The 52,956-nt window shown below is 41.8% G+C and overlaps 1 protein-coding gene and 1 long non-coding RNA gene across 2 annotated transcripts; both read right to left on the bottom strand.

Moving 5' to 3' along the window:
• Window positions 1-5,458: 5,458 nt before the first annotated feature.
• On the bottom strand, window positions 5,459-19,582 carry LOC109888735 (midkine-A). The gene is made up of 5 exons (XM_020479906.2): window positions 19,316-19,582; window positions 7,282-7,370; window positions 6,966-7,133; window positions 6,564-6,728; window positions 5,459-6,255 (listed from the first exon to the last, which is right to left on the bottom strand). Exons 1-5 carry the CDS (start codon window positions 19,318-19,320, stop codon window positions 6,239-6,241), a joined length of 444 nt encoding a protein of 147 aa, XP_020335495.1. The 5' UTR covers window positions 19,321-19,582; the 3' UTR covers window positions 5,459-6,238.
• Window positions 19,583-21,648: 2,066 nt separating this feature from the next.
• Window positions 21,649-32,294, bottom strand: LOC116374010 (uncharacterized). Its single transcript, XR_004209791.1, has 4 exons — window positions 32,241-32,294; window positions 24,403-24,523; window positions 23,953-23,989; window positions 21,649-23,086 (listed from the first exon to the last, which is right to left on the bottom strand). It is a non-coding gene; the product is annotated as an uncharacterized LOC116374010 (long non-coding RNA).
• Between the last annotated feature and the right edge of the window lie 20,662 nt (window positions 32,295-52,956).

Raw genomic sequence — 52,956 nt, 5'->3', positions numbered from 1 at the left:
CAAAATGAAAATGAAATTATTATTTGTTATTTGAAATGGGCTCATTAATGTTACTGTACAGCAGAGAGGCAAGAAGGATGGCTCAGCAGATGATGAAAAACATTTATTATACCCCCTCTAACCCAGGGTCTTTTGGGGTGAAGGAGAGGTTCCAGAGAGCTATAGCTGAAGAAACAGGTAGCAGGTTAGGCGATTCTCAAGTGAATGATTGGATAGCAGAGCAGGATGCTTACACTCTGCTTACACTCTGCATAAACCTGTGCGAAAGCAATTTCCTTTTTTCTACTTGTTTCAGGTGGATCTATGTGATATGCAGGCCCTTGTAGATAAAAAATGATGGAAATCGATACATGCTAACGGTTATAGACATTTTCTCTAAAATAGCATTTGTAATGGACTTAAAAAATAAGAGTGGGGCAGAGGTGACCCGGGCCTTTGACTCTATCTTGGAGGAAGGAGGAGCACACAAGAAAGTGCAGACTGACGGCGGTAAATAATTTTTTTGTAATACTTTTCAGAAACTCACGAAGAAGCACAATATCATACATTTTGCTACAGTTTCGGATTTGAAAGCTTCAGTGGTTGAACGCTTTAACAGAACTTTGAAGGAAGGATGTGGAAATACTTTACAGCACACAACACCCATAGATATGTGGATATAGTTCAAGATTTAGTAAAGGGTTATAACTACAGCTACCATAAGTGTATAGTATGTATGAAACCCTCCAAGGTCTCTTCTGAAAACTCTTTTCAAGTCTAAAAATATGTATGGTTTCCCCCTTCGGTGTAAGAAAAAAATTGATTTTAAATTCATAGTGGGTGACTTGGTACGTATATATCCAAGTTGAGGGGTGTTTTCGACAAAAAATATGAGCAAGGTTACAGCGATGAGCTGTTCACAGTTACCACGTATACCCCCTGTCTACAAGTTAAAAGATTATGATGGGGAGCTTATAGAGGGTTCCTTTTATGAGAAGGAACTCCAGAAGGTACAGCTGGGTAAAGACAAAGTCTTTCACGTGGAGGAGATTCTGGATCAAAAGAGAGAACAGGGTAAAAAAATGGCTGTTGGTCCATTGGAAAAACTCTACAAAAGTTTAATAGATATTAAAAGAAGAGGTGGTGAAGGCAATGGGGGTTATAACTTAAACCCCCAGGCATGATAAAAACACCTCCATTTGAGTGTACACGGGAGTGCATCATGGAGCACAGTGGATTTTTACCTGACTCTCCCCAGTAAATGCGTCTGCAGATATATATAGGAATAACAAAAGTTTGAATTATACAACCAATTTTCCAAAGCCAATAGAGTTACCAGAGGCCTGGGAAGTTGAGATTTGTCTACCTCCTTTGTCATCTTCTAATGTCACAGCTAGCCAATGTTCACCAGGCATTGTCATCTATACTATTCTACGGTATCTAAGTCCGTTGCGCTCTGACATCGCTTGTCCATGTGTATATAGTCTTAATTGGGTATATGTGGGGTAGGATGGGTATTGACAATAAACATGTTCCTTCCATTTCTCAATAGGTAGTTCATCACAAACCCATACTCCACAAAAGTATGTGTCTCTTTGTTCAGAACTGCAAAAATGTATAGCCTGAGAACCCCACAATTGAGTCATCTGAAAATGAGCAACCTGCAGCAAATGGACAGAAGAGAAAATATGGGTAAATCAGAGGAGGGGTCAGCACCAGGTCCAGGGAAGAAAGGGAACAGCAACAAGGGTAATCCTCCTCTTCCATTTCAGCATGCCTCAAACTCCCTTTATTATGCACATCGCACATCTGAAAAGCTGTGGTCAACTTGGCAATAAAGCAAGGGAAGGTAGTCAAAATAGGACGAGACAAGTATCATTAAGGTTTCTGGAGGGAGCAGGCAAAGTGACCAATGTACGCTCCAAGTACTACGGCAGTACTACGGCAGTATTTCTCTCAGCTCAACTCAAAATAACCAGGGTTCTTACAATTCAGGATCCTCCATTGGAAACTGTGAAGCGGTCCATAATAAACACTGCTCAAAAAAACAAAGAGAACACTAAAATAACACATCCTAGATCTGAATGAATGAAATATTCTTATTAAATACTTTTTTCTTTACATAGTTGAATGTGCTGACAACAAAATCACACAAAAATGATCAATGGAAATCAAATTGATCAACCCATGGAGGTCTGGATTTGGAGTCACACACAAAATTAAAGTGGAAAACCACACTACAGGCTGATCCAACTTTGATGTAATGTCCTTAAAACAAGTCAAAATGAGGCTCAGTAGTGTGTGTGGCCTCCACGTGCCTATATGACCTCCCTACAACGCCTGGGCATGCTCCTGATGAGGTGGCGGATGGTCTCCTGAGGGATCTCCTCCCAGACCTGGACTAAAGCATCCGCCAACTCCTGGACAGTCTGTGGTGCAACGAGAGTGGATGGAGCGAGAGATGATGTCCCAGATGTGCTCAATTGGATTCAAGTCTGGGGAATGGGCGGGCCAGTCCATAGCATCAATGCCTTCCTCTTGCAGGAACTGCTGACACACTCCAGCCACATGAGGTCTAGCATTGCATTAGGAGGAACCCAGGGCCAACCGCACCCGCATATGGTCTCACAAGGGGTCTGAGGATCTCATCTCGGTACCTAATGGCAGTCAGGCTACCTCTGGCAGGCACATGGAGGGCTGTGCGGCCCACCAAAGAAATGCCACCCCACACCATGACTGACCCACCGCACAAAGGCGGAGGTAGCGGTCCTGCTGCTGGGTTGTTTCCCTCCTACCTACGGCCTCCTCCACGTCTCCTGATGTACTGGCCTGTCTCCTGGTAGCGCCTCCATGCTCTGGACACTACGCTGACAGACACAGCAAACCTTCTTGCCACAGCTCGCATTGATGTGCCATCCTGGATGAGCTGCACTACCTGAGCCACTTGTGTGGGTTGTAGACTCCGTCTCATGCTACCACTAGAGTGAAAGCACCGCCAGCATTCAAAAGTGACCAAAACATCAGCCAGGAAGCATAGGAACTGAGAAGTGGTCTGTGGTCACCACCTGCACAACCACTCCTTTATTGGGGGTGTCTTGCTAATTGCCTATAATTTCCACGTTGTCTATTCCATTTGCACAACAGCATGTGAAATTTATTGTCAATCAGTGTTGCTTCCTAAGTGGACAGTTTGATATCACAGAAGTGTGATATATATTTTTACCTTTATTTAACTAGGCAAGTCAGTTAAGAACAAATTCTTATTTTCAATGACAGCCTAGGAACAGTGGGTTAACTGCCTGTTCAGGGGCAGAACGTCAGATTGGTACCTTGTCAGCTCAGGGATTTGAACGGAAACCTTTCGGTTACAAGTCCACCGCTCTAACCACTAGGCTACCTGCCACCCCATATTAATCCAATAGTACAGAGCCAGAGGTGGATGGAAGTATGAAATCCTTGGACAGACCAATGATATCGAACCTGACTGCGACTTTAAGACGAGTGTCCGTGCGATGTTACCTCTCGTCGCAGAGGGAATATAATAAAAACCCTCAGCATGGTGTAAGTTGAATCTGAATGATGTGGTTTTGTGGCTATTCAATCAATGGCTTGAAAAGTCACACAAATAGAATCCTATAATGTACTCCTTATTAGCCTGAACTTCTCCAAAATGTAATAATGATGTATAAAATGTGTAACAGATACCTCTTTAGAAATGTGGGAAAGGGCCATTAAATATCCACAATATGATATAATGTGGTGCGCTGAAGTGGTACACTACATAACAAGATGGCATGAAGCCTTAATTTGCTCAAGAAAAGACTTCCTCCATTTCTATCTGGTTTCTACTATGTGACTGTACGGTAAACAGCTGTATTTCACCAGTGGTAATACTGTAATTGACAATGGATAATGGAGTAAAGGGTTTATATCACTGACCTAGAACTGTAAGATACACTGTAAGAACTGTAAGATGCAAGGCATGTAATTACACAGCTCATAACATTTTAACCCCTTTTTATTATTTACAAAATATTTTTTGTTGTGGCGTGCTTTCATAGAAGTTGATTATTATTATTTGGCAAATTATCAAAAGCTGATAAATGACTGATGTTAATTTAACATATATTACTTGATATAAATGAGAACTGAATTCACATTCACTGTAATTTTCGTCCTTTTTTTCCCATTCTACCTTTATCCTTTCAGGGAGGAGGGCTTTGCCTTTTTTCAAGTATTCTATAGTCTTCCAAAATTAATGTCTACATTTTGTACAAATCAGGTTCAATAAAGTGTTTTCCCCTATAATTAACACAGAAGAGACCTGGCCGGGTGGTGACAGAATAAAAACTTATCACTAAACGTAACCAAGACTAAGGAGATGATTGTGGACAACAGGAAAAGGAGGACCAGAGCACGCCCTCATTCTCATCGACGGGGCTGTAGTGGAGCAGGTTGAGAGCTTCAAGTTCCTTGGTGTCCACATCAACAACAAACTAGAGTGGTCCAAACACACCAAGACAGTCGTGAAGAGGGCACGACAAAGCCTATTCCCCCTCAGGAAACTAAAAAGATTTGGCATTGGTCCTGAGATCCTCAAAAGGTTCTACAGCTGCAACATTGAGAGCATCACTGCCGGTACGGCAATTCCTCGGCCTCTGACCGCAAGGCACTACAGATGGTAGTGCATACGGCCCAGTACATCACTGGGGCTAAACTGCCTGCCATCCAGGACCTCTACACCAGGCGTGTCAGAGGAAGGCTCTAAAAATTGTCAAAGACCCCAGCCACCCCAGTCATAGACTGTTCTCTCTATTACCACATGGCAAGCGGTACCGGAGTGCCAAGTCTAGGACAAAAAGGCTTCTCAACAGTTTTTGCCCCCAAGCCATAAGACTCCTGAACAGGTAATCAAATGGTTACCCGGACTATTTGCATTGTGTGCCCCTCCCCAACCCCTCTTTTTACGCTGCTGCTACTCTCTGTTTATCATATACAGTATGCATAGTCACTTTAACTATACATTCATGTACATACTACCTGAATTGGGCTGACCAACCAGTGCTCCCGCACATTGGCTAACCGGGCTATCTGTATTGTGTCCCATCCACCAACCCCTCTTTTACGCTACTGCTACTCTCTGTTCATCACATATGCAGAGTCACTTTAACCATATCTACATGTACATTACTACCTCAATCAGCCTGACTAACCGGTGTCTGTATGTAGCCTCGCTACTTTTATAGCCCTGCTACTGTATATAGCCTGTCTTTTTACTGTTGTTTTATTTCTTTACTTACCTATTGTTCACCTAACACCTTTTTGCACTATTGGTTAAAGCCTGTAAGTAAGCAGTTCACTGTAAGGTCTACACCTGTTGTATTCGCCGCACGTGACGAATAAACGTTGATTTGAGAAAATCAATGACTTAATATGAAAAGTATTCAGACAAAACACAACAAATTTTTGTTATACAAACAACAGTACAGTATTTTATTATTTTATACAAACCTTGTGTTGCAATTCCAGTCATTTCTATAGTTCAAAAATACATTTTGCAGAGGAGTTCCATTGTTCCATAGAATTCTAATATTTGTTTCCAGGATATAGACAGTACACATATCCACATACAAAAACGATTCCTCTAAAATCTTCTAAAATATGTATTTTTGAGCTTCTTGGAACATGGTCAACGACATTCATGATCATTGAAGAAATATTATCATTTTGTTCATAGTGTTTATGTTTATGTTTAATTTTGTAACTATAGCTTTATTACAACTATCAATAGAAGTTGAGTTCTTTACACTTTCTGTTAAGAAGAATCATAGGATGGCCTAAAACTATGAAGACTGACTTATATGTCAAGTTTCCTACTGAAAAGAATGTAAAGATTTTTTTTAACCCTTAAAACAAATAAAAACACATAACAATATTGTTTTCGTGAAAAGACATGAACATGAGAGTATAGACAGAGATTGTTGGGTTGTTGTTGTTTTGAGAAGGACAAAGCGCTTAGCGGCAGAGACAGATGCTACATCCCAAATGACACCCTATTCCTTATATATTGCACTACTTTTGACCAGGGCCCTCTGGTCTAAAGTAGTGCACTATATAACGGATAGGGTGTCATTTTTGGACACAGTCAGAGACACTGGCTGAGTGTTTGGCAAAGGAGGGTGACGATTGTGCTGCTGAAGTAAGCCAGAAGTCACACCTGCTGTGTCTCAGTCAGTCCTCAAGCTTCACTCTTTAGTTGTCACTCTGTCCTCTTCCCTAGAAAAAAAGGAAGAAAAAATCAGTTGTTTGGATTCAATTGGGCTATTCTCAGTCAAACGGCGAAGTGCATTTTGACAGGGTGGCTATGAAATTCCTTTCAGCATATGAATTGCTTTATTTTCTGCAGTGTTGGGTTTGTGTTTTCATGTTGTTTTGGAGAACCTGCTTTTCCAGTTTAGTGACAAATGCATACCTGCTAAGGAGTATGCCATCAGTGTTCAACATCCCCTTAACAAACAGAATTTCAACCAGTTTTGCCCGCTGGGTTTGTCCTATGGTGGTCTAATAAATGAGATCCGACCTACCTTTTCCTCCCTTCCCCTTGGGCTTAGAGGAGCATGGCTTGGTCACCGTGATGGTGGCCTCGCAGTCTAACTTGAACATGTCTTTCTTCAGGGTTCCTGACCGGCTCTTGGTGCCGGTGGTCGTGTCACACTCACCCCAATTGGTGAACCTGTACTTGCAGTCAGCTAGAAAGAAATACCATCTATTTTATCATATAAAACATCCATAAAAACATGTTAATCTAATTCCGTTTTGATTAGAGACCAGAGTTTTTCTTGACCACGAAAAACTATGGGCCCTAGTTACTAATGATGATGGTACAGAATGCAGATACATGTAGTATATTTACATATATGTGAATATATGTATGTACTGTATGTGTCTGTCAGGACCACATCCATCTCCAACATTTGCCCTCGTACCACCAAAGGCCTTCTTCCAGTTGCAGGGGATATTGCACTTGTGTTTGGTGGTGTGCTCACTGCAGGTGGCCTCACGGAACCCATCTCCACAGTCACCAGCATTGGGCACACATTTGCCAAAGCGCTTCTCAGCACACTCTGCTTTGCCCCCCTCTTTGGCTTTCTGACCTGTGGCACCAAAAATAAAACAAATAAATAATTTAATTGATTTTGCCTGACATTTGCAGTAACACAACATAACATGAGCTCCTTCAAAGGGATACATTTTTTTTATCTGACATACTGTACACATTAATGTAGTTTGATCACATCTCACCTTTTTTGTCACCATGTTTGTGTGCTGCTTCTGCTGTGACCATCAAGGCCACAAGCAGCACAAGTGTCATTGAGAACACACCTTGCATTCTGTGGAGAGAAAATGTAATATCATTATCAACATATTATTGGAAAGTTTACTAGTCACTGGGCTGAAAGAGATGATCAAAACACATTATGGTTCCATGTATGTCCTATATCTTTTTTATGCTTTTGGGAGTTGTAACTTGTGAGTGACCATGGTTGAGTTCCTGCCCGACTACAGTCATGGCCAAAAGTTTTGAGAATGACACAAATATTAATTTCCACAAGGTTTGCTATTTCAGTGCCTTTATATATTATTGTCAGATGTTACTATGGAATACAGAAGTATAATTACAAGCATTTCACAGGTGTCAAAGGCTTTTATTGACAATTACATGAAGTTGATGCGAAGAGTCAATATTTGCAGTGTTTTCAAGACCTCTGCAATCCGCACTGGCATGCTGTCAATTAACTTCTAGGCTTATGGCAGCCCATTCTTGCATAATCAATGCTTGGAGTATGTCAGAATTTGTTGGTTTTTGTTTGTCCACCCGCCTCTTGAGGATTGACCACACGTTCTGAATAGGATTAAGGTCTGGGGAGTTTCCTGGCCATGGACCCAAAATATTGATGTTTTGTTCCCCGAGCCACTTAGTTATCACTTTGCCTTACGGCAAGGTGCTCCTTCATGCTGGAAAAGGCATTGTTCATCACCAAACTGTTCCTGGATGGTTGGGAGAAGTTGCTCTCGGAGGATGTTGGTACCATTCTTTATTCATGGCAGTGTTCTTCTGCAAAATTGTGAGTGAGCCCACTCCCTTGGCTGTGAAGCAACCCCACACATGAATGGTCTCAGGATGCTTTACTGTTTACACAGGACTTCAGCAGTCCAATCGCTGTACCTTTTGCAGAATATCAGTCTGTCCCTGATGTTTTTCCTGGAGAGAAGTGGCTTCTTTGCTGCCCTTCTTGACACCATGCCATCCTCCAAAAGTCTTCACCCCACTGTGCGTGCAGATGCAATCACACCTGCCTGCTGCCATTCCTGAGCAAGCTCTGTGCTGGTGGTGCCCCAATCCCGCAGCTGAATCAACTTTAGGAGATGGTCCTGGCGCTTGCTGGACTTTCTTTGGCGCCCTGAATCCTTCTTCACAACAATTGAACCGCTCTCCTTGAATTTCTTGATGATCCAATATATGGTTGATGTAGGTGCAATCTTACTGGCATATCCTTGCCTGTGAAACGCTTTTTGTGCAAAGCAATGATTGAGGGCACATGCACAAAGCAAAGCAGTGCGACAAAAACAACAACACAGAGTTAGACATAAACAAACGTACAGTTAATAACACAAAAGAAAATAAAAATAGAAATGTAGAAGAGTAGAGAGGTAGGCAATAAATAGGCCCTAGAGGCGAGAATAATTACAATTTAGCATTAATACTGGAGTGATAGATGTGCAGATGATGATGTGCACGATGTGCATGATCCTACCTCATTTGCACACACTGTATATCGACTGTTTCTACTCTATTATTGACTGTATGTTTGCTTATTCCATGTGTAACTTTTTGTTTTTCTTTTTGTCGCACTGCTTTGCTTTATCTTGGCAAGGTCGCAGTTGTAAATGAGAACTTGTTCTCAACTGGCCTACCTGGTTAAATCAAGGTGAAATAAAAAAATTAAAATAAAAACTGCACGTAGAGATATTGGGGTGCAAACGAGCAAGAGGGTAAGTAATAATATGGGGATGAGGTAGTTGGGTGGGCTATTTACAGATTGACTGTGTACAGGTACAGTGATCAATAAGCTGTTCAGACAGCTGATGCTTTAAGTTAGGGAAGGAGAAAAAAGACTCCAGCTTCAGAGATTTTTGCAATTCGTTCCAGTCATTGGCAGCAGAGAACTGGAAGGAAAGGCGGCCAAATGGTGTGTTGGCTTTAGGGATGACCAGTGCAATATACCTGCTGGAGCACGAGCTACGGGTGGGTGTTGCCAGTGAGCTGAGATAAGGCAGGGCTTTACCTAGCAAAGACTTATAGATGACCTGGAGCCAGTAGGTTTTGCGACAGATATGTAGTAAGGGCCAGCCAACGAGAGCATACAGGTCGCAGTGGTGGGTAGTATATGGGGCTTTGGTGATAAAACGGATGGCACTGTGATAGACTACATCCAGTTCACTGAGTAGAGTATTGGAGGCTATTTTGTAAATGACATCGCCGAAATCAAGGATCAGTAGGATAGTCCGTTAAGAGGGTATGTTTGGAGGCGTGAGTGAAGGAGGCTTTGTTGCGAAATAGGAAGCCGATTCTAGATTTAATTTTGGATTGGAGATGCTTAATGTGAGTCTGGAAGGAGAGTTTACAGTCTAACCAGACACCTAGGTATTTGTAGTTGTCCACATATTCTAGGTCAGAACCGTCCAGGGTAGTGATGCTAGTCGGGCGGAAGGGTGCTGGCAGCAATCGGTTGAAGAGCATGCACTTAGTTTTACTAGCATTTAAAAGCAGTTGGAGGCCATGGAAGGTTTGTTGTATGGCATTGAAGCTCGTTTGTAGGTTTGTTAGCACAGCGTCCAAAGAAGGGCCAGATGTATACAGAATGGTGTCGTCTGCGTAGAGTCGGATCACAGAATCACCAGCAGCAAGAGCGACATCATTGACATATACAGAGAAAAGAGTCAGCCTGAGAATTGAACCCTGTGGCACAGAGTACCGGACAACAGGCCATCTGATTTGACACACTGAACTCTATCTGAGAAGTAGTTGGTGAACCAGGCAAGGCAGTCATTTGAGAAGCCAAGGCTATTGAGTCTGCTGATAAGAATGCAATGATTGAAAGAGTTGAAGGCCTTGGCCAGGTCAATGAAGACGGCTGCACATTACTGTCTTTTATCGATGGTGGTTATGATATCGTTCAGGACCTTGAGCGTGGCTGAGGTGCACCCATGACCAGCTTGGAAACCAGACTGCATAGTGGAGAAGGTACGGTTTGGATTCGAAATGGTCGGTGATCTGTTTATTAACTTGGCTTTTGAAGATTTTAGAAAGGCAGGCCAGGATCTATAGGTCTATAACCGTTGAAGAGGGGGATGACCGTGGCAGCTTTCCAATTTAAGGGGAACTCAGACGATACGAAAGAGTGATTGAATAGGCTAGTAATAGGGGTTGCAACAATTTTGGCGGATAATTTCAGAATAAGAGGGTCTAGATTGTCTAGCCCAGCTGATTTGTAGGGGTCCAGATTTTGCAGCTCTTTCAGAACATCAGCTGTCTGGTTTGGGTGAAAGAGAAGCAGGGGGGGGGGGCAAGTTGCTGCACGGGATGCTGAGATGTTGGCCGTGGTAGGGGTAGCCAGGTGGAAAGCATGGCCAGCCATGGGAGAATGCTTATTGAAATTATCAATCATCGTAGATTTATCGGTGCTGACATTGTTTCCTATCCTCAGTGCAGTGGGCAGCTGGGAGGAGGTGCTCTTATTCTCCATAGGCTTTACAGTGTCCCAGAACTTTTTGGAATTAGTGCTACAGGAAGCAAATTTCTGTTTGAAAAAGCTAGGCTTAGCTTTCCTAACTGAGTACATTTGTTCCTGACTTCCCTGAAAAGTTGCATATCGCGGGGGCTATTCGATGCTAATGCATAACGCCACAGGATGTTTTTGTGCTGGTCAAGGGCAGTCAAGTCTGGGGTGAAGTCTGTTCTTAGTTCTACATTTTTTGAATAGTACATGCTTCTTTAAGATGGAGAGGAAAACACTTTTGAAGAGCAGCCAGGCATCCTCACAGGATGAGGTCAATATCCTTCCAGGATACCCGGGCCATGTCGATTAGAAAGGCCTGCTAACTGAAGTGTTTTAGGGAGCGTTTGACAGTGATGAGGGGTGGTCGTTTGACCACAGACCCATTACGCACTCAGGCAATGAGGCAGTGATCACTGAGATCCTGGTTGAAGACAGCAGAGGTGTATTTCGAGGACAGGTTGGTCAGGATGATATCTAAGGGGGTGCCCATGGTTACGAAGTTAGGGTTATAACTAGTAGGTTCCTTGATGATTTGTGTGAGATTGAGGGCATCTAGCTTAGATTGTGTTAAGCATGTCCCAGTTTAGGTCACCTAACACTACAAACTCTGAAGATAGATTGGGGCGATCAATTCACATATGGTGTCCAGGGCACAACTGGGGACCAAAGGGGTCTATAACAAGCGGCAACGGTGAGAGATTTGTTTCAGGAAAGGTGGATTTTTAATAGTAGAAGCTCGAATTGTTTGGGCACAGACCTGGATAGTATGACAGAACTCTGCAGGCTATCTCTGCAGTAGATTGCAACTCCGCCCCCAGTGGCAGTTCTATCTTGTCAGGAAATGTTATAGTTAGGGATGGAAATTTCAGGATTTTTGGTGGCCTTCCTAAGCCAGGATTCAGACACGGCTAGGACAGCCGGGTTGGCTAAAGTCTGCTAAAGTGTGTGTGCTAAAGAAGTGAATAAAACAAAGTTAGGGAGAAGGCTTCTAATGTTTACATGCATGAAACCAATGCTTTTACGGTTACAGAAGTCAACAAATGAGAGCGCCTGGGGAATTGGAGTGATGCTGAGGGCTGCAGGGCCTGGGTTAACCTCTACATTTACCAGAGGAACAAAAGAGGCGTTGCATTGCATCAACCAATGGTTGCGTGCCACCTCATCGACTGTTGGGCATCAAATTACTAATGCCACGTTCATGTGCTAGTCAGAATTAGGAAACTTTCTAACTTTGTACCTATGTTTGTCCATCACATACAACCACCAACTGTTTGTTCATCGCTCTTGATCTAAGATGGCAACTCAGCGCAAATGCGCATGTGCCAATTGAATCTCAACAAGTACACAGTCAGTACTTGTATTTGATTAACGTTTACTGACAGCAAACACAGAAAGACACATAACTACAGAGGTCAAACATAGGTACAAGGTTAGCATTTAATAAAAACTATTTTTTTAAAGTATTGATCTTGGGTGAACCAATGTAGTCAGACCTGAATTTCAAAAAGCCTGGTCTCATCAGAAACTTCCTTCACCATGGAGTGGAGTTTAGTCAGCTATCGTGCCTTCAGAAAGTATTCTTACCCCTTGACTTATTACACATTTTGTTGTGTTACAGCCTGAATTAAACGCATATATGTTTCTTACCCATCTACACACAATACCCCATAATGACAAAGTGAAAACATGTTTTTAGAAGTTTTTGCAAATATATTGAAAATGAAATACAGAACTATCTCATTTAAGTATTCACACCTCCATACATGTTAGAATCACCTTTGGAAGTGATTACAGCTGTGAGACTTTCTGGGTAAGTCTCTAAGAGCTTTGCACACCTGGACTGTGCAATATTTGCACATTATTCTTTAAAAAATTCTTCAAGTTCTGTCACGTTGGTTGTTGATCATTGCTAGACAGCCATTTTTAAGTCTTACCATAGATTTTCAAATCGATTCAAGTCAAAACTGTAACTAGGTCACTCAAACATTTATTGCCGTCTTGGTAAGCAACTCCAGTGTATATTTGGCCTTGTGTTTTAGATTATTGTCCTGCTGAAAAGTGAATTTGTCTACCAGTGTCTGTTCGAAAGCAGACTGAACCAAATTTTCCTCTAGGATTTGGCTTGTGCTTAGCTCTATACCATTTATTTTTATCCCCCAAAAAACTCCCTAGTCCTTGCCGATGACAATCATACCCATTACATAATGCAGCCACCACCGTGCTTGAAAATATGAAGAGTGATACTCAGTGATGTGTTGTGTTGGATTTGCACCAAACATAATGCTTTGTATTCAGGACATAAAGTTCATTTCTTTGCCAATTTTTTTGCAGTTTTACTTTAGTGCCTTATAAACAGGATGCATGATTTGGAATATTTTTTATTTTGTACAGGCTTCCTTCTTTTCATGCTGTCGTTTAGGTTAGTATTGTGGAGTAACTACAATGTTGTTGAGCCATCCTCAGTTTTTTCCTATCACAGCCATAAAACTCTGTAACTGTTTTAAAGTCACTATTGGCCTCATGGTGAAATCCCTGAGCGGTTCCCTTCCTCTCTAGCAACTGAGTTAGGAAGGCCACCTGAATCTTTGTAGTGACTAGGTGTCTTGCTACACCATCCTAAGTGTAATTACTAACTTCACCATGCTCAAAGGGATAATCAATGTCTCCTTTTTTATTTTTACCTATCTACCAATAGGTGACCTTCTTAGCAAGCCATTGGAAAACCTACCTGGTCTTTGTGGTTGAATCGGTGTTTAAAATTCACTGCGCGACTGGGTGACCATACAGATAATTGTATGTGTTTGGTACAGAGATGAGGTAGTCATTCAAAATATGTTAAACACTATTATTCCACACAGAGTGAGTCCATGCAACTTATGTGACTTGTTAAGCAAATGTATACTCCTGAACTTATTTAAGCATGCCATAAAGGGGTGGAATGCTTATTGACTCAAAACATTTCAGCTTTTCAATTTTAGTTCATTTGTAAAAAATAAAAAATAAAAACATACACTAAACAAAAAATATATATTGGTTCCATGTTTCATGAGCTGAAATAAAATATCCCAGAAATGTTCCATAAGCACAAAAAGCTTATTTCTCTCAGATTTTGTGCACAAATTTATTTACATCCCTGTTAGTGAGCATTTTGCCAAGATAATCTATTCACCTAACAAGTGTTGCATATCATTCAGCTGATTAAACAGCATGACCATTACACAAGTACACCTTGTGCTGGGGACAATAAAAGGCCACTCTAAAATGTGCAGTTTTGTCACACAACAGAACGCCACAGATGTTTCAAGTTTGAGGGAGCGTACAATTGATACGCTGACTGCAGGAACGTCCACCAGAGCTGTTGCCACAGAATTTTATATGAATTTCTTTACCATAAGCCGCTCCCAACGCCATTTTAGAGAACTAGGCAGTATGTCCAACCGGCCTCACAACAGCAGACTAAGTGTAACCACGCCAGCCCAGGACCTCCACATCTGGCTTCACCTGAGAGATCGTCTGTACCTGTCAGATGGCAGACAGCGTCTACAGCATTCATGTGGATGAACTGTTTGCTGATGTCAACGTTATGAACAGAGTGTCCCATGGTGGCGGTGAAGTTATGGTATGGGTAGACATAAGCCACAGACAATGAACACAATTGCAATTTATCGATGGCAATTTGAATGCACAGAGATATCGTGACGAAATCCTGAAGTCCATTCTCGTGCCATTCATTCACCACCATCACTTCATGTTTCAGCATGATAATGTACGGCCCCATGTTGCAAGGATCTGTACACAAGCTGAAATGTCCCAGTTTTTCTAAGTCCTGCATATTCACCAGGCATATCACCCATTGAGCATGTTTGGGATGCTCTGTGTCGACGTGTACAACAGCATGTTCCATTTCCCGCCAATATCCAGCAACTTCGCAGAGTCATTGAAGAGGAGCGGGACAACATTCCACAGGCCACAATCGAAAGCCTGATCAACTCTATTTGAAGGAGATGTGTCGCACTGCATGAGGCAAATGGTGGTCGCAAATGCTGGACTGGTTTTGTGATCCACACCTTTGCTTTTTTTAAAGAAATCTATGACCAACAGATGCTTCTGTATTCCCAGTCATGTGAAATCCATAGACTAGGGCCTAATTCATTTATTTAAATTGAATGATTTCCTTATATGAACTGTAACTCAGTAAAATCTTTGAAATTGTTGCATGTTGCATTTATATTTTTGTTCAGTGTAATTTCACTTTGACATTATGGGTTATTGTGTGTAGGCCAGGGACACAAAGTCTCGATTTAGTCTAAATTCAGGCTGTAATATGGAATGTGGAAAAAGTCAAGGGTGTGAATAATTTCTGAAGGCACCTATATGTGTTGCTATGAGTTACTGCACCTCAATGCAGTACACTGTACTTATTATAACATACTTGGTTCTGTTTTCAGTCAGTTTATAGATAACTTTACTTTGAAGATACTCTGCAGTTAACTGTCCTTCATCTTAGTTGGTGGATCATTTTAGCCTATGAACATAGCCTACTAATATCTGTATTTTTGTTTCCATGATTACATGGGATAACCACGCAAATACACTGCCATTCAAAAGTTTGGGGTCACTTAGAAATGTCCTTGTTTTTGAAAGAAAAGCAAATGTTTTGTCCATTAAAATAACATCAAATTCATCAGAAGTACAGTGTAAACATTGTTAATGTTGTAAATTACTATTGTAGCTAGAAACGGCAGATTTTTTAAATGGAATATCTACAGTTGAAGTCGGAAGTTTACATACACCTTAGCCAAATACATTTAAACTCAGTTTTTCACAATTCCTGACATTTAATCCTAGTAAAAATTCCCTGTCTTAAGTCAGTTAGGATCACCACTTTATTTTAAGAATGTGAAATGTCAGAATAATGATAAAGAGAATTATTTATTTCAGCTTTTATTTATTTCATCACATTCCCAGTGGCTGATTTATTTAGATTTTCCCATGATGTCAAGCAAAGAGGCACTGAATTTAAAGGTAGGCCTTAAAATACATCCACAGGTACACCTCCAATTGACTCAAATTATGTCAATTAGCCTATCAGAAACTTCTAAAGCCATGACATCATTTTCAGAAATTTTCCAAGCTGTTTAACGTCACAGTCAACTTAGTGTATGTAAACTTCTGACCCACTGGAATTGTGACAATGCATTTTAAGTGAAATAATCTGTCTGTAAACAATTGTTGGAAAAATTAAATGGGTCATGCACAAAGTAGATGTCCTAACCGACTTGCCAAAACTATAGTTTGTTAACAAGAAATTTGTGGAGTGGTTGAAAAACGAGTTTTAATGACTCCAACCTAAGCGTATGTAAACTTCCAACTTCAAGTTGAACATAGGCGTACAGAGGCCCATTATCAGCAACCATCACTCCTGTGTTCCAATGGCACGTTGTGTTAGCTAATCCAAGTTTATCCTTTTAAAAGGCTAATTGATCATTGGAAAACTGTTTTGCAATTATGTTAGCACAGCTGAAAACTGTTGTCCTGATTAAAGAAGCACTAAAACGGGCCTTCTTTAGACTAGTTGAATATCTGGAGCATCAGTATATGTGGGTTCGATTACAGGCTCTAAATGGCCAGAAACAAATTACTTTCTTCTGAAACTGGTCAGTCTAATCTTGTTCTGAGAAATGAAGGCTATTCCATGTTAGAAATTGCCAAGAAACTGAAGATCTTGTTCAACGCTGTGTCCTACTCCCTTCACAGAACAGCGCAAACTGGCACTAACCAGAATAGAAAGAGGAGTGGGAGGCCCCGGTGCACAACTGAGCGAGAGGACAAGAATATTAGAGTGTCTAGTTTGAGAAACAGACGCCTCACAAGTCCTCAACTGGCAGCTTCCTTAAATAGTACCCACAAAACACCAATCTCAACGTCAAGAGTGAAGAGGCGACTCCTGGATGCTGGCCTTCTAGGCAGAGTTCCTCTGTCCAGTGTCTGTGTTCTTTTGCCAATCTTAATCTTTTATTTTTATTGGCCAGTCAGAGATATTACTTTTTCTTTGCAACTCTGCCTAGAAGGCCAGAATCCCGTAGTCGCCTCTTTACTCTTGACGTTATGCTGATGCTCCAGATATTAAACTAGTCTAAAGAAGGCCTGTGTTATTGCTTCTTTAATCAGAATAACAGTTTTCAGCTGTGCTAACATGATTGCAAAAGGGTTTTCTAATGATAAATTAGCCTTTTAAAACTATAAACTTGGATTAGCTAACATAACATGCCATTGGAACACAGGAGTGATGGTTGCTGATTATGGGCCTCTATACGCCTATGAAGATATTCCAGCTACAGCTACAATAGTCATTTACAACATTAACAATGTCTACACTGTATGTCTGATAAATCTTATGTTATTTTAATGGACCAAACATTTTATTTTCTTTCAAAAACAAGGACATTTCTAAGTCCCCAAACTTTTGAACGGTAGTGTACACCACTTACAGACATTTTCCTGTTGACAGTTATGCATGATGAAAGCAGGCTAATGAATTCTAACATTGCTCTTATCCGATCATAATATTTTGGCTAGATAACCTTTGTCTCACTGAATCAACTGAAGGCCTTCAAGCCTTCTGCTATTACTTGATGAGTGCTCAATCAACAAGTATGGCAGTATATCCCTTTAATATGTGGACCACAGGCATCCCCTTTGAATACATTAAATGTGTCAATAACCCATACATCTCTCCCTGTCTCTCTCCACCCCCCCCCCCCCTCCATTACTGGGCTGGGAAATTACAGAGTCTTCTTTGAGAGTTCAGTTTCAAGAGAAAGGCCTCCATTAAATGAGTCCGTTCTTTCACACGTCAGCCGGCCGAGCAAATCCCGCTCGTCTCCCGGCCCCAAATGTGGAGGGCTTCTCCGGGCTTTTGTGTGAACAGAACAGGCTCTCAGCAGGCTCCCTCTCCCTCTCTGTGCTCCAGCCATGCAGAGGGAGAGGCCAAGCGCTTGCTGAAAGGCCTTTAGAGTCCCCTCAAAGGAATACTGATTCATTGGACCAAAACAAAGGGCCTTCTTGCCTGTTTTCATTTCTCTCAAAAGCCCTAACACAGATCCCATGCCACATCTTAGGAGCAAGGCCTCTCCACTGTCTAGCTGAATGTAAACCTATTTGCATAAGAAGACAATGAAGTCTTAAGATGAAGAAAATAAGCGTGATGCTCCCTTTGGTAGATGCGAGGGCAGTACATTTTGAGAACTTCCTCATGAACCGGAGAGTTCACTCTCCCAAAAGGCAAACTTCATGAAAGTTGTTTAAAGATGATCTTGAACGCAGATCCGTCGTGGATCTCTAGAACAAAATGATCATATCAACCAAACACTGTATAAACAATGTGAATCAAGGTTTTACTAAGACATGACCTTGTTATAACCATGGAACTAACATGCGTAGACATACTGAACAAATAGACAACGTGAGCTGAGGATGTCACAACTATTCACAGCTACTTCACAACAACTGTCTCACAACTACACAAGACAAAGTTTTGGAAAATAAAATCTTTAAAAGTTGTTGTCAAGTTAGGGAGCAACAAAAGAGTGATGGGGTGCATTCCATTCCTCCAATCACTCTTCCTCAGTTCAACCATGACTTCGTTATAAAGCTTGAATATAGTCTCATATAGGATTACCTTACCATGCCATGCCTTATAACCTAAAACTAGACAAAAGTGTGTGGAAAATCTCTGGCAGGATTGACTTCCTGCAAGTGTACGAAGAGTGTTGCTTTAATTGGGAGTAAAATAAACCTCCAAGGCAAACAATGAGCTAGCCATGGCAGCTTCCTACAGGGTCAGATGAATCCCAACATTTTGATGGTTTTGACAGGAGAACAAACACATTTAGAAACCACACTGTCTGATGATTGTCCCATAATGAATAGAAACCACTTTTTTTCTACCATTAAAACTCAATTAATTAGATCACTTGCACTATCAAAAGCTGAATTTACATTCCCATATTTGAATTGAACAAATATCTGATTGAATAATTACATCTGATTCTGGTTTAGGTGGTAATACGTGTAAGCTAAACAAGTAACACCATAGGATACGCTTTCTAACACCTAGTAGAGTTGGGCTAAATGATAACACAGTGATGCTCTTGTAGGAATGTGAAAACAAAGTTTTTTTTAAATCTCCCTCCCATTGTAAGAAGTCTTAAAACGGTATATTCAAAATTTACCTTAAGAGTTTGAGAATATAGAGTAAAAACCCAGTCTGTAGCGATATGGTATTTGATTGTTCGTAAAACAAATTGGAGATTTGGTTTGTGCGTAATGCGCACTTCCCAGCCTACCAATGCATGCACTTGTTCTGAACATCGACAGCAAATCAGTGAACAAAGAAACAATGTAAATAACATATGGATATGGTCTATGATTGTTAATAATAATGCCTTAAACTGACAACAAATGCGGGATTAGAAAACAGTGCGTCAACTTACTTCATTCTCACAAACAGGCAACTTCACAGTCAAATCACTATACCGGTTGTGTAGTCGTTTGCTTTCCGCACCCAGACTACAGCTTGCGTTTACTGTGTCGTCCTACTTTTTTTCCCGAAACTAGTTTGAGCTGGTCGCATATGAACAATGTTTAAATCTACCACTCGGTGACATCACTTATCCATGTGGCATCACTTTAATCCATATAATGGGAGGCAAAAACAAGCCCATCTAATTTGCATTATATACAGTGGTCATGATTTCTGAGACCTGCCTGCTTCATGAATTATTATTCATTCAAACGTGTTTTACAGTAAGTTTTTCACGTAGACCTTTTTTGTGACATCCCTTTTATTATTGTTAAATACACCTGTTCTCATCAAGTAACACGGTAGACTCTCAAATATACTAATATTGCATTTAATACAGCTTTAAATGCAAATATTATGTCAGTGTTAAGTTACAATCCAAATTCTGAACCACATGTCTGTTATAAGAATGTAAAGAGGTATGGGGGAAACCTGCAGAATGGAAGGTGAATTGCAAGCCAAAGAGCTGAATAGAATATACAGTTTCAGTTTTCACTACTAGGACCAGTAATTCGCATTTGGATTCTTCTCATGTTTTCCAACCCAGCAAATGAGCTGTTCACATCATCCATTAATGATTCACTGCATCCTTATTGCACAACAGACCCACAATGTACACATTTTTCCTATGGTCATAAACATTTATCCCTCTCTTCTATCCCAATGAAGTCCAACATGACTTCTGTTATGGTGTGAGGAACACCTGTTTGGTCAGGGAATGATTCAGTTGGATAAATAATACCTATTTAAATACTGTAAGGTTTGGTCACTGGGTTATTGAGCACCATTTGGCTCTTGTTGCCCCTCTGTTGGTCTCAGTGTACACAGTAGCAACCCCTGTTTCTTTCATTAACAACATGTTTTGTTGAGGTAATGTATTTTCATAATGTGGCTTCTTTAGTGCTTTTAATTTGATTGGGGTGTCTATATGGTTATGTTAGTATATTATTATACATTGAACACAAATATAAATGCAAGATGTTAGTCACATGTTTCATGAGCTGAAATAAAAGATCCCAGAAATGGTCCATACACACAAAAAGCTTATTTCTCTCAAATTTTGCGCAGAAATGTGTTTACATCCTGTCTTTATTTCCTTTGTTTTGTTTTTATTTAGTATGGTCAGGGCGTGAGTTGGGGTGGGCAGTCTATGTGTGTTTTTCTATGTTGGGGTTTTGAGTTCAGCCTAGTATGGTTCTCAATCAGAGGCAGGTGTCGTTAGTTGTCTCTGATTGAGAATCATACTTAGGTAGCCTGGGTTTAACTTTTGAGTTGTGGGTGTTTGTTTCCGTGTGAGTGTTTGGGCCACACGGTACTGTTTCGGATTTTGTTCGTTCACTTTATTGTTTTGTATTTCAGTGTTCAGTTTGTTTCATTAAACATAATCATGAACACTTACCACGCTGCACTTTGGTCCTCACCTTCTTCCACCGACGACAACCCTTACACATCCCTGTTAGTGAGCATTTCTCCTTTGCCAAGATAATCCATCCACCTGACAGGTGTGGCATATCAAGAAGCTGATTAAACAGCATGATCATTACACAGGTGAACCTTGCGCTGGGGACAATATAAGGCCACTCTAAAATGTGCGGTTTGTTTCACAAAACACAATGCCACAGATGTCTTAAGTTTTGAGGGGGTGTGCAGTTGACATGCTGACGAATGTCCACCAGAGCTGCTGCCAGATGATTGAATGTTAATCTCTCTACCATAAGCCGCCTCCAACATTGTTTTAGAGAATTTGTCAGTTCGTCCAACCAGCTTTACAACCGCTGACCACGTGTATGGCGTCGTGTGAGAAAGTTGTTTGCTGATGTCAACGTTGTGAACAGAGTGCCCCATGGTGGCGTTGGGGCTATGGTATGGGCAGGCATAAGCTACGGACAATGAACCCAATTGCATTTTATCGATGGCAATTTGAATGCACAGAAATGCCATGATGAGATAATGATGCCCATTTTGTTTAAGGTATCAGTAACCTAGAGATGCTTATCTGTGTTCCCAGTCATGTGAAATCCATAGATTTGGTCCAAATTAATTCATTTCAACTGACTGATTTCCTCATATGAACTATAACTCGGTAAAATATTTGAAAGTGTTGCATGTTGCATTTATATTTTTGTTCAGTATAATTATGTTTCATTGTTTATTCTAGAAAAACCTGTCAATCCACTTTGATAAAAATACAGTGACCCTTCCGCTGTATATATTGGAAAACATTCACATGCTTCTTTATGTATATTAAACATCTATTAAAGCTGTAAAAAGCAGAAGCTTATATATTTCTCTTTTGGCTTTGTGGACTGTTGCTTCTCAGGGCAGAGTTTAATGCCATCATCACCCAAGGTTGTCGGTTCCCTCCTCATGGTGAAATGGATCAGTCATGCGTGGGGGACATTGTTGGTCTGTTGCTATTGGAGCCTTCAGTTGGTAAGCTGGGAAAAGTCACATGAAGGCCAATTTGTGGAAAGAAGTCTTCCCCTGCTGAGTCCTACAAAGTTGTCCTCCATTTTACAACCCAAGAAAAGACCAGCCATCAAGTAAGGAAACAACCAATTAAATAATCTGTGAACGTTTGCTGATCACAAGAAATGTCCCCAATTAATCCCAGGGCTCGTATTCACAAATAGTCTTAGTAGGAGTGCTGATCCGAGATGAGTTACCCTCTGTCAATATAATATTATTCATTATGTTCAAAAAGGGAAATTCCTACTCTGAGGTGCCCAGATGCCCTTTGTTCTATTTACCTAAGAAAAGAAGAGCCAATTGAACAAAAATCCCCAGGCTTCAACTAACGTAAACGTATCAAATAACCCTAAATAGATTTTTGAAAGTAAAGTAGTGACAGTCAGAAACTGCGACGATCAATGTTAAAAGGTTTCTTTTTTCAAAATAAACTGTAGTAAACAGGCTTGATGAGCAAATATACAGCACAGTATTAATATGCAGCCCATACAAACAGATATCTCTAGTTTAAAATGGTGGATTTTGATGGGGATTTTTTTATTATGTTACTTAGATTGAGGCACCGGTGCCTCAATACACTCTAGGGGGTTAAAAGCAACCTCTTTCAATGACAGAAACTTTACACAATACCTTTACATTGCATATGGAGAAAGATACAAGGTTCATGAAGCCACATTCAGATCCAGTTACTGAAAATACCCCAAAAAGCTGTTATTTTTTTCACTTGCCCTTTAGTTTCCATTCGCTTGCTGTGTAGAGGACTTGGACCCATTCATAATAGAAGAAAAGCGGTTAACATACATGCACTCTTGACACATAGCACTCAACACTCTATTCAAACTGAAGCATCACTAGCAAGAGGAAGAAAGAAAGACCTGCCTCACCTCTACACTTTGACCCATACTAGTAGTGTAGCCCATAGTAATAGTAATTATATAGTCATTCTATTTCTATAGTGTAGCCAGCCTGGTCTGTTAGAGGGAAGACACCTCCCTCCTCCCTCAAATCCAGTACAGGGCTTTCTATTGTTAGGTATGGCAAACAGTGAGAGAGACAGAGAGAGAGTGTGGTGCGGTTGCAGTAAATAGTGGGATCATCATACAGCAGTCTCCTGGTCCTCTCGTTGGATCATCTGGTAGTACTGGCGGTTCTCCAAGTACTCAGCCAGCTCCTGGTCATTGGCCTTCTTTGCACGCCACTTCAGCGTCTCACCCTGAGGAAGGGGGGGCAGGAGAAAGGGATGAGGGGGTAGAGAGAGAGGGGGTTAGAGGAGGGAAGGGTGAAGAGAGAGAAAGAAGGAGGGATGAAAGCAAGAGTGAGAGAAAGGGAGAGGGGGATGACAGAGAAATGTGTGTGTGTGTGTGTACGCTTTTTGGTTGATTCTGATAATGCCCCCAAAACATACACACTGAAATAAAATCATTTTTTTTATATTGGCAAGAAAACAGGAAAATATTCTCATACAATATGCTTTTTCCTGTTGCCAGTGAGTTCACCATGGTGACTGTGTAGTGTACTAAGACCATTGTGGATCTATGGGACCAGCCAGGAATCCTGCAAGGCTACAATTCTCACTGACAGAGAAGAACGTTAATCACCATTACAAAGTATAGACAGCAATTTTCCCCAATAATAGACCTTTACTGGACTATAGCTAGTCTTTATTATAACCATCAGGCTGGTTGTGATAACAATCAGCCTGATTCATAGAGCCCTTTACCTGAAGGTCAAGTAAAAAAGGCCCCTTTACTGAACTAGAGCTAGGTAATTATGATAACCATCAGCCCTATTCAATTTAATTTATCTGAAGGTCAGTCTTCATGAGGGAAGCCCCGGCCTCCACCAGGTTGTGTTGTAGCTGGGAGCTCTAGGTTTGACCCAGTTGACACACTTTATCCAGGAACTGAGTAATTCATATAAATTAGGTCTATTTTAATTGTATTATTTGAGGACAGAGCTTTAATAGTAGAGAGTTGGCCTCAGTAATAGGCCGATGCGGTGGAAACCGGTTGCATGATGTTCTGTGTCAAAAGGGTCCATATAGAAAATCAGTAAAAGGAAGTTGACAATATGACTCACGGCTCTTTTTCTGTGACATCCAAGAGAGTGGTAGGTGCTGTGTGTGTTAAAAAAAATGGACAGGATTCAGATATTGCATCCAGTATCCATGTGCACACAAGCACCCTATCTACAGTATTTCACACATATCTATCAATCATGTTAGATGTGTTAGAATGCTTTTTTATGTTTGATCCACAACAGTGAGGGAAAATATTAATATGTTCACTGAGAATAACAAACATTAGGAACACCTTCCTAATATTGAGACGCTTTCACCTGGATTCACCTGGTCAGTCTGTCATGGAAAGAGCAGTTGTTCTTAATGTTTTGTATATTCAGTGTATAGGATACTGCAGAGCGGTTCCATTATCGAAACGTTAAAAGTGTCATATCAGTACTTGAAATCACTTTCTAATTCTTAAAGTGGGATGGGAGTCAACTGCATTGATTGATGGGTCAGTTTCTTACCGTTGTCTATGATTTACTTGTCAATCTCCTTGCAGCTCACCTCCACTGCATAATGGAGGAAGGTGCAGCCCAAAGTATTCTGCATAAAAATATCTGCCACCTGTTTGTGGAGCTCTATGAGCTGTGAGGAAAAAATAATGGTTAATTTACAGTGCTTCAACTTTACTGTTCTTCAACTTCACAGTGATTGGAACTTCATAGCTTAATAAGCATGCCCCTTTCAAAAAATGTAGAACTAAAAGATATAGCCCTTGGTTCACTCCAGACCTGACTGCCCTCGACCAGCACAAAAACATCCTGTGGTGGACTGCACTAGCATCGAATAGTCCCCACGATATGCAACTTTTCAGGGAAGTCAGGAACCAATACATGCAGTCAGTTAGGAAAGCTAAGGCTAGCTTTTTCAAACAGAAATGTACATCCTGTAGCTCTAACGCCCCAAAATTCTGGGACACTGTAAAGTCCATGGAGAATAAGAGCACCTCCTCCCAGCTGCCCACTGCACTGAGGCTAGGAAACACTGTCACCACCAATCAATCCACGATAATTGAGAATTTCAATAAGCATTTCTCTACGGCTGGCCATGCTTTCCTCCTGGCTACCTCAACCTCAGCCAACTGCTCCGCAACCCCTGCAGCAACTTGTCCCGCAGCTACTTGCCCAAGCCTCCCCAGCTTCTCCTTCACCCAAATCCAGATAGCAGATGTTCTGAAAGAGCTGCAAAACCTGGACCCGTACAAATCAGCTGGGCTAGACAATCTGCACCCTCTCTTTCTAAAATTATCCACCACCATTGTTGCAACCCTTATTACTCGTCTGTTCAACCTCTCTTTCGTATTGTCCGAGATTCCTAAAGATTAGAAAGCTGCCGTGGTCATCCCCCTCTTCAAAGGGGGTGACACTCTAGACCCAAACTGTTACAGACTGTTCCAAACTGTTCCATCCTGCCCTGCATTTCTGAAGTCTTCGAAAGCCAAGTTAACAAACAGATCAATGACCATTTCAAATCCAAACCGTACCTTCTCCACTGTGCAATCTGGTCTCTGAGCTGGTCACAGGTGCACCTCAGCCACGCTCAAGGTACTAAACGATATCATAACCGCCATCGATAAAAGACAGTACTGTGCAGCAATCTTCATCGACCTGGCCAAGGCCTTCAACTCTGTCAATCACAGTATTCTTATCGGCAGACTCAACAGCATTGGCTTCTCAAATGACTGCCTCGCCTGGTTTACCAACTACTTCTCAGATAGAGTTCAGTGTGTCAAATTGGAGGGCCTGTTGTCCGGAACTCTGACAGTCTCTTTGGTGGTGCCACAGGGTTCAATTCTCGGGCTGACTCTTTTCTCTGTATATATATATCAACGATGTCACTCTTGCTGCGGGTGATTCCTTGATCCACCTCTACGCAGACGACATCATTCTCTACACATCTGGCCCTTCTTTGGACACTGTTAACAAACCTCCAAACAAGCTTCAATGCCACACAACACTCCTTCCGTGGCCTCCAACTGCTCTTAAACACTAGTTAAACTAAATGCATGCTCTTCAACCGATCGCTGCCCGCACCCGCCTGCCCAACAAGCATCATTACTCTGGGCGGTTCTGACTTAGAATATGTGGACAACTACAAATATCTAGGTGTCTGGCTCGACTGTAAACTCTCCTTCCAGACTCATATCAAACATCTCCAATCCAAAATGTATCTAGAATCGGCTTCCTATTTTGCAACAAAGCCTCCTTCACTCACGCTGCCAAACATACCCTCGTAATACTGATCGTTCCGATCCTCAACTTCGACGATTGAATTTACAAAATAGCCTCCAACACTCTACTCATCAAACTGGATGCAGTCTATCACAGTGCCATCCGTTTTGTTAACTAAGCCCCTTATACCACCCACCACTGCGACCTGTATGCTCTCGTTGTTTGGCCCTCGCTACATATTCGTCGCCAGACCCACTGGCTCCAGGCTGTGGGACCAAGTCATTGTTTTACAAGTCACAAGTAAGTCTCAAGTTTTAGCACTCAAGTCCCAAGTCAAGTCTCAAGTCAAGACCGTCAAGTGTTAAGTCAAGTCTCAAGTCCTAAACTTTGAGTTTCGAGTCCTAAGCAAGTCATAATGTGCTCTTCACCAAATGTAATACCATTTCATATTTTAACAAGAGTATTAGTTAGTATATTACATTTACACAAATCATGAATGCTTTTAAAAATATCTATATACATATTACTTTCCAAATAAATGTTATATTTCTATGGAAATACATGGGTAACCATGAGAAAGACCCCCCCCCCAATAGTGATCAACTATCGAGGATCGCTATGGGGCGCAATCGGGCGATGTGGGCTTGTACACAATCGCCCAACCTTAACACACAAACACACACTCTCTCTCTGTGTGGTTACAGTAGGCTAACGTATGTCAATGGTTATAGGAACGGCAGTAACATCAGGCCTAGCCAGTTGCAGCTCAATCTTCGGTGCAATGATCACGTTCCCGCACTGACTGACTGTGGAGGCTCATTGATTTAACGTTACGTTAGCCTACATGATACACTAGTAAAGTAATAAAATATATATAGCTGTCGGCTATATTAGCCACGACTTACCGTTCTTTGTGCAGCTTCAAATGTTGAACAAAGTTGGAAATTGTTGTGCCTCTTCACCATGTTTTGCAAGTTGAAATCGTTTTTTTGTTGATACAGCGTCGTCTTTATATCCAAAAAATAATAATTTTGGGTATCATTTCCAAGGGCTCCATCTGAATTCACCCGCCGACATTCCTCTGCACTGCCACGCGCAACTTTTTCTCAGCTGGCACAATTTGATTGGCTGCTGTCCGATTCAAAGTGTAATCTGTTAAATGAAGAGTTGATGCACTGCACACTTTTTTAAATTGAATCATTTTTAATATTTGGGCTTGGGGAGGGTATCAAATCAGGTCGAGTCATAAGGCTCAAGTCGAAGTCGAAGTCACGAGTCATTGGTGTTCAAGTCAAAGTCGAGTTGCAAGTCATCATATTTGTGACTCGAGGCTGACTCGAGTCCAAGTCATGTGACTCGAGTCCACACCTCTGGTTCCAGGTCATCTATAAGTCTCTGCTAGGTAAAGCTCTGCCTTATCTCAGCTCACTGGTCATCATAACAACACCCACACGTAGCACGCGCTCCAGCAGGTAAATTACACTGGTCATCCCTATAGCCAACACCTGCTTTGGCTGCTTTTCCTTCCAGTTCTCTGCTGCCAATGACTGGAACGAATTGCAAAAATCGCTGAAGTTGGAGACATATCTTCCTCACTAACTTTAAGCATCAGCTATCTGTGGAGCTTACCGATCGCTGCAGCTGTACACAGCCCATCTGTAAATAGCCCATCCAACCACGACTTCATGAATTTGAAGTCATAACCCTCCGATAGCTAGCCAAGGGGAAGAGGTAGGGAGTGCATTGCGACCAGGTGAGGGAATCCAATAGCCAGACAATGAATGAATACTTCATTGCGGCATTTGTTTGGGAATAATGGCACACGTAACATCACAGAACATTCCACACTTCACTTAAATACAACATAAATATCACAGGACATATTTCCCAAGACAAGGTCAGACAGACAAATAGATAGAGGTGTACTGTAGGTGGTGAGTTACGGTTTAGTCTTCCTGGATTTAGGAACCTGATGCTGGTTGATATGAATGACTTGTGTGCCCTGTGTGTTCTACAGAGTGGGGCTTTGAACGTTCGACCTGACAGCAGGAGTTGGTACTGGTCATATAGTGGGTGTGTCTTAGTAAAATTGTCTGGATTTATGGATGGTTCTTGATTTGTAGAGTGACGGGATGCTTTGTGTCTTGACACTGCCGAACCATACCACCCAAGGAAGCAGAAGGTTAGGATGCGTTCAATTAATGTCTTATATAAAAGGTGAATTATCAGTAAGGCCATAGGAAGTAGTCTTAAGACAAATGTTTTGCCCAGGCGCCCAGACCACACTCTCCGACAGTCCAGTTCTGTTGGCTGCCTCAGCCAGTATACTTATCACAGACTTCATATGAGAAGTGGGCCATAATAAGCTAAGAAATCACTAAGGCATAATACAAGGTTACACGCTAGGCAATCCCCACAGCAGATGATACTGATTTCACATTATTCATATCCAGGATAGGTACCGTAGGATGCAATAAGGCATGTTTTAGTATAAATGTTGTGCCCTTAGCCAGTAACATACTAAAAACCTACTCCACTGATTATTGCTAGGACTTACTAGAGAGGTTGTTTCCATGATTTGTTGGCTGATTCGGTACACTATTGTTATGTTACTGTGTTGTTATTGTAATGGTGATTCTCAGTTTTACCTGCTAGGACAAAGCCATTCCAACTATTTCCTACATTATCCTATTAGACTCTGTACTGGTAAAGATACATTTAACGTCTACATGATTCTATGATATATTCAAATAAAATTGTATTGGTTGCATACACATTTTTAGCAGATGTTATTGCGAGTGTAGTGAAATGCTTGTGTTCCTAGCTCCAACAATATGTAGCATCTAACAATTCACACAAATCTAAAAGTAAATGATTGGAATTAAGAAATATATAAATATTAGGATGAGCAATGTTGTAGTGGCATTGACTAGAATACAGTAGAATGCAGTATATATATGAACTCTGAATGGCGCCGAACGAGATGGCTGCTGTTTTACGATCCAGTACATAATGTTTCTGTCACCGTGTCTTATGACTGAAAATAGCTTCTACATATCAGGACAGAGATTACTCACCCCGTACTGGAGGAATAATATAATATCTTATGTTTCACAGAGTCGAGGCTGAACGACGACATGAATAACATACAGCCGGGGGGTTTTAAACTTTTTCTGTCGGATAGAACAGCGGCCTCTGGTAAGACAAGGGGTGGCGGTCTATGTATATTTGTAAACAACAGCTTGTGCACAAAATCTAAAGGAAGTCTAGGTATTGCTCGCCTGAGGTAGAGTATCTCATGATAAGCTGTAGACCACACAATTTACCAAGAGAGTTTTCATCTGTATTTTTCGTCCCTGTCTATATACCACCAAACTGATGCTGGCACTAAGGCCACACTCAATGAGCTGTATACAGCCATAAGCAAACAGGAAAACGCTAATCCAGGGGCAGCCCTCCTAGTGGCCTGGGACTTTAATGCATGGAAACTCAAATACGTTTTACCTCATTTCTACGAGCATGTTAAATGTGCAACCAGAGGGAAAAAAACTAGACCACCTTTACTCCACACACAGAGACACATAAAGCTCTCCCTCACCCTCCATTTGGCAATTCTCACCATAATTATATCCTCCTGATTCCTGCCTGATTCCTGCTCAATAAGAAAGTGGTCAGATGAAGCAGATGCTAAGCTACAGGACGGTTTTGCTAGCACAGACTGGAATATGTCCCGGGATTCTTCCGATGGCATTGAGGAGGAGTACACCACATCGGTCACTGGCTTCATCAATAAGTGCATCGATGACGTGGTCCCCACAGTGACTGTACGTACATACCCCAACCAGAAGCCATGGATTACAGGCAACATCTGCACTGAGCTAAATGGTACAGCTGCCGCTTTCAAGGAGCAGGACTTTAACCCGGAAGCTTATAAGAAATTCCGCTATGACCTCTTACAAACCACCAAACATGCAAAGCATCAATACAGGACTAAGATTGATGAGCCAGCTGAAGCGTAGATGACCTGGTGAGGAGTAAAACCCTGGCGATCCGGCTGAGGCCTGACGTGGGATAGCATGGGTGCCTGCCGAGTCAACGGGGACAAGAAAGCTGGCTCGAGAGGTTAAGGCGTGGAAGCCCGATGAGCTGGCTTAGGAACCCCCGGTTCCATTGGCGGCGGTCCTTGGACCCGACGTCACCACCAACCGGAACGCCACCACTCCCTGATGCTTCGTTAGAAGGCTGCTGCATTCTGTAAGGACCGACGCTGGAGATGAAAAGCATGTACGGGGAGTCAACATTTAATAAGGACCAGACATGAAACAAGACAGGCACAGCGTCAGCACACGGTCCAAACAACGACATTCGACAATCAATGCTGAAGCGGGGAACAGACAGATATTGGGGAGTCCAGGTGAGTCCAATAATTTCTGATGCACGTGATGGGGCGGCAGGGTAGCCTAGTGGTTAGAGCGTTGGACTAGTAACTGGAAGGTTGCATCTTCTCAAAAAGATATGTTTGTCTAGCTGTGTCCAGTCCAGGTGGTGCTTGTACAAGCAGACCATCTATGGAAGGAAGGATGTCAGCATTGCGCAGCAGCTGAAACCTGCTGAAACTGAGTCCGAACGCTCCTTGGCTACAACACCAGGCTCCAGAGCATCAAAGTTGTGAAAGAGGAAATAACAAAAAAATATGTGAGATCAATAAAAGTAGTGCCAATCATGTTGGAGGTCGATTAAATAACCAAAACGTCTTTACTTACAGTGCCTTGGGAAAGTATTCACCCCCCTTGGCATTTTTCACTATTTTGTTTTCTTACAACCTGGAATTAAAATGGATTTTGGGAGGGTTTGTATAATTTGATTTACACAACATGCCTACCACTTGGAAGATGCAAAATATTTTTTATTGTGAAACAAACAAGAAATAATACAAAAATACAGAACTTGAGCGTGTATAACTATTCACCCCCCCCCCCAGTCAATATTTTGTAGAGCCACCTTTTGCAGCAATTACAGCTGCAAGTCTCTTGGGGTATGTCTCTATAAACTTGGCACATCTGGCCACTGGGATTTTTGCCCATTCTTCAAGGCAAAATTGGATTAAGGTCTGGCCTTTGACTAGACCATTCCAATACATTTAAATGTTTTCCCTTAAACCACTCGAGTGCTGCTTTAGCAGTATGCTTAGGGTCATTGTCCTGCTGGAAGGTGAACCTCGGTCCCAGTCTCAAAACTCTGGAAGACTGAAACAGGTTCCCCTCAAGAATTTCCCTGTATTTAGCTCCATCCATCATTCCTTCAATTCCAGTTTCCTTCAATGACCAGTTTGCCAGTCCCTGCCGATGAAAAACATCCCCACAGCATGATGCTTCCACCACCATTCTTCACTGTGGGGATGGTACATGGAATAAACAAACATACAGTCAATATTACAATAGAAAAATCTATATACAGTGTGTGCAAATGAGGTAGGATAAGGGAGGTAAGGCAATAAATAGGCCATAGTGGCAAAATAATAACAAAATAGCAATTAAACACTGGAGTGATAGATGTGCAGAAGATGAGTGTGCAAGTAGAGATACTGGGGTGCAAAGGAGCAAAATAAATAAAATAAATAACAGCATGGGGATGAGGTAGTTGGATGGGCTATTTACAGATGGCTATGTACAGGTGAGGTGATCTGTGAGCTGCTCTGACAGCTGGTGCTTGAAGTTAGTGAGGGAGATATGAGTCTCTAGCTTCAGTGATTTTTGCAGTTTGTTCCAGTCATTGGCAGCAGAGAACTGGAAGAAAGGAGGCCAAAGGAGGAATTGGCTTTGGGGTTGACCAGTGAAATATACCTGCTCGAGCGCGTGCTTAAAGTGGGCTTAAAGTGGTCCTATGGACAGATACTCCAGTCTCCCAGTCTTCCAGTTATCTTTGGTCTCTTTGTTGCCTCTCTGATTAATGCCCTCCTTGCTTGGTCTGTGAGTTTTGGTGGGCGGCCCTCTCTTGGCAGGTTTGTTGTGGTGCCATATTCTTTCAATTTTTTAAATAATGGATTTAATGGTGCTCTGTGGGATGTTCAAAGTTTCTTTTTTTTTATAACCAAACCCTGATTTGCACTTCTCCATAGCTTTGTCACTGACCTGTTTGGAGAGCTCCTTGGTTTTCATGGTGCCGCTTGCTTGGTGGTGCCCCTTGTTTCATGGTGTTACAGACTCTAGGGCTTTTCAGAACAGGTGTATATATACTGAGATCATGTGACAGAACATGTGACACTTAGATTGCACACAGGTGGACTTCATTGAACTAATTATGTTACTTCTGAATGTAATTGGTTGAACCAGATCTTATTTAGGGGCTTCATTGCAAAGGCTTCATTGCAAAAGGGGTGAATAAATATGCACACACTTTTCCATTTTATATTGTTTAGAATTTTTTAAACAAGTAATTTTTTTTGTTTCACTTCACCAATTTGGACTATTTTATTTATGTCCATTACATGAAAACCAAATAAAAATCCATTTAAATTACAGGTTGTAATGCAACAAAATAGGAAAACTGCCAAGGAGGATGAATACTTTTGCAAGGCACTGCACCAAGTGTTGTCATCGATTCCTTGTAGAGACACCACAACGCTGCTTTTGTCACATGGGATGGCAGCAGCTTTCCACCAAGTGTTTGTGTCCTGGGTGGCATCCTGGTAATACTATTACATTATCCTCTGCGTAGTTGTTGATGAAGTTCACCACTCGCTGTAAATCCTCATGCTTCAGGTGTAACCTGTGTTTGCTTGGGCCAGCTCTTATTTTGATGGGAGGCATTAGACCATTCTCCTTGAATGACTGGTGGAGGAGAGTCAATCGTGTTCTACTGATGTTGAAAGACAAATTCCAGATACAAATATTTTTGAATTATTATACAATAGATAGCCGTAATCACCGTCAGACACACATCTGGCGAAGTGGAGTCTTTTTTTTAGACATGCTAGCTAAACAATGAATCATAATACATTGAGTAATGTTCCTAGCAATACAAACAGATTGTCATAGATAGCTAAAGTTAACCAAATAGTGTTAGCATCATTCATTAAATAGTGTTAGCTAGCTAACATTAACTATTAGGCCATTAGGCTGTAACTAGCCATGCGAAATGGCATTCTGAGATAACATTACTACACACGGATCATAAACGTAATGTTAGCTCACGAGTCAGCCATGTAACATCAGCTAGCTAGCTAACAGTAAGCTTTAACTTGGGGGATTTTTTGTTAAGACATGTAGCTAGCTAGCTAAACAAACAATGAAGCATAATCCCAATCCATAGAGTACTAGCAATCCATAGAGTACTAGCAATTTCATAGCTAGCTAAAGTTAACCAAATAGGTTCAATGTTAGCTAGTTAGCAAGCTAATATTAGGCCATAACTAGCAATGCAAAATGGCATTCTGAGAATGTTACTACACACATATCCTAAACATAATGTTAGCTAGCAAGCCAGCCATCTAACGTCAACTAGCTAACTAACAGTAAGCTTTAATAACTTATTATGGCTGGGGGGCAGTATTGAGTAGCTTGGATGAATAAGGTGCCCAGAGGTGCCCAGAGTAAACTGCCTGCTCCTCAGTCCCATTTGCTAATATATGCATAGGATTAGTATTTGGAAAGAAAACACTCTGAAGTTTCTAAAACTGTTTGAATGATGTCTGTGAGTGTAACAGAACTCACATGGCAGGCAAAACCCTGAGAGAAAAACCTACCAGGAAGTGGGAAATCTGAGGTTGGTCGATTTTCAACTCAGCCCCTATTGAAGTTACAGTGGGATTTGGTCATCATGCACTTCCTAAGGGTTCCACTAGATGTCAACCATCTTTAGACACTTCTTTGATGCTTCTACTGTGAAGTGGGGCCGAATGAGAGGGGAATGAGTCAGAGATCTGGCAGCAGTCACGCGCTGGTCACGCGTTGGTCACGCGCATTTCACATGAGAGGTATCTCCCGTTCCTTTGCTTTTCTGAAGACAAAGGAATTCTCCGGTTGGAATATTATTGAAGATTTATGTTAAAAACATCCTAAAGATTGATTCCATACATCGTTTGACAAGTTTCTACGGTATGTAGACATTTAGTCATTTAGTCTGCAACTAGTGAACGCGCTCCGTGAGTTTTGATTTGTTTACCAAACGCGCTAACCAAAGTAGCTATTTGGACATAAAATATGGACATTATCGAACAAATCTATTGTGGAACTGCGATTCCTGGGAGTGCATTCTGAAGAAGATCATCAAAGGTAAGTGAATATTTATAATGTTATTTCTGACTTCTGTTTACTCCAACATGGCTGATATATGTATTTGTTCTCTGAGTGCCGTTCTCAGATTATAGCATGGTTTTCTTTTTCCATATAGCTTTTTTGAAATCTGACACAGCGGTTGCATTAAGGAGAAGTATACCTTTAATTCCATGTATAACACTTGTATTTTCATCAACATTTATGATGAGTATTTCTGTAAATTGATGTGGCTCTCTGCAAAATGACCGGATGTTTTTGGAACTACTGAACATAACGCGCCCAATGTATACTGAGATTTTTTTATATAAACTTTATCAAACAAAACATACATGTATTGTGTAACATGAAGTCCTATGAGTGTCATCTGATGAAGATCAAAGGTTAGTGATTAATTTTCTCTCTATTTCTGCTTTTTGTGACTCCTCTCTTTGGCTGGAAAAATGGCTGTGTTTTTCTGTGAATAGGGGCTGACCTAACATAATCGTTTGTGGTGCTTTCGCTGTAAAGCCTATTTGAAATTGGACACTGTGGTGGGATTAACAACATGATTACATTTCAAATGGTATAAGATACTTGTATGTTTGAGGAATTTTAATTGAGATTTCTGTTGTTTTGAATTTGGCGCCCTGCACTTTCACTGGCTGTTGTCATATCGATCCCGTTAACGGGATTTCAGCCCTAAGAAGTGTTAACCCATTCCAGCCGTGCATTGTAAATTACATCATAACTTTAAATTGTGGCTCATTCCATTGTGGCTCATTCCATGATTTTCCATATAGCCGAATGGCTTGCTTCGTTTCAAGCATGGTTTCAAGTAATTCGGCTAACAGCGCTTAGTAAAAATATAAAGTGAAATATAACCCCTAACTTGAGTTCACTGCCTGTAGCCATTTCAAGGGTGAAATGCTCAGTCTGAAGCCATTCGACTACGGGTTTCAGAGCCCTATCATAATAATACAATAAACAACGGCAAAAAAAACATAATTCAATTGTTGCCAGGAGTACAGTTACAGTCACCAATGCTCTTGATAACATGAAAACAGCCTAACCAGCTCTGGTAGGGTGAGTAAAATGGTCAGAGTTGGGTGGGGGCTAAAGCTTAAAATGATTCTTATGGCATTACACATGGCCAGTGTGAACCAGAGTGACTTGACACAACAGGCCAAGCAAGCTGTACAAACAAAACAGAAATGACACAGGACGTGTTATTTAATTTTTATTTCACCTTTATTTAACAAGGTAGGCAAGTTGAGAACAAGTTCTCATTTACAATTGCGACCTGGCTAAGATAAAGCAAAGCAGTTTGACAGATACAACGACACAGAGTTACACATGGAGTAAAACAAACATACAGTCAATAATACAGTATAAACAAGTCTATATACAATGTGAGCAAATGAGGTGAGAAGGGAGGTAAAGGCAAAAAAGGCCATGGTGGCAAAGTAAATACAATATAGCAAGTAAAACACTGGAATGGTAGTTTTGCAATGGCAGAATGTGCAAAGTAGAAATAAAAATAATGGGGTGCAAAGCAAAATAAATAAATAAATTAAATACAGTTGGGAAAGAGGTAGTTGTTTGGGCTAAATTATAGGTGGGCTATGTACAGGTGCAGTAATCTGTGAGCTGCTCTGACAGTTGGTGCATAAAGCTAGTGAGGGAGATAAGTGTTTCCAGTTTCAGAGATTTTTGTAGTTCGTTCCAGTCATTGGCAGCAGAGAACTGGAAGGAGAGGCGGCCAAAGAAAGAATTGGTTTTGGGGGTGACTAGAGAGATATACCTGCTGGAGCGTGTGCTACAGGTGGGAGATGCTATGGTGACCAGCGAGCTGAGATAAGGGGGGACTTTACCTAGCAGGGTCTTGTAGATGACATGGAGCCAGTGGGTTTGGCGACGAGTATGAAGCGAGGGCCAGCCAACGAGAGCGTACAGGTCGCAATGGTGGGTAGTATATGGGGCTTTGGTGACAAAACGGATTGCACTGTGATAGACTGCATCCAATTTGTTGAGTAGGGTATTGGAGGCTATTTTGTAAATGACATCGCCAAAGTCGAGGATTGGTAGGATGGTCAGTTTTACAAGGGTATGTTTGGCAGCATGAGTGAAGGATGCTTTGTTGCGAAATAGGAAGCCAATTCTAGATTTAACTTTGGATTGGAGATGTTTGATATGGGTCTGGAAGGAGAGTTTACAGTCTAACCAGACACCTAAGTATTTGTAGTTGTCCACGTATTCTAAGTCAGAGCCGTCCAGAGTAGTGATGTTGGACAGGCGGGTAGGTGCAGGTAGCGATCGGTTGAAGAGCATGCATTTAGTTTTACTTGTATTTAAGAGCAATTGGAGGCCACGGAAGGAGAGTTGTATGGCATTGAAGCTTGCCTGGAGGGTTGTTAACACAGTGTCCAAAGAAGGGCCAGAAGTATACAGAATGGTGTTGTCTGCGTAGAGGTGGATCAGAGACTCACCAGCAGCAAGAGCGACCTCATTGATGTATACAGAGAAGAGAGTCGGTCCAAGAATTGAACCCTGTGGCACCCCCATAGAGACTGCCAGAGGTCCGGACAGCAGACCCTCTGATTTGACACACTGAACTCTATCAGAGAAGTAGTTGGTGAACCAGGCGAGGCAATCATTTGAGAAACCAAGGCTGTCGAGTCTGCCGATGAGGATGTGGTGATTGACAGAGTCGAAAGCCTTGGCCAGATCAATGAATACGGCTGCACAGTCATTTTTCTTATCGATGGCGGTTAAGATATCGTTTAGGACCTTGAGCGTGGCTGAGGTGCACCCATGACCAGCTCTGAAACCAGATTGCATAGCAGAGAAGGTATGGTGAGATTCGAAATGGTCGGTAATCTGTTTGTTGACTTGGCTTTCGAAGACCTTAGAAAGGCATGGTAGGATAGATATAGGTCTGTAGCAGTTTGGGTCAAGAGTGTCCCCCCCTTTGAAGAGGGGGATGACCGCAGCTGCTTTCCAATCTTTGGGAATCTCAGACGACACGAAAGAGAGGTTGAACAGGCTAGTAATAGGGGTGGCAACAATTTCGCAGATAATTTTAGAAAGAAAGAGTCCAGATTGTCTAGCCCGGCTGATTTGTAGGGGTCCAGATTTTGCAGCTCTTTCAGAACATCAGCTGAACGGATTTGGGAGAAGGGGTGCAGTGCTGTTGACCGGGGTAGGAGTAGCCAGGTGGAAAGCATGGCCAGCCGTAGAAAAATGCTTATTGAAATTCTCAATTATGGTGGATTTATCAGTGGTGACAGTGTTTCCTAACTTCAGTGCAGTGGGCAGCTGGGAGGAGGTGTTCTTATTCTCCATGGACTTTACAGTGTCCCAAAACTTTTTTGAGTTAGTGTTGCAGGATGCAAATTTCTGCTTGAAAAAGCTAGCCTTGGCTTTTCTAACTGCCTGTGTATAATGGTTTCTAGCTTCCCTGATCAGCTGCATATCACAGGGGCTGTTCGATGCTAATGCAGAACGCCATAGGATGTTTTTGTGTTGGTTAAGGGCAGTCAGGTCTGGGGAGAACCAAGGGCTATATCTGTTCCTGGTTCTAAATTTCTTGAATGGGGCATGTTTATTTAAGATGGTTAGGAAGGCAGTTAAAAAAAATATCCAGGCATCCTCCACTGACGGGATGAGATCAATGTCCTTCCAGGATACCCCGGCCAGGTCGATTAGAAAGGCCTGCTCGCTGAAGTGTTTCAGGGAGCGTTTTACAGTGATGAGTGGAGGTCGTTTGACCGCTGACCCATTACGGATGCAGGCAATGAGGCAGTGATCGCTGAGATCTTGGTTGAAGACAACAGAGGTGTATTTAGAGGGCAAGTTGGTTAGGATGATATCTATGAGGGTGCCCGTGTTTAAGGCTTTGGGGAGGTACCTGGTAGGTTCATTGATAATTTGTGTGAGATTGAGGGCATCAAGGTTAGATTGTAGGATGGCTGGGGTGTTAAGCATGTTCCAGTTTAGGTCGCCTAGCAGCACGAGCTCTGAAGATAGATGGGGGGCAATCAGTTCACATATGGTGTCCAGAGCACAGCTGGGGGCAGAGGGTGGTCTATAGCAGGCGGCAACGGTGAGAGACTTGTTTTTAGAGAGGTGGATTTTTAAAAGTAGACGTTCAAATTGTTTGGGTACAGACCTGGATAGTAGGACAGAACTCTGCAGGCTATCTTTGCAGTAGATTGCAACACCACCCCCTTTGGCAGTTCTATCTTGTCTGAAAATGTTGTAGTTTGGAATTAAAATTTCAGAATTTTTGGTGGTCTTCCTAAGCCAGGATTCAGACACAGCTAGAACATCCGGGTTGGCAGAGTGTGCTAAAGCAGTGAATAGAACAAACTTAGGGAGGAGGCTTCTAATGTTAACATGCATGAAACCAAGGCTATTACGGTTACAGAAGTCGTCAAAAGAGAGCGCCTGGGAAATAGGAGTGGAGCTAGGCACTGCAGGGCCTGGATTCACCTCTACGTCGCCAGAGGAACATAGGAGGAGTAGAATAAGGGTGCGGCTAAAAGCAATAAGAATTGGTTGTCTAGAACGTCTGGAACAGAGAGTAAAAGGAGGTTTCTGGGGGCGATAAAATAGCATCAAGGTATAATGTACAGACAAAGATATGGTAGGATGTGAATACAGTGGAGGTAAACCTAGGTATTGAGTGATGAAGAGAGAGATATTGTCTCTAGAAACATAATTGAAACCAGGAGATGTCATTGCATGTGTGGGTGGTGGAACTAATAGGTTGGATAAGGTATAGTGAGCAGGACTAGAGGCTCTACAGTGAAATAAGCCAATAAACACTAACCAGAACAGCAATGGACAAGGCATATTGACATTAACGAGAGGCATGCTTAGTCGAGTGATCAGAAGGGTCCGGTGAGTGGAGAGGTTGGTTGGGGGTCACGGCGATTTAGACAGCTAGCCAGGCCATCGGTAGCAAGCTAGCATAGGATGGAGGTCTGTTATTAGCCACCTCTTGCGTTCCGTCAGTAGATTAGTGGGGTTCCGTGTGGTAGAGGGGATTAATCCAAATCACACAACAACAACAAAAATAAAAACAATAGATATAGTTATAGAGGCCCAAGAAGAAAACATAATAATAATACAAATAAATAAATAAATTGTCCGATTGTCTATTCAGATAGCAGCCGATAAGACAGCTAACGGTTAGCAGGCCGCAGATGGGCGTTCAGGTAACGTCGCGACGGAGGAGCCAGCCGGATAACTCCTTCGGGTAGATAACGTCGGCAGTCCAGTTGTGAAGGCCCGGTGGGGCTCCGCGTAGTCAGTAAATGGGTCCGGATAGGTGACTGCAGCCCAGGAGTGATTGATGGAACTCAGGAGTGATTGACGGAGCTGGCTAGCTCCGGAATCATTTATGTTTGCTCCGGAATCGACGAAAGCTGATAGTCACACGGATAGCAGCTAGCTAGCTGTGAGATCCAGGTATGAATGTACAGAGAGCGGTTGAAATCCAGGGACATGTAGAGAAAAATTGGTCCGGTAAGTTCCGTTCCGAGCCGCACTGCGCTGCGCTGCGCCGTACAAAACTGGCGATAGATTATCGAGCTAAAGGATAGCTGATGACCACAAACCGTGGTTAGCTGAATACTAACGATTTGCCAGTAAAGAAGCTAACTAGCTTCTGAAATAGCTTCTGGATTAGCTTCTGGGCTAGCTTCTGGCTAGTTTCTGGCTAGCTTCTTGGAGTTTCTGGCTAGCTTCTTGGAGTTTCTGGCTAGCTTCTTGGAGGATTACAGATTTGAGGTAAATAATACTTTTTTATAAATATAAATTGGTGAGGCGGGTTGCAGGAGAGTGTTTCGAAGATGAGTAGATGGAAAATTTAAAATAAAATAAAAAATTATGTGAAAAAAGTTGTAAATATATATATACGGGGCACGACAAGACGAGGACAAAAGACATCTGAACTGCTATGCCATCTTGGATCAGGTTCTAATGAAAGGGGTTGCAGTCTGCTGTGAAGCATTCATCCATGTATACGGGTAAGAGTCTAGCTACAGATTCAGATATTATATGTTTATATTTTTGTCAGAAAGTTATTTTCATTGCAAGTTAAGTGTATATTCGATTCATTAAATTATTTTCATCGATACACTGGGTCACATTTATTTGGATGGTCTGGATTTTCCATCTGTCAATGCTCCACAGATACTATCATACTATTAATAAACTATGTGTTGATAAGCAACTGCTTGCTACGGTTAGAGGTAAGTTTAGAATAAGGGTAAGGGTTAAGGTTAGTGTTAGTAGATAATTAGTTGAAATGTTACTGATAGTATCAAAATAAAGTGTTAACAAACATATTCATTTTGGCAAACAGAGACACAAGTTATACTGTAGTAGGATGTTAGTGGGACTGAGTAATGTACAAAAGCATGCTCCTGGTCTCCCGAGGTGTTTTATTACAGTTCTTTTCAATAACTAGTGCAATTTATGTGGTATATTTCCACAACTATTAGCACATAAAATCAACAGATCATCAAAATGGGACATGTTTCAAAACAAGTACAATTTCAATTGACTGAGTACAACAAACATATTCACAAAGTCACTTGTTCATTGCACCAAATCAATCATACAATTGCCATACATATTCCAGTATCTGCTTTTCACAATGCATCATTCATATAACATTTGACATGATTTCCTTGTCATTTGTTAAAATACATACTAAATGACTTAATCAATTAGCTCAAAACTGATAACTAGTAAATCAAATTGTATAGTGTATACCAAAAGTAAAATCGATTGTATATGTAAACGCAGTACACAAAACATTATGAACACATGGGCCCAGATTTTACAGAAAAACCTAAGAAGCTTCTTAAGAAAATGATTTGAATGGTTGAAAATCATCAATACTGAAACTTTCAGATTAAGTTTGTGAGTAAATTACACATGTTCAATTGCATTCATGAGCTTATTCTTTCACTGCCCAAAGTTTAAGACAAGGGTTTAGCTATCTTGGAAGTAAGAACAAATCCAATAACTTTATTTTCAAGGATCTAATTTCTTCTTAACCATTTGCTTAAGGAGAAACATAAGAAATAGGATATTAACATTTCCAAGTACCTTTTTGAGGAATCACAACTTTGCTTAACATTCTTCATAAGTCTATGGTTAAAGGGGTGGCAGGGTAGCCTAGCGGTCAGCGCATTGGACTAGTAACCAGAAGGTTGCAAGTTCAAACCCCCGAGCTGACAAGGTACAAATCTGTCGTTCTGCCCCTGAACCCACTGTTCCTAGGCCGTCATTGAAAATAAGAATTTGTTCTTAACTGACTTGCCTAGTTAAATAAAGGTACAAAAATAAAAAAGACAAAATGGCAGTTAAGAAGAAACTCATAAAATCTTAAGGTTTTGTGAATCTCAGCCCTGTTCTTCCCATTACATTCAGTAGACTGACCAGGTAAATGCTATGACCCTGTCATGATGTGCCCTGGTGGGAGGATCATAGCCCCTCTCTCGCTCCACAGTTTTATGACTTTACAACAGGTCAGAAATACCTGGTAGAAACTGCCATGCAGTTTTGAGAGAGTCGAAGAGAACAAAGAACCTCTCTTGGCCAAACTCCTAAATCCCCCAAATTGAATAATTAAACAATATTTCCACTTTTGAGAATGTGGGAATGGTCCATGGACACTTAAGGGACAGTTATGACAAGTGTGTTTCATTTGGTGATCTCATGAGGGACAGGAAACACACAACTGTATCTCTTAAAGTGTACATTTCCCAGCTGTCAGGTTTACATCTAAATATTGTGAAATGTATGTGATTGTGAAAAGATGTAATGTGATGTTAACCTTCTAAATGAGAGTAGTTCATCTTTATATGAAAATCCATAGTCAGTGGCCACGCCCATGTGAGCATAGACATAAATTCTGTGTCATGGAACTGCCCTTTTCTACTGAAATGTATAAAACCCACACCTGCCTTCACACGTAAACCACAGTGTAAACTAAGGTTGCAAATGGTTGAAGTTCTAACGCTTCGAACACACCGACTGTGTCATTGTGTTTTGATATACCAGAAGTACATTCATTTCCAAAGGAACGCTGCATTTGCCTTGCAGCATTGCGTTGCGTTCTGTGCGTTCTGTGCGTTTTTGTTGCACACATATCCAGTAAAAAAATCTGGGATTACATAATAAAAACTGTTTAATTGCATACTTTCTTTACATTTTTTATAAATTTATTTGCCAAGTATATTATTTACTCGATGACATCCACAAATTAATTGTGAGAGCCTATAATATAATTTCCCTCCAAAATTCTGTCCGCGGTGGCGGCTCTGGCGTGGGACGTGGACCCCACTTCACCATAGTTTTTCTCCGCCTCTTTATCCGCCTCTTAAACGGTGACCCTCGCCACCGACCACAGACTGAGGACCCTAGCCCCGGGTCCCGAATGGACGGGAGACTCCGGCAGCTCTGCAGTAAAGGGCGATTCTGGCAGCTCCTGGCTGACTGACGGCTCTGGCAGCTCCTGGCTGAAAGACGGCTCTGGCAGCTCCTGGCTGACTGGCGTTCTCTGGCTTCCATGAGGTTCATAATAATCTCAGGTGGTCCTAGATCCAGAGGTGCTTCCTCCATTTCATCGTCTTCCATGGCTGCACCGGTGGTGGTCATACTTGTGGATGATGTAGATGTTGTAGAGGGTCTTGCTGCACCGGTGGAGGCGATGGTCGCACTTGTAGATGACGTTGAGGGTCTTGATGCACCGGTGGGGACAACACTTGTGGATGACGTAGTAGATGGTCTGGTTGTAAAATTGTCACTCGTTGCCATAGGCACAATAAATGGATCCAGAAAAGAAAGAATGTGACAGAAGCGCCAAGGCTGCTGGCCTGAAGCTGCTGACCCAGACCTCTTCTTCTCTTTCTCTGCCCTTCTCTCTCACTGATACCTGTCCCTGAGTCCTCTCCACTTCCTCCTACAGTCTTCTTCTACATAGACATGAACATGATAAGCCAAACCATCACCTAGCATAACTATAGTTATTAGATAGCTAGCTATCATGAACATGTCACCTACACAGACACGGTTATCTGACCAAATTATCAAATTATCACAGTGGTATCTACCATTTCTATTACTATTTATCTGACATACACTCTTTCAAACATGATTATTTGGTAAAGTTATAATTTATATGACTATTTATTACACACACACACACACACACACACACACACACACACACACACACACACACACACACACACACACACACACACACACACACACACACACACACACACACACACACACACACACACACACATTGGCTAGGTTAGCTAGCTAGCTAATGTTAACTAGCCACATCTAGCACAAGCTCACTACTAAACTGACCTGGTAATCATACTATCGTGGACACTTGTCTCCAAGCAGCACTTTTTGTGTTTATGTCCCTGTAGCTGTCAGCAGTTGTGTCAAAAGGACACGGTTTTGAGGATACTGCGAAAATGATTATCTCCTCCATGTGTCCAACCGCATCCGACCATCTGCAAAAGATACCTGCATCAGTATAGTTTCCTAGCTGAGCAAAATGTTATGCAGCAGTGATGCAATCACGCAGTCGGTGTGTTCGAAGCGTAAGACTAGAAAACATGCAGCTGACGCGAGCGACATGCGGAAATAGTTGGCACTACAACTCTACCAAAAGACAAGACCATGCCATGTGGCGCATTGGCTACACGGCTGGAAATGGTTAAACTCTGAGACTATCGATCACTACAGAATAAGAGCACATTTTAGGCGTATAATTACTAGTCTGCAGCTATAAATTACGTAAATCTAGAACCAGAATACCGACAACAGCCGAAGCATTTATTCTATGACAACAATTCTGAATGGTACTCTGAAGTATTCCTTCTAACCACCTACAACCACGAAAAGTTAACTTCTGGGAAAATTAACCAGAGATTCTAATGAACCCTGTGATCGAGGATTCCAACAGAGAAGACAACGATATACGGGCGTAAATACATAAATTGCAATTATTCTCGAATGAGCGGCCGTTCATGTGCAAAGGGTTAGCGTTTCAATTAATATAATTATAGACTGTGTGTTGTGAATCCAATTTGTCTTTCCCGCTCTCTCAGCCCCCACCCCTTTCCTTTTGTCTACCAAGCAGTCATATCAGTTTAGCCCACTAGGGACTTTTCTACCATTATTAGTAACCAATATCTACTGTTTGTTTGTTATGTATTTCTGTGATTATTTAGTTAGTAAATAAATAATTAAGCCAATTTGTATATTGCTGACTCATTATGAAAACTAGGGTTCATGCAGATAACCAAGAATTTTACGACATTCAGATGAGACTGATAGAATGTAAAGAATAATTAATGACTGATTGATGACTGAAATGCAAGAGTTCTTTTGATCTCTAAGAGTTCATTCGGAAGACGGAACTTCTTAAATAAACTTCTCCGTGGTGCCCCAGGTTATTAATGAGTTAATTGTTGCATGATTTAATTCAATCACGTAATCAATTAAACGTTACGTAATCGATTTGATAAAATAGCATGTCATCACATTAATGATAGTCACAGACACGACAATCTCTTATTAAAGTCACTTGTTAAATCCACTTGAATCAGTGTAGATGAAGGGGAGGAGACGGGTTAAAGAATGATTTCTAAGCCATGAGACTTGGATTGTGTATGTGTGCCATTCAGATGGTGAATGGGCAAGACAAATGAGGTGCACCGTTTTGTGTCAAGAATGGCAACGCTGGCTTTTTCACACTCAACAGTTTCCTGTGTGTATCAATAATGGTCCACCACCCAAAGGACATCCAGCCAACTTGACACAACTGTGTGAAGCATTGGAGTCAACATGGACCAGCAACCCTGTTGAACTCTTTCGACACATACAACAGGTGAACAGGCTAATAGTGAAATGCTTACTGACTAGCCCTAAACCAACAATGCAGTTAAGAAAATAGAGTTAAATAAACTAAAGTAAAAAAAGTTACAACAAAATAACCAGGGTCTGAGGGCAGGTGTTCCTTATGTTTGGAAGTGTATAGTTTGTCCCTATAGAACTCACAGACATTCAGTACTCAACCACTTTCATCTTCTGAATCACTGTCTTCCAATTTACAGTCCTCCTCTACGTCTGTGCTGACCGAGCCATCACCAGCCAACACTGAAAATGTTTGCTGGAGCTTTTTCAATTTATAAAAAAGCTTATTTAAACGTTATTTAACTAGGTAGGTCAGTTAAGAATAAATTCTTAATTACAATGACAGCCTACTCCGGCCAAACCCGGACGACACTGGGCCAATTGTGCGTTGCCCTATGGGACTCTCAATCACGGCCGGATGTGATACAGCCTTGATTGAAACCAGGGACTGTAGTGGCGCCTCTTGCACTGAGATGCAGTGCCTTAGACCCCTGCGTCACTCGGGCGCAACGCCTACGGGAGCTTTAATATGTTCTACATTTTCTTTAGGAGCAGCACATAGGCACCCAGGTGAAAGCATGTTGGCTCGGCCTTACACTGCCCAAGGGGAACAAGGGCCTCTTCAAAAAGCCCCAGCTCTCTCTGGCAAAAAAAAAAGGAAATTTTTGTAGGTCTGCCTGAATAAGGTTCCTCTCCTCCGATGCGCTAAGGCAGATGTTTTTCAGCATCACTACATGCTGCTTTGCCCAGAGCAGGCTGGTCCCAACAGGTTGGGGGACAGACTGGATGTTCACCTGGGACTGGATGACACTTGGGACCAGACTGGATGTTCTTGCTGGAGAAAATCCTCTTACTCCAGTCTTGGGGGGAATTGAGGTGACTTGTTCCTTCCATGTTGCTTGATTGTCCTTCCATGTTGCTTGATTGTCGCTTTTTTTCTGGAGAGCTGTACAGCAATGGTTTGTCCATCTGAAGAACAATTTTAAGAAATGTTAATAAAAATCTTGAATTTTGATAGAAATCTTTCATATAGTTCAAAGCACCTGGGAGAATGAGACTTAGATAACAGCAGTGATATGCCAGTGTGTGCTGCAGTGTTCAACAACACTGAACTGCCTGCAGTACCTGCATACTCTCTGACCAGGCCACAATAGAAAGAGCGCGACAGGACCAGCCTATGGATTGTGGCCAGCAGACAGTGAATCTTCTTGGTCTGCAGACTTTCCAAAATTGCTGCATAGTGTTGGAGAATATAATCAGGTTTCTCTTCTCCATGGCCTTCGTGAACATTTATTTTAAAAGGTTTAAAACCTATATTGACTAGCCTCAATACAGTGTGACAAATATGATGGAGACAACATCCTAAAAAAGCAACTTACTTTCAAGCTGAGAAGAACTGAGTGTTCCTATCACAGGTGATTGACGGGGACATCCTTTCAGACCTAGAAAATACTATACAAATATATAAGTGAAAATATAACAGTATGAAAGCATCTCAACATAAAACTAACTAGGCTAAATCCATTTGAGTATAGATTTGAGTGTAGAGTGAATTATTGCAACATGAAGTGTTGGCACACAGGTCAGAACACTTCATGTAGAATAGATTAAGCAGGGGAGGGGGGAACTCATGTTTCTAATATATGGAGTGGAAAGGGTCAGGTGACAACAGGAGGTGGTGATAAGAGTATAAAGTAACAGGGCAGGAGGTAGCTATGCAGATCCAAGACACAACAGGAGGTGGTGATAAGAGTATAAAGTAACAGGGAGTAGCTATGCAGATCCAAGACAGAACAGGAGGTGGTGATAAGAGTATAAAGTAACAGGGAGTAGCTAGGCAGATCCAGGAGGTGGTGATAAGAGTATAAAGTAACAGGGAGTAGCTATGCAGATCCAGGAGGTGGTGATAAGAATATAAAGTAACAGGGAGTAGCTATGCAGATCCAGGAAGTGGTGATAAGAATATAAAGTAACAGGGAGTAGCTATGCAGATCCAGGAAGTGGTAATACGAGTATAAAGTAACAGGGAGTAGCTATGCAGATCCAGGACACAACAGGAGGTGTTGATAAGAGTATAATGTAAGAGGGAGTAGCTATGCAGATCCAAGACACAACAGGAGGTGGTGATAAGAGTATAAAGTAACAGGGAGTAGCTATGTAGATCCAGGAGGTGGTGATAAGAATATAAAGTAACAGGGAGTAGCTATGCAGATCCAAAACACAACAGGTGTTGATAAGAGTATAAAGTAACAGGGAGTAGCTATGCAGATCCAGGACAACAGGAGGTGGGGATACGAGTATAAAGTAACAGGGAGTAGCTATGCAGATCCAAGACACAACAGGAGGTGGTGATAAGAGAATAAAGTAACAGTGAGTAGCTATGCAGATCCAGGAGGTGGTGATAAGAGTATAAAGTAACAGGGGGTAGCTATGCAGATCCAAAACACAACAGGAGGTGGTGATAAGAGTATAAATTTACAGGGAGTAGCTATGTAGATCCTAGACACAACAGGAGGTGGTGATAAGAGTATAAAGTAACAGGGAGTAGCTATGCAGATCCAAGACACAACAGGAGGTGGTGATAAGAGTATAAAGTAACAGGGAGTAGCTATGCAGATCCAGGAAGTGGTGATAAGAATATAAAGTAACAGGGAGTAGCTATGCAAATCCAGGAGAACAGGAGGTGGTGATACGAGTATAAAGTAACAGGGAGTAGCTATGCAGATCCAGGACACAACAGGAGGTGTTGATAAGAGTATAATGTAAGAGGGAGTAGCTATGCAGATCCAAGACACAACAGGAGGTGGTGATAAGAGTATAAAGTAACAGGGAGTAGCTATGCAGATCCAAAACACAACAGGAGGTGGTGATAAGAGTATAAAGTAACAGGGAGTAGCTATGCAGATCCAAGACACAACAGGAGGTGGTGATAAGAGTATAAAGTAACAGGGAGTAGCTATGCAGATCCAGGAGGTGGTGATAAGAATATAAAGTAACAGGGAGTAGCTATGCAAATCCAGGACAACAGGAGGTGGTGATAAGAGTATAAAGTAACAGGGCAGGGAGTAGCTATGCAGATCCAAGAAACAACAGGAGGTGGTGATAAGAATATAAAGTAACAGGGAGTAGATTTGCAGATCCAGGATACAATAGAAGGTGGTGATAAGAGTATATTGTAACAGGGAGTAGCTATGCAGATCCAAGACACAACAGGAGGTGGTGGTAAGAGTATAAAGTAACAGGGAGTAGCTTTGCAGATCCAGGACAACAGGAAGTGATGCTAAGAGTATAAAGTAACAGGGAGTAGCTATGCAGATGCAGGACAACAGGAGGTGGTTATAAGAGTATAAAGTAACATGGAGTAGCGTTGCAGATCCAGGACACAACAGGAGGTGGTTATAAAAGTATAAAGTAACAGGGAGTAGCTATGCAGATCCAGGACACAACAGGAGGTGGTGATAAGAGTATAAAGTAACAGGGAGTAGCTATGCAGATCCAAGACACAACAGGTGGTGGTGATAAGAGTATAAAGTAACAGGGAGTAGCTATGCAGATCCAGGACAACTGGAGGTTGTGATAAGAGTATAAAGTAACAGGGAGTAGTTTTGCAGATCCAGGCCAACAGGAGGTGGTGACAAGAGTATAAAGTAACAGGGAGTAGCTTTGCAGATCCAGGACAACAGGAAGTGATGCTAAGACTATAAAGTAACAGGGAGTAGCTATGCAGATCCAGGACACAATAGGAGGTGGTGATAAGAGCATAAAGTAACAGGGAGTAGCTATGCAGATCCAGGACACAACAGGAGGTGGTGATAATAGTATAAAGTAACAGGGAGTAGCTATGCAGATCCAAGACAACAGGAGGTGGCGATAAGAATATAAAGTAACAGGGAGTAGCTATGCAGATCCAGGACACAACAGGATGTGGTGATAAGAGTATAAAGTAACAGGGAGTAGCTATGCAGATCCAGGACAACAGGAGGTAGTGATAAGAGTATAAAGTAACAGGGAGTAGCTATGCAGATCCAGGACACAACAGGAGGTGGTGATAAGAGTATAAAGTAACAGGGAGTAGCTATGTAGATCCAGGAGGTGGTGATAAGAATATAAAGTAACAGGGAGTAGCTATGCAGATCCAAAACACAACAGGTGGTGATACGAGTATAAAGTAACAGGGAGTAGCTATGCAGATCCAAGACACAACAGGAGGTGGTGATAAGAGAATAAAGTAACAGTGAGTAGCTATGCAGATCCAGGAGGTGGTGATAAGAGTATAAAGTAACAGGGGGTAGCTATGCAGATCCAAAACACAACAGGAGGTGGTGATAAGAGTATAAAGTAACAGGGAGTAGCTATGCAGATCCAAGACACAACAGGAGGTGGTGATAAGAGAATAAAGTAACAGTGAGTAGCTATGCAGATCCAGGAGGTGGTGATAAGAGTATAAAGTAACAGGGGGTAGCTATGCCGATCCAAAACACAACAGGAGGTGGTGATAAGAGTATAAAGTAACAGGGAGTAGCTATGCAGATCCAAGACACAACAGGAGGTGGTGATAAGAGAATAAAGTAACAGTGAGTAGCTATGCAGATCCAGGAGGTGGTGATAAGAGTATAAAGTAACAGGGGGTAGCTATGCAGATCCAAGACACAACAGGAGGTGGTGATAAGAGTATAAAGTAACAGGGAGTAGCTATGCAGATCCAGGACAACAGGAGGTGGTGATAAGAGTATAAAGTAACAGGGAGTAGCTATGCAGATCCAGGACACAACAGGAGGTGGTGATAAGAGTATATAAAGTAACAGGGAATAGCTATGCAGATCCAGGACAACATGAGGTGGTGGTAAGAGTATAAAGTAACCGAAGTAGCTTTGCAGATCCAGGACACAATAGGTGGTGGTGATAAGACTATAAAGTAACAGGGAGTAGCTATGCAGATCCAGAACAGGAGGTGGTGATATGAGTATAAAGTAACAGGGCAGGGAGTAGCTATGCAGATCCAAGACACAACAGGAGGTGGTGGTAAGAGTATAAAGTAACAGGGAGTAGCTATGCAGATCCAAAACACAACAGGTGGTGATACGAGTATAAAGTAACAGGGAGTAGCTATGCAGATCCAAGACACAACAGGAGGTGGTGATAAGAGAATAAAGTAACAGTGAGTAGCTATGCAGATCCAGGAGGTGGTGATAAGAGTATAAAGTAACAGGGGGTAGCTATGCAGATCCAAAACACAACAGGAGGTGGTGATACGAGTATAAAGTAACAGGGAGTAGCTATGCAGATCCAAGACACAACAGGAGGTGGTGATAAGAGAATAAAGTAACAGTGAGTAGCTATGCAGATCCAGGAGGTGGTGATAAGAGTATAAAGTAACAGGGGGTAGCTATGCAGATCCAATACACAACAGGAGGTGGTGATAAGAGTATAAAGTAACAGGGAGTAGCTATGCAGATCCAGGACAACAGGAGGTGGTGATAAGAGTATAAAGTAACAGGGAGTAGCTATGCAGATCCAGGACACAACAGGAGGTGGTGATAAGAGTATATAAAGTAACAGGGAATAGCTATGCAGATCCAGGACAACATGAGGTGGTGGTAAGAGTATAAAGTAACCAAAGTAGCTTTGCAGATCCAGGACACAATAGGTGGTGGTGATAAGACTATAAAGTAACAGGGAGTAGCTATGCAGATCCAGAACAGGAGGTGGTGATATGAGTATAAAGTAACAGGGCAGGGAGTAGCTATGCAGATCCAAGACACAACAGGAGGTGGTGGTTAGAGTATAAAGTAACAGGGAGTAGATTTGCAGATCCAGGACACAATAGAAGGTGGTGATAAGAGTATATTGTAACAGGGAGTAGCTATGCAGATCCAAGACACCACAGGAGGTGGTGATAAGAGTATAAAGTAACAGGGAGTAGATTTGCAGATCCAGGACACAACAGGAGGTGGTGATAAGAATATAAAGTAACAGGGAGTAGCTATGCAGATCCAGGACAACAGGAGGTGGTGATAAGAGTAAATTGTAACAGGGAGTAGATTTGCAGATCCAGGACACAACAGGAGGTGGTGATAAGAGTATAAAGTAACAGGGAGTAGCTATGCAGATCCAGGACAACAGGAGGTGGTGATAAGAGTGTAAAGTAACAGGGCAGGGAGTAGCTATGCAGATCCAAGACACAACAGGAGGTGGTGGTAAGAATATAAAGTAACAGGGAGTAGATTTGCAGATCCAGGACACAATAGGAGGTGGTGATAAGAGCATAAAGTAACAGGGAGTAGCTTTGCAGATCCAGGACAACAGGAAGTGATTATAACAGTATAAAGTAACAGGGAGTAGCTATGCAGATCCAGGACACAACAGGAGGTGGTGATAAGAATATAAAGTAACAGGGCAGGGAGTAGCTATGCAGATCCAAGACAACAGGAGGTAGTGATAAGAGTATAAAGTAACAGGGAGTAGCTATGCAGATCCAGGACAACAGGAGGTGGTGATAAGAGTATAAAGTAACAGGGAGGAGCTATGCAGATCCAAGAGATGGTGGGACCAGGACACAGGATACAGTAGGGTATAGGAACATGGCATTCATGACTGGTAGGGCTAAGCCAGACAGAAAGGGGTATTTAGAAATGCAATAAAACCTTAGGTCAGAGATGAAGCAACTACTGACACGACCCGCTGTTGCTCTGCGAGAGTTTCCACGTATCTCTCCTGCCATGTAAAGAACAACGTCCTCTTGTCTGTTAGAGTCTCCTTTATCTGATGTGTCCATACTTCCACGTCTGACTGTGTGCTGCCTGCAACATAAAGGGCCTAATTAAATCTATTGGAGAACAAAATAAACCAGTTCTACATGTTGTCATGACGTTGGCCTGGGGGTAGGTTTATGACAGTCATAAATACCTCCCCCCCATTTTTCCTCTCTCTACCCTACTGATGTTACATTTGAAAACCCCTTGATTAACATAGAGATTCTGGGAACATCAGAAGGTGGGAGGAAATTAACTATATTCTGTTAATCCGACCAATTGAACATATGCGGTGGTACTTAATGAATATGATGTCAGTTCGGTTGTCATGTGGGACATTCTCATCAATAAGATGACAAACTCTCCAGTGTAAAGTCTAAACAGAGTTATCAGATTCACATGGAATTGTTGTTCAATTGAAATGTTTGAATATAAAATTATTTGTGATGGGATGAAATGTGATTTTAGCTTCTAAAATGTGAGAATTGGGTTTTCATGAGTGAATTAGGCCCGACTCGGTGGCCCGCGTGAAGAGACATAGGTTGTAAACTATGAAACACACCCCCTTTCTCCCTCCACTATATAAGCCCTTGACGAAAATATAACCTCCTGTTCCGAGGATGTGAGGACGACGGTCCTGTCAGAATGAACTACAGAACGAAGCCAACATCAGCATGAGCTTTGGTTGCGAATGGTATGAACTTTGAACTCTTATTCACTACAGAAGTGATACCTCCTAGCCGTTGAGTTAGCAACAGCAGCTGCAAACTAGGGTTAGGAAGGAACAGACGGAGTGTTCCGTCTATCACACAACGCTACTACAACATATCCAATTGACCACCAGAGACATTCTTCAAAGGACAAAGGACTCGGTTTGACAA

This window comes from Oncorhynchus kisutch, linkage group LG4 (assembly GCF_002021735.2).
Source record: "Oncorhynchus kisutch isolate 150728-3 linkage group LG4, Okis_V2, whole genome shotgun sequence".
Classification (NCBI taxonomy): domain Eukaryota; kingdom Metazoa; phylum Chordata; class Actinopteri; order Salmoniformes; family Salmonidae; genus Oncorhynchus; species Oncorhynchus kisutch.
Note: the sequence above shows the minus strand (reverse complement) of the source record. Positions and strands in the feature narration are given on the sequence as shown.

Bases quoted from the DNA above. Each gene is read 5' to 3' on its own strand.
- LOC109888735 (XM_020479906.2), bottom strand. The intron at 7,134-7,281 runs GTGAGATGTGAT...TTGGTGCCACAG, and splicing joins CAAACATGGTGACAAAAAAG to GTCAGAAAGCCAAAGAGGGG. The intron at 6,729-6,965 runs GTACGAGGGCAA...ATTTCTTTCTAG, and splicing joins CTGGAAGAAGGCCTTTGGTG to CTGACTGCAAGTACAGGTTC.